We start from the raw sequence: 58,252 nt of genomic DNA, 5'->3' as shown, positions 1-58,252 counted from the left end.
AGGTGTGAAGCGGTGAAGACGTGACAAGTAGCAAGATCGCCAACAACGCCAAGCCTGTACGTGATACATACCAAGTCAATCTTGGCTTGCCTTGCATGTAGATCGCACGTCATCTTGGATGGTGCTGTAGTAGTAGATCGGCTCATGGCCTAGGTGCAGGTCGATGATGAGGAGCATGGTGGTGCTGCCGGAATGCAAGGTGCATGCTGTCACCATAGCCGACCACGTTACGACGAGTCACCGTAGATACTGTAGTTCAAGGACGCCCGCCACAAAAAGCCGAGCTGCCGCGGAGGACGTTGATGAAGAGAATCGCCATCTGATTCGCCGGAAGATCAGCACGCACAACCCCTAAAAGGGGCCCCTACCTGGCGCGCCACTGTCGACGAAATATGGTTGGCAGTCCATCTAGGGGTATGCCCATGATGGTAGATTGTCGGTAGACGGTGCGCGTAATCAGGAACCAGATGGTGACACAAGGCGCAGAGACAGCGATTTAGACAGGTTCGGGCCATCTGATCAACGTAATACCCTACGTCCTGTGTTTTTGGTGTATTGTATTAAGATGTATACAGATTAACCTGTCCTCTAGGGGACCCTTGTCTCTCCTTATATACTCCGAAGAGACAAGGTTACGAGTAAAGTATCTAATTTGGTACTATTACAATATCTAGTACAACTTGTAATCTTGATGTGCACGCCTTGATCTTATGGGCCGGGCCACCTCGAATGGTGTGGCCCATGTACTATCTTGTGGTACCCGGGGGTATATCCCCCACAAGCGCCGCCTCTCTTCTTCAGCCAGAATAGGTGATAGAATAGATTGAAGTGGGGTAGGATGCCAAGGTATGCCTCACAAAAGTAGATGAAGATAGAGATGTGTAGAATGGTGTTGGGGTGCAGGTTGCACAGAGTAACCCCCCAGAGCTCCAATAGATCCCTCAAAAATGGGTGCATAGGAAACCCTAACCCACGCCAGAAATAGTCTTTGAATACTATAGCTTTGTTAGTATGAGGCATGGGAAAGGACTCACCAAGAGCTGGTCACCATTCAGCGGTCGCACGGTCGGGGAGAACGCCGGCTTCCACCAATCGGTTCAGCTCAGCTTCTCCTATTCGCGATGGCACCCACTCCTCGTCGCGTCGGGCCATGGCATCTACCTTCTTGGGGCTCGCCTTCTTTGGTTTTGTAGCTCCTCTCTTTGGTGCCATCTCTTAGGTCTATTTAGGGTTCGGCAGCGGAGGCAGCTGTGTTTGCGGATTTGACGGCACGAGATGTGAGGAGGAAGATGAAGTGGAAAAGGTGGGAATGGGGACTGCGGCGACACTGTTATATAGGGTTCGCCCCACCGTTCTACATTCAAGGGTTTTTTGGGAACTGTTCCCGCGATCTACACCGTTGCGATTTCTCCGATGTGATAAATGGGCCGTTACCTGGGCTTCCGCGCAAACCGCAGCCCATAGCGCTCATTTATCGCCGCCTTCATTTGCTCCTTGCCGAAATATTGCCAACTTCTCCACCATTTATTGAGGCTCAGTAACTGACACTGTCTAGCCGTTGCTCCAGTTTTTCCTCTATGGTTGGATTACTCTGATAACTTCGCCTATAGCTCGGGGACTGGTGGTCTTTTATGTTGGTTTTTGGTTGTTTCTCCGTTTCTGACCCTGGCACCATGTGACTGCATCACCTACTGTCAGGCTCGGGGAGTAAGTGGGCACACTTCACCTTGCGGTGAATGTGCTGTCTCTTTTTGGGCCACGCCCGAGGACTGGCTGCCTGCTTGGCTAGTTTTCTACTTTTCTTCTAATTTCTGACCCTGGCACCACATGACTGCATCATCTGCTATCAGGCTCAGGGACTAATTGGGCACACTTCACTTCATGGTGAGTGTGCAGGATTTTTTCTCGAAGACTACATGCATATGGAGGAAGGTTGACTCCTACAACTTTGTTCGGACTCTAGGTGGGCACACTTGGTTCACTGCAGAGAAATTTCTGATTCTAAACTTGAGCTCCTTACACCCTTATGGCAAGCTATACTCGGGTCACTCTGCTTGGCGGTAGTTCATGCTGCTCGGCGATAGGTCATGCTGCTCGGCAACGGTTCACACTGCTTGGCGACGGTTCACGCTGCTCGACAGTTCAGCATGGTGGTTGGACCATGAGCTTGACTGCTCGGCGTCATTCGCACCTGCTCAGACAAGCTCAAGACGGCGTTGCATAACGGGTACAAGGCACTCGGGGACTAGCTGTGGGGTGTATGGCCCTGGATACCCATGGTAGACCACTTGGGCTATGCCCCTAGGGGTGGCCTAGCCCACAAGAAGAAGCCTTGAGAGGCATGACTCTGCTCGGAGTCTTCCACAAGACATCGAAAGATATCCTGAAGATAATATGAGATCTGTTAAGATATGTATGATCCCAAGATTCCTGTAATCAGTTATTACTTTTCGGTTATCTCTTAGATCTAACCGACTTGTAACCCTGCCTACCGGACTATATAAGGCGGGCAGGGACCCCCTCTAAAATCACGGCATATCATATGATAGCTAATACAAACCGACAGACCACAGAAGTAGGGTATTATGTCATACTGATGGCCTAAACCTGTCTAACTCGTGTGTCTTTGTTGCCTTCTTGTTCTTGATCTCGCGCTCCTCTACCGATCAATCTACCTTCATGGAATACCCCTCGGAGGACTGCCGATGATATTCTATCAACACACATCCTAACAGGTGGGAGCATGGGAACTCCAGCGAGCCGAAGTGAATCGTATCACTTGAGCACACCATGCCGAAGAGGGTGGAAAGGTGGGCCATCCGATGACTAAAAGCGTGAATGCACGGCGTCCTCCCCACGAACGGCGCCAACTATCAGTGTGAAAAGTGACTAAAAGGATCTAACAATGCCTAGAGGGGGGTGAATAGGCGTATCTAAAAATTTACTGCAAATGCTAAGTTCAAATCTGTCAGTCAATGTCGGAAGTCCTGGTGTTTGGGTCGGAACTTCCGACGTTGGTAGAAGTTTCGGCGCAAACATCAGCAGTTCTGACGCCTACATGAACTACAAAAGTAGTGCCAAATTTAACATTGTGGATAAATAATCTTACAACCTCACTTCCTTGTGGTTTAGTGAAGATGTTGAGTCACTCCCTTGATGTCGTAATGCCTCTAAACCGTAGATTGAGTCCAAACCGTAAAATGGAAGTTTCAGAGAGAAAGAGACAAACAAATACAAGTAATCTCTAGCAATTACAACAACAAGCAAGTGGGACACAAGGATTTATCCCGAGGTTCAGTAACCCCACAAAGGAGCTCCTACATCCTCGTTGTTGAGGTGACCACTAAGGTTGGAGTCTCTTCCACCTCCTTGCCTCTCTCAAAGTGACCACAAAGGTCACTTGAGCTTTCCACTAAAAAATCGAAGGTGATACAAACTTCCCAAGGCTCTTCCACAAGATGGAAGCTCTTGGCCAAAGCCTAGCCGGCTAGGGGCAAAGCCCCAAGAGTAATAGACGCAAAATCAACCGGCTTGACGAAGAAATCAAGTGCTCAAGCTTGCCAAAGTGATGCTCTCACTTAATCCACTCTCCTTTCACTCCAAACCCTAAGAGAATCGAAGATTAGAGCAAAGGGGGAAGGAGAGGGGTGCTTTAGTTGCTTGGGAGTTGTTTTGCACGAAGTGGGTTAGCTGTGAATGAGTCCGTAATGGTTAGAAGTGAAGAGAGTGGTATTTATACTCCAAGTGAAAATCAAACCATTTAGATCTACGTCGGAAGTTCCAACACGGATCTCGGGACTTCTGACATTAATAGAAAACACTGTTCACACAGGGTCAGAAGTCCGCACGTGCAAGTTAATGTCAGAACTCCTAGCAAACGTTGAGACTTCTGACGGTCGGAACTTCCGACGTGCGCAGTTAAACAACCAGCCAGCACCGCTGATGCCGGGACTTTCGGCTTGGGTCAGGAGTTCCGATGAGCGTAGGCAGTCGGCCAGCAGAACCACCAATGTTGGGACTCCCGGCTTGGGTCAGGACTTCTGACTATCGAAAGTTCTGACTCATGTCGGGACTTCTGACGTCACACAGTCACCGCGTAGGCTAAGTGACTGGGAGTCAGAACTTTCGGCAAGAGTCATGACTTTCGACAGTCGGGAGTTCTGGCTTATGTCGGGACTTCCAACACCGACAGTCATAGAAAAATAATCTACGTGCTCATGGAGTGCTAGAGTGTCTCTCTTTTGATTTTATTTTAATGCTTGAGCACTCTATCTTCCTCAGACCAACTAAAAAAACAAAATTAATAGTGCGGTGGATCCTAAACTAAAAAAACAAAATTAAAACCTTTGGAGAGCGTTTTGATTCCGTCCGCCTTTTCAACTTCAAGAATTGAGGGATACCATTTCATCTTGATCAACTCTTTGATTCTTTCATGGGACTAATAGCTGAGACATGTCTCATTAAGATCACATTAGTCCCTAATTTGGATGTCATCAATACACCAAAACCCAAATAGGGGGCAAATGCACTTTCAATCTTCCTCTTTTTGGTAATTGATGACAACCAACTTAGGCTTTTATAAGAATGAAAGAATTTAAAGCTTTTGAACCCCAAAATTTATGAAGAGCTCCCCCTTGATGTATGCATGAATTTGAATATCAATTAGAATCATCTATACATGATTTGCATACCTCAAGACAAAAGCTCCCCCTAAATTTTGCAATCCATGGGGTGCAACAAGTGTGTGTGAACAAATAGATATCCATGAAGAAATTGCAATATGACATGTTATTTCACACAACAAATAAAAAGAATACGATGGCCAAGATTTCAATGTAGAAATTTGAAGCAACACATGGCCATCAAAATACATGCACCATCACAAGTAGAGACAAGCACAAGTTAATAAGCTAGATAGATAATCATGACTTGTCCTACAATCATTCATCACAAACATATATAGATATTTGTCCATCACAAAGTGGCCACCACACAACAAAGTGCTTACATGCTAAGGGTTTTAAAAGTCTCCAAACAAAATAACCAACTAACTTATTACAAGATATCAAAGCCTAACACTCCCCCTTTGTCAACAAGTGCCAAAAGGGGTAGGCCACATGAAAAACCAACTACTCATCCTCATAGTCATCATCCTCATCGTGGTCACCGTCATCACCACCGTCGTTGTCTTCATCATCATTGTCCTCGATGTAATCCTCATCTTCTTCCATCGCCTTGCCCTTGCCATGAGGGCGAGAAGTCGCATCATCTTCGTAGGCCGCACAAGCCTCATCATATAGAGCCAATGGATCATGGGGAGGCACAAACGGCGGCGGAGGAGAAGACACAATCCCTGCTTGCTGTTCCAACCGGTAGAGGCATTCTTGCATATCGTGCTCACGTTGAGCACTAGCACAGCACTGACCAAACATGTATGTCATGAGGAACTTGAATTTGCTTGGCTTCTTACCTAAGGAGGAAGAAGAGAGGGGCTTGGCACTAGAAGATCGGGCAGCAGCAGTAGGTGGTGAAGCACCACGCGCGAGAGCGAGAAACCGCAACACCTTTCCTTTTTGCTTTGTCTGCATCCCTTTTCTCCCTCAGTTCTCTAGCAGCAATGATGGAGGTCTTGTTGGATATCTTGAGGAGCTTTTGCTGAGTGTCATAGGGAAATTGAATGTCGGATACTTGCTCAATGACATGCATAATGTACGATGCATAGGGAAGATGCTTTACCGGATCTTTAGTAGCATCATGTATCTTGTTCCAAATGTATCTGCTGATGGAAAATTTCTGAAACTCATCGCCAAATCGTTGAAGCACCATCTGTGAATCATCACAAAGGTAGGTGGAGTCACCTACCTTCAGATACAAGATCTGTCGCAAGATGTTGTTTAGAACATAATAGTAGGCCTTCCGAAACACTGTCTGTCCATCAGTTGTGTGTCCATCAAGATACATATGTTGGTACTCCTCCAAAGCGAGATCCCCATACTCAGTCAACTTAGTAGCAGTGCGGTCGCTGTGACTCAAACCAAGAAGGCGAGAGAAAGTGATGAAGTCCACCTTATAATGCTTGCCTTTAGTGGTCCAATGAATAATGTCAACAACACCGGTAGGGTCTCGCTCATGATGATAAGAAGCATAAAACTGACAGATTAGCTCGTTATTCCAATGCTTCCTAAACTCTAGCAGGTAGGACAGCCCTGTTGATTGTATATCCCGAACCATCTGCTCTAGCTCGGGTTCCTTGTACTTACCAAGAGAGCATGCACCAATGCACTTCATCTAAAGGACCGGTGGCTCCCTCTTCTTCAAAAACATCCGATATAGAATGGAATCATAAAAGTTATAATGGAAGGGGTGCCAGAAATGATACTCAAGTCGTAGACCCTTCTCGTCCTCAGCATAAAGGTTCCTGCCCCTCTAGGACCTGATGTCCTTAACCCAGTGACGATAGTCCACTGGAAGAGGAGGAGTCCATCCACCAGCAGGATTCAGAGCCATGGTAGGCTCCCGCATGATCGGTGACACACCCGTGAATGGAACAAGCTAAGAGACAAACCCTAGACCACGAGTCAGGGTGCGAGTCAGTGGAGCAGCAATGGTGCGTCCGGCATGGTCAAGCGCTTCCTCTTCTTCATCAACCATCGGCACATCCCCAATAGGGGTAGGAGTAGGAGGAGGAGTGGCAGCCGATGACCCTTGATCATCACAACGACGGGCAGCACGGGAACCACCAGCACCACCACGCTGATATGACGCCTTGGTGTGACCAGACGGTCTGGGGACAGCGGCATGGTCCTGGTTCTAGAATGCTTCTCCTGATGACGCGAAGGACTTCCACCGTCCATGACTGCGAAGAACACAAAGTGGAACTTAAGAAATAATACAAGGAGATGCGAACGAACATCGAGAAGTGAAGAAATAGGAATGGAGTGGTCACCCTAGGGTTGGGAGTTTTGACCATAGTCGGGACTTCCGACAGCCGGGAGTTCCAGCCAAGTCTTGGGAGTTCCGACAGTCAGAACCTCTGATGGTCTCTAGGACCTTTGATGCCCAAGGTGACCATCCCATTCATGGGCTTCAAATCACGACATACATTCATACAAGGGAGATAGAGGAGTAGAAAGGAAGAAGGAATATATTCAAAACGCATGGTACATTGGAGTTAGGGTTAGGACGCCACGGTAGTACCTTGAATCAAGAAAGGAAGGAGATGAAGAGGAACTAAATCCATAGGCCACGAAGAAATCGACGAACACGAACACCTCCACCAATGGAATCTCCACCACACAAACTGAATGTCCACCACTATCCGAGGAAATAACAGGGCACGGGCGGTGGAACGGGGGCGAGGAGGTCGGGACTGTCGACAAGGCCTCTGGCGGCGCAATGAGAAGGAATGGGGGCTGGAGCTCCTAGCACGGCAGAGGTGTAGGCAGGGCGCGACGCGGTGGCACGAGGAGAGGCGATGATGGCGTGTGGAAAGATTGAGGGCGACGGGAGGTACCAAATAACCGCAGGCGAAGGGACCGTGCTGAGTAAATCAGATGGTGAAACAGTATGGCATGGTCAAAATGGACGACGTGGCGGTCAAAAATCCAGATCTGCATCAGAACTCCCGGCTTATGTCGGGACTTCCGACAGTCAGGAGTTCCGACGCATGCCGAGACTTTCAGCCGTCGGGACTTCCGGCGTACGTCGAGACTTCTGACATAGGGAAACAGAAAAACACCTCAACCTGCACTCACTCTACCATGTGGGGCAAAAATATGATGGACACAAACATTTTCACAAGTGACTAGATTTCATTCAACCAACACAAAGCAATAGTCACTCATGAAAATTATAAAATAGATTTTGAAAGTGTCGCACAATGTTTTCTTAATTCATTTCTCCTAACTAGATCAAACAAAATGTGTGTGCAAGGGATCAAGCCACGTTACGAGAATCAATGATATTTAGTTCACTCCTAAAAGCACAAAATCTTGACTCATCTAGGGGCTTTGTGAAGATATCGGCTAATTGCTTTTCGGTGCTCATATGATGAATGACTATATCTCCTTTGGCTTTGTGGTCTCTCAAAAAATGATGCTGGATGTCTATGTGCTTTGTTCGAGAGTGGTTTACATGGTTGTTTGCCAACTTAATGGCACTCTCGTTGTCACACAAAAGTGGAATCTTGGTTAACTCACATCCAAAGTTCTTTAGTGTTTGCTTCATCCAAAGTAGTTGGGCACAGCAAGTGCCGACCGCCACATACTCGGCCTCGGCGGTGGACAAAGCAACGAAATTTTGCTTCATAGAGCTCCACGACACCAAGGATCGACCAATAAATTGGCAAGTCCTGGTAGTACTCTTTTAGGTTACTTTACAACCGGCATAATCCGAATCGGAATAGCCAAGTAACTCAAAAGTGGAGCCCTTAGGATACCACAAGCCAAGATTAGGAGTGTGCACTAAATACCAAAAAAATCTCTTAACGACCATCAGATGACATTCTTTTAGATTAGCTTGAAATCTTGCACATATGCACACGCTAAGCATAATATCGGGCCTAGATGCACAAAGGTAAAGAAGTGATCCAATCATGGAGCGATATACCTTTTGATCGATGTCCTTTCCTCCTTGATCAAGATCAAGATGTCCATTAGTTGGCATGGGTGTCTTGATGGGCTTGGCCTTGTCCAAGTTAAACTTGTTCAACATGTCGTTGGTGTACTTGGTTTGACTTATGAACGTGCCATCCTTGAGTTGCTTGATTTGAAATCTAAGGAAAAACTTCAACTCTCCCATCATGGACATCTTGAACCTATTTGTCATAATCCTACTAAATTCCTCACAAAAAACCACATTAGTACTACCAAATATTATGTCATCGACATATATTTGACAAACAAAGATATCATTATTGACTTTGCGAGTAAACAAAGTAGCATCGACCTTTCCTATCTCAAAACCTTATTTGAGTAGGAAATCCTTCAAACAATTATACCAAGCTCTAGAGGCTTGTTTGAGCCCATAGAGCGCCTTGTCGAGCTTGTAGACATGGTTTGGATACTTGGGGTCCTCAAAGCTCGGTGGTTGCTCTACATACACCAACTTGGATAGGGGGGCATTGAGAAATGCACTCTTCTCGTCCATTTGGTATAACTTGAAATCTTGATGAGCGGCATAGGCAAGTAGAATACGAATTGATTCTAGCCTAGCCATCGGTGCATAGGTCTCCCCAAAATCCAAGCCTTCAATTTGAGTGAATCCTTGAGCCACCAACCTTGCCTTGTTCCTTGTTACCACGCCATGCTCATCTTGCTTGTTGTGGAAGACCCACTTGGTTCAATCACATTTTGCTTGGGCCTTTCCACCAAGGATCAGACTTCATTCCGAGTGAAGTTATTCAACTCCTCTTGCATGGCTATCATCCAATCCAGATCATCAAGTGCCTCTTCCACCCTATGAGGTTCCAAAGGAGAAACAAATGAGTAATATTCACAAAAACTTGCTAAACGGGAACGTGTAGTTACCCCTCGTTGAATGCTCCCCAATATGTTATCAATGGGATGATCCCGTTGAATGGATTGATGCACTCTAGAATGTGGCACTTGAGTTGATCTTTGGATAGGGCCATCATCATCACGGTCATGATCGATTGGAAGATCACAATCATGAGCTTGTGGAGGGTTGACTTCACTTCTTTCTTCATTGTTGAGTTGTGGTTGAGCTCACTCATTGTTGACACCATCTTCATGAGAATGAGCCTATGCTTCATTTGATCTACCATCTTGATTATTTCTTATTGCGGAAGCTTCACCATGTTCATTGGATGAAACATGATGAATGGTTGGATCAAGATCATCATGCACAACATGGTCTTCATCTTCGTCTTCAATGGGCTTTACTTCACCAATAGCAAGCTTCTTGATTGCTTCATGTGGAGCTTCTTCATTACCTACATTCTCAACATTGACCTGCTCTTTTTGAGAGCCGTCGGTTTCATCAAAAGTCATGTCTACCGTGATTTCAATCAAATCAGTGGTTTTATTGAAACATGATATCCATGTTCGTTAATACCATAATCAAGCATGAAACCTTCATCAACCTTTGATGCAAACTTAGAGCTTTTGGATTTCTTATTAAGTATGAAACACTTGGATCCAAAAACTCTAAAGTAGTGCACCTTAGGCTTTTTATCGGTTAGAAGTTCGTAGGCGGTCTTTTCTCTTTTCTTGTGAAGATATAAGCGGTTGATAGCATGGCATGCCGTGTTGACCGCTTCTGCCCAATAGTTGGTTGGAGTCTTGTATTCATCCAACATTGCTCTTGCGGCTTCTATGAGCGTTTGGTTCTTCCTTTCCACAACACCATTTTGTTGTGGAGTGTATGGAATCGAAAACTCATGCTTGATTCCTTCTTCATCAAGAAACTCTTCAATGTTGGTGTTCTTGAACTCCATCCCGTTGTCACTTCTAACTCTCTTGATTTTGACATTCAACTCATTTTGGGCTCTTCTTGCAAACTTCTTGAAGATACCTTGGACTTCACTCTTTTCACACAAAAAGAATACCCAAGTGAAACGAGAATAATCATCAACAATTACAAAACCATATTTGTTACCACCAATGCTTATGTAAGCGATGGGTCCAAATATGTCCATGTGAAGCAACTCCAATGGCCTTTCAGTTGTCACAACATTCTTGACGGGATGTTTAGCTCCAACTTGTTTTCCTGCTTGGCATGCGCTACAAATCCTATCTTTCTCAAAAGAAACATTTGTTAGTCCAAGGATGTGTTCACCCTTTTGAAGTTTGGCCAAGTTCCTCATCCCAACATGGGCAAGTCGGCGATGCCATAACCAACCCATGCTAGATTTTGCCATTAAACAAGTCTCGGGATTTACTCTATTTGATGTGAAATCAACTAGATAGAGTTTCCCTTTTAAATGACCCATAAATGCAATAGAGGAATCCTCCCTTCTATAAACTTCCACACCCTTATCCATAAAGAGATAATTGTAACCCATCTCATAAAGTTGTGAAACGGACAACAAATTGCATCTCAATGAATTTACAAGTAAAACATTAGATATGAAATTATCATTTGATATAACAATTTTACCCAAACCGAGGACTTCTCCTTTTCCATTGTCACCAAACACAATATTTCCACTTTGATCATGACTTGGTTGAAATGATGTGAACATGTCCTTCTCTCCGGTCATATGATTGGTGCATCCACTATCGAACACCCAACTTGTTCCACCGGAGGAATATTCCTACAAAGACAAGTTAAGCTTTTGTTTTAGGTACCCAAAAAGATTTGGGTCCTAGGGGGTTAGTCACATAAAATTTGGGCACCCAAACACTCCTCATAATTTCCTTTCTCTTTTGGCACCAACATACTTAACCACAATCTTGCCATCCTTGCCCCAACAACACATATAGTCACTAGCATAGCATCGTGGAAGTGGTGCTTGTGGCTTGGGGCCATCGGATTGCTTCGTCTTGATTGTCTTGTTACTTGTAGGTTGGATCTTTGGAATGTAGACCTTGTTGTTGGCCTTGCATATTAGCTCATCAAGAGCAACGCCCTTGTTGAACTTCACACAAGGCACACCATTGATCATGTTCCTTCCATTGGCCTTTCCATCATACCTATTGTAGCCAATGCCTTCCTTGATTGATGGGTGCCTTGATGACTTGTATATAGTCTTGTTGGATTGCTCTTGACACTTGCACCCATTCTTCAATATCATCTTCAACCTATGAATCTCCTTGTCTTTCTTCTCTAACTCAACAAGATTAGTTGTATATGCATTCACATCAATTTTATAGCATCTTTTACAACCATCACTAGTGGAGACATTAGAGTCTTCGGTTGCCTTAAGAGAAGTTGAAGTGCTAGCCCAAAGAGTACTATAGTTTAGCTCAAGATTTTGATATTTTTCTTCCAAACTTGTGAGGCTTTCTTGAGCTATACTCTTCTCATTCTTGAGGCTAGCTACTTGATCATTAACCGAGGAATGTTCCTTAGTCAATTTCCCAATTGAGTTATTGGCTAAAGACAATTCTACGGTTAACTTCTCAACCTTCATCTTTTTCTTGTCGATAGATGCTTCAAGTGCAAGATTTCTCTCTCTCTTGAGTGATTATATCTCCTTGCATCTCTAAGCATCTATCCCTCTTCTCTAATTTCTTCATTAGAGTTTTTATTTTAGAGAAGGCCTTTTTACCAAATTTCTTTATCATAGTTGCTTCAATTTCTTCAATGTTCTCATCACAACTATCATTCTCATCACTAGAGGAAATAGGTGTAGTATGTACCTTCTCCCCTTTTGCCATGAGACAAGTTGGGGTATAGTAGTCGTTGTTGATGAGGTTGGAGAAGATCCTCGGTGGTGAAGATAGGTAGGAGAAGAGTTTTGGTGGTGAAGTTGAGTCGGGGAAGATCATGGTCGGTGAAGAAGAGTGGTGGATGGCGATGTTTGTGACTCCCTTCTTCTTCTTCTCATCATCACTTGAGTCACTATCACTTGACTCCCATTCTTCCCCAAGATGAGTTTCACCTCTCTTCTTGCCTTTGTTCTTCTTGTCTTCATCCTGATCGTGCTTATGCTTCTTTTTCTCATAGGACAATCGGCTATGAAGTGACCGGTTTGACCACATCCATAGCAAAATCTCTTTTTGAACCTTCTCTTTCCATCACCATAGGTCTTGCGGTTGCTTTTCTTCTTCATCAACTTTCTAAGATTTCTAATCACAAATGCAACCTCCGCATCAGAATCTTCTTCTCCACTTGAGGAATCATCCTTCACTTTCTTCTTCTTTTCTTTACTTAAACCTTGACCTTCATGTTGTTGAGTTGCTTTAAGGGTTGCACTCTTGTTGAATCCCATTGCATTAGGATTTTGATTGTGAGCATTGATTGCATCTTCATCTAGACACTCATGATGCTTGAGTTTTGAAAGAACTTCTTGAGGTGTCATCTCATCATAACCGGGCCTTTCCATGATCACGGACACTAGCATGTTGTTCTTGGCTCTATAGGTTCTCAACATCTTTCTAGCAACCTTGTTGACATCCCATTCGGTGCTTCCAAGAGATCGTATGCGGTTGACCAATGCCACGAGCCTATCAAACATGGATTGTGTTGTTTTATTTTGCAAGAATACAAATCTTTCCAATTCACCATGAAGCAACTCAATGTTGCCTTTTCTCACACTTTTATCTCCTTCAAATGACACTTTCAAAGTATCCCAAATTTGTTTTGCACTTTCCATTCCATTCACTTTTCTAAACTCATCCGGAGCTAGGCTTGACACAAGCAATGCTACGGCTTGTGCATTTTGATGGAGGTTGTGCACTTCTTCTAGAGTTATCTCTCTATCTTCATCGAAAGGAATCATCACACTAACATCCACAACTTCCCAAAGTCTTGTGGCAATGAGATGCATCTTCATCTTGTAAGACCAATCGATGTATCTTGTTCCATCAAAGTGAGGTGGCTTGCCAATGTTGATGGACGGAGTATGTAGTGTTGAACCTTTCATGAGTTGTCCATAGTCAAAGCTCATGTTTGAATATATTCCCTTTCCATGAGCATGCTCACCGGCTCCAATATCACTAGCGGCATCTTTGTTTGTTTCATTCTTGTCAATCGTATCATTCTTGCCACTTATTGCATCATCAACCTTCTTGCTCAATTCTTCCTTCATCTTGCTCATCTCATCTTGCATCTTTTTCATTTCATCTTGAAAGAGCTTGGCTTGAGCACTCATCAACTCTTCAGCTATTTTCTTGGCCATTTCGACGGCAACGGCTTGCATCTTGTCGGACTCCGACATTGTTTCTTCTCACGCGGTGAAGCGCAAAGAGAAGACCTCGCTCTGATACCAATTGAAAGGATCTAACAATGCCTAGAGGGAGGGGTGAATAGGCGTATCTAAAAATTTACTGCAAATGCTAAGTTCAAATTTGTCAGTCAATGTCAGAAGTCCCGGCGTTTGGGTCGGAACTCCCGACGTTGTCAGAAGTTCCAGCGCAAACATTAGCAGTTCCGATGCCTATGTGAACTACAAAAGTAGTGCCAAATTTAAATTTGTGGATAAATAATCTTACAACCTCACTTTCTAGTGGTTTGGTGAAGATGTTGAGTCACTCCCTTGACGCCGTAATGACTCCAAACCGTAGATCGAGTCCAAACCCTAAAATGGAAGTTTGGGAGAGAAAGAGACAAACAAATACAAGTAATCTCTAGCAATCACAACAACAACAACAAGCACATGGGACACAAGGATTTATCACGAGGTTTGGCAACCCCATAAAGGTGCTCCTGCGTCCTCGTTGTTGAGGTGACCACCAAGGTCGGAGTCTCTTCCACCTCCTTGCCTCTCTCAAAGCGACCACAAAGGTCACTTGAGCTTTTCACTAAGAAATCAAAAGGTAATACAAACTTCCCAAGGCTCTTCCACAAGATGGAAGCTCTTGGGCAAAGCCTATCTGGCTAAGGGCAAAGCCCCAAGAGTAATAGACACAAAATCAATTGGTTTGACGAAGAAATCAAGTGCTCAAGCTTGCCAAAGTGATGCTCTCACTTAATCCACTCTCTTTTCACTCAAAACCCTAAGAGAATCAAAGATTAGAGCAAAGGGGGAATGAGAGGGGTGCTTTAGTTGCTTGGGAGCTGTTTTGCATGAAGTGGGTCAGCTGTGAATGAGTCCGTAACGGTTAGAAGTGAAGAAAGTGGTATTTATACTACAAGTGAAAATCTAACCATTCAGATCTACGTTAGAAGTTTCGACGTAGATCTTGGGACTTCCGACGTTAATAGAAACACTGTTCACATAGGGTCAGAAGTCCGTGCGTGCAAGTTAATGTCAGAACTCTCGGCAAACATCAGGACTTTCGACGGTCGGAACTTCCGACGTACGTCGGGACTTCTAACCTGCGCAGTTAAACAACCAAATACTGTTCACATAGGGTTAGAAGTCCGCGCGTGCAAGTTAATGTCGGAACTCTCGGCAAACATCAGGACTTCCGATGGTCGAAACTTTCGACGTACGTCAGGACTTCTAACGTGCGCAGTTAAACAACCAGCCAGCACCGCTGATGCTGGGACTTCTGGCTTGGGTCAGGAGTTCCGATAGTCAGAACTTCCGACATACGTCAGGAGTTTCGACGAGCATAGACAACCGGCCAATAGAACCACCGATGTCAGGACTCTCGGCTTGGGTCGGGACTTCCGACTGTCAGAAGTTCCGACTCACGTCGGGACTTCCGACATCCACAGTCACCACGTAGGCTAAGTGACTAGGAGTCAGAACTTCTGACAAGAGTCACGACTTCCGACAGTCGGGAGTTTTGGCTTATGTTGGGACTTTCGACACCGATAGTCACAGAAAAATAATCTACGTGCTCGTAGAGTGCTAGAGTGTCTCTCTTTTGATTTTATTTTAATGCTTGAGCACTCTATCTTCCTTAGACCAACTAAATTTGCATCCCTCTTTATAGTGCAGTGGATCCTAAACTCAAAAAAACAAAATTAAAACCTTTGGAGAGCGTTTTGAGTTCGTCCGCCTTTTCAACTTCAAGAATTGAGGGATACTATTTCATCTTGATCAACACTTTAATTCTTTCATGGGACTAATAGCTACGACATGTCTCATTAAGATCACATTAGTCCCTAATTTGGATGTCATCAATACACCAAAACTCACATAGGGGGCAAATGCACTTTCAGTGACCAACAAGTAAATATTTTTAGTTTTGCCGTACGTTGTGATCGGATGTGGCCTAGCACTTAATGACATATGATTTATACTAGTTCAGGCAACGTGCCCTACATCCAGTTTTGGTTGGTCGGTGACTTTATTCCTGAGCCCAGGTGCTCAAAGTTTGTTGTGGGGTTATAAACAGGTATGAAATAAGAAGGGGGTGTTAGAGGCCCGGTTAGACTCTAAACCAAGTGGTTAAGAGTGATAGGTGCTCTAACGTGCACTAAGTATTAGAGTGTTTGCTCTATGTAGCTGTTGAGATCTAGAGCTATGGAGCTGTTCGAATGCTCAGGTTCTCTAGAGCCGGATCCAGAGAGAGAATCCAGCATCTGTCCTAGTTGGGAGAGAGCACATCCCCTTTTATAGGTGAAGAGGATGGCCTTACAAGTTAGAGAGGAAGAGAGAGAGAGCATGTACGTGTGCTACCTAGTCTTGTTGCTCATGCCATCAGGTACAAGACGATTGTCGGCGCCCATAATATTGTTCATGCCTAGATGCGTCTGGTAGGTTTTACCATGTTTGCCTGGTATGGTAAATGTCAGCGCCTATAATACTATAAGACAAATGTCGGGCCCACAACACTGTTTGGGTTCTGACATGCCTAGAAGATTGCATAGTACCCATCTGGCATGGCCTGGTGGCATTGTCCTGCAGGTGTGTAGGGTATGGTAGGGTACGGTCCTCGGTATTGCGGTTTGACTTGAGCACCTTACCTTATCTGCTCCGCCTAATCCCTAGGTCCTCACCGAGCGGGCGTCCCTGGTCAGTCGTTCCCAGTCGGGGAAGAATCACGAGCAGAGGTCCGATGTATCCCAGGTCAGAAAAGGAGGTCAGAGTTGGACTGTGTCCCCTTCTTGTCTAGGCCTTCTGGTCGGAGACCGGATCGTTCTCTCGGTCGAGAGTTAGGTAACTGGGCCGGCCCGAGAGGTGCGCGTTATTGCTACGCCGTCTACTGGGCTGAGTTTTTGCTAGGAAGCGGGCCCATTGGGGACCCTAGGTTTATGAACCTGACATTATGATTGCGGTATCTATTTTAGATAACAGTATAACACACGTTCATGCATATGTTATCGTGGTATTATGTGTTCCCGTTGCAATGCATAGGCATTTACCTAGTATATATATTTCCTACTCCCTAGGAGTAGTTACTCCCACCTACATGCACCTGTGTATTCTCTCCTCCCACACACAAGACGGGCGTCAAGTTGATTAGCAGGTCAATTGTGTGGATCCGTTAACCGATGGCCTAAACAATCGGTCCTATATTACTTCTCTCCTCCGCATTTGGATCGGAAAAAAATTCGATGCCTCCTGAGGTGGCGGCGACAGCCTTCACCGTGGTCCTCCTTGGCCCCTCCGTGCCCCTTCTCGTCGGCGCATGGCCATCCTATCGGCAACAACGGTTCTAGAATCCAGAGGCGGCAGCGCCCATCCCACTTGCTCAGCAGGGTCTCTACACGGGCAGTATGCTGAGATATACTTTGATCGGATTGTGACCCTACACAAAGTTCCCCTTACTATCATCTCTGATAGGGGATCTATTTTTGTCTCCCATTTCTGGGAGCAGCTCTAGGAGTGTCTTGGGACTAGTCTCCTCCACAGTTTAGCCTATCACCCCAGACTGATGGCCAAACAGAAAGGGTGAACCAGGTGCTCGAGGACATGTTGAGAGCTTGTGCCATTTCTTTTCCTGAGAAGTGGGATGAATGTCTAAAGTTAGCTGAATTCTGTTACAACAATAGCTACCAAGAAAGCATCTGCACGGCACCATTTGAAGCTCTATATGGAAGAAAGTGTAGGACACCACTCAACTCGGTTGAAGTGGGAGATCGTGGGTACTTTGGGCCTGAATTCATCAAAGAGGCTCAAGATCAAGTGAGCAGTATTCGGAGTCACTTGAAAGTAGCTCAAAGCTGACAGAAAGCTTATGCTGATAAGTGAAGAAGGCCCTTAGAGTTTGCACCTAGAGATTATGTGTATCTCAAGGTGTCTCCTATGAGGGGGGTGCATCGGTTTGGTATCCATGGCAAGCTAGCCCCCCCCCCCCCCCGATATGTGGGTCCTTATCAGGTGTTGGAGCAGTGTGGCCCTATTGCTTATCGTCTCCAACTTCCTGATATCTTATCTACGGTACACAATGTGTTCCATGTATCGCAATTGAAGAAATGTCTACGAGTGCCAGATGAAGCTGTGGAAATTGAAGGGCTTACCCTCTAGCCAGATTTGACTTACGTTGAGCACCCGGTCAAAATCTTGGATGAGAAGGAGAGAGTGACCAGGAACAGAGTGGTAAAGTTCTACAAGGTGCAGTGGCAAAACCATTCAGAGGATGAAGCCACCTAGGAACAAGAGAGTTACCTATTACAACATTGCCCCCACCTCCTCGCCAGCTCTGATAGTTAGTTGCTGCGCCAAAATATATTCCCTATCTCTTTCTCACACTAGGCACATGAAATCTTGGGTTGAAATTTTGTTTTAGGGGGGGGGGGTAGATTTGTAACACCCTCGGTGTTACGTTGTACAGTTTTTGCTAAAACACTATATGAGCATCATCCTTATGTGTAAATATGTGTAACATAAAGTATAAATCAATGTACGACACTTGAAACGTTCATCCGAAACAAGAAACAAATGTTACGCTTCATGTCGCCTAATATCGTTTAGTATTCTAAGCGAATTTTTTATCGAACAAAAATACTATAGAATGTTTATGCAAACTTTGATAAAGTTTGTAGTACAAACTTCATAGGCAACGATGAAATACGTGCGGTCAAGGACGAGGTTCGCTAGCTAATATGTCAAGAAGCTCGAAAATTGGAATTCGACGTGAAACCATTCGAGGTTTATTCATTTCACGTTAAGTCTGAAATTAGGTCGACTAAGCCATGTTTGGCACTTTTTGTAGAGCGATCGGCTTAGGAAGTGGTGAGATGTCATGGCTTAGGTCGATAGCCCTACGTACCCTCTTGCGTATAGAAGAATTGGTTTGGCGTTTGGACCATCGGGTAGGATTTTTCAACAGCTTTAAAAAGCATGCATGTCACATAGTTTCAACCAAAGCCAGCGCTGGTCGCGGTCACTACCTCTGCCTGGCACCGCTGCTGGCCACCAGCGAGCACTACCGAGCCGGTCGTGTCGCCACTAATGTGCTTGTCCAAGCACGCCACGCGTGGGCCACCGCACTGGCCATCCTAGCCACTACCCTCGCCCTACTGGCTGCGCTACGCTGCTGCTCGGGCATGCCGCATACGCTCCCGCACTGACCGCCATCACACCTACGCGTGTACGCCCACGCATTGGCCCTACGCTGCCAGCCTGGGTCTCCTCACACGCGCGCGTTGGGCCTGGCTATGCCTGGCTGCTCTGCTCCTCTTTTAGCGCATTCGCCCGTGGCTACTGCTCGTCGTCGTGTCGTGTCGTGTTGCATGCATTGTGCGCCGTCTGGCGCTGCTGTCCCGCTACTGCTTCTATTGACATCGGTGGTGTGTACGCGTGGGCTCGTCCTGCTTGCCTTGTCCTCACGCTTGCACTCGAGGCCACGCCAAAGGTGCCAGTCATGTTGCCTGGAAGGTCACCGGCCGGCAGAGCCACGCCAAAGCTAAATCGATGCGCTGGCCCCCTTTCTTTGTACCGAGCATGTTTGGTGGTTGAGTGGTAGGATGACGTCGTGCCAAACCGGTCACTGTGGCGGTGGTAAAAGGGAGGGGCACCAATTTGAAATTTTGCCATCGCCGGCCGCCATAAGTCCATAGGCGCCGCTCCTGCAATTGGCCTCACACACTCCACTGTTTTCCAATTAGCGGTGCACACTACGAGCTCGGGTAGTTAGTTGTCGAGTGAAGTCATCCCGGTGTTCGTTCGGACTACAGTGAGGTGAGGCGGGGCGTTCGCCTCGTGGCGGTCCGCCATGGCCACCAGAGCGGGCACATGGCTAGAGCGTCGTGTGGTGCTTCGCTGTTTCAATTAGGCTATGCCTTGAGTAATAGTTGACTTGGTTATCATGCTCATGCAGTAGTTTCGCTGGTGGAGCCATGGGTCACCTGAGACGCCGTCGCTGTCCTCGTCGGGAACCAGAGTCACCATGTGTTCGTGGTCGACCGTCTTGCCAAGCCTCGTGCCTTCGCCCATTCCATCTGTCACACCGCTGGTGAGGTCCTCTTGCTCCTAGGGTAGCCGGTTGACTTAATTAGGGCCGAGGTTTGCCGAAGCGCATAGCCGTCCCCGACGGACGTAGGTAGATGTTGTTTCCGTGGCCAACACGTTTGAAGGTAGTAGCAGACCAATCAGGACTTTTACATTGTTTAACGTAGCCTACAAATGGTCACCGAGTAGTAGTAGAGGTGTTCGAATAGGTGGTTTCGCCGGCGTCGGGCTACCGCGGCCAGAGATCGCCGTGGCACATGGCCACGCCTGTGTGGTGCGCCATTCTAGGCATGCGTTACCTCAATCCATTATGCGTGGCATGAGGAAGCTCGTGAGGATGCTGGTGTGTGCTAGAGTGGTCAGTGCCCACCGGTGTTTGGCTAGTGAGGTCGCGGCTCTGTTAAGTTCGGCCAGGGACGTTGCGACACAAATTTGAAGTTAACCAAGGGGCTAAGTGCTAGAGTCAGTGAGAGAAGGGAATAGTGGAATGGACTGCGTTGCTATTTGATGGGAATCCGAGGGCTCTTTTGCATGATGTGGCGCGCGCGGGGGTCTTTTCCCCCGTGGGCCGCTGGCGCGCGTGGGTTGTGCCAAGCTGGGCCACGCCGGTGCGCTGCGCAAGTGCGCGCGCGGGAGTCGTGGGTTGGGCCGGACCGCTCGCGTGGGCCGCGGAGTTAGAAATCAGTTTTCTGTTTTTTTTGTAAATCCGTGCATATTTATTCAATATTAGTTTGAGCTGAACTTTGATAAATTGTAGTAAATCGTGTAGATGTCCAAAAATAGTGAAACTAATTTTGTTAGGTTCGCAAAATTTACCATCTACTTGTTAGTATAGTTAGATTACAGTTAGCTGTGACGATGATAGTTTCATAAATTCAAACTAAAGAGCTTAGTATTATGTAGATTAATATTATAGGAATATTTATGGAAAATTAGTGATAGCTATAGCTATGAAAATTTTACAGTAGCCTCACTAGATTATTATGTACTTGTTGTAAATTTTGTAGCCCTAGAGTAGGATGATAAATAGAGTAGCCATTATCCTTGCTTTATCATATATAGCGTAAATCAGCATTAGGAGTAAGAATACCTGTAGTTGCTATAATAATAATGAATATCATACTTCAAACTTGTTATCGGTAACAATAGATAGCTTAGTACCATGGTCGGTAGCACCAGCTTAGTAGTTAAACAGATGTACTTTTATTTTAAGAGTTGTTGTTGTTATATTACTAAGCATTGCACCATCATTTCATGCATATAGATCACGAGCTAATAGATTCCTTGCCCATCGACGAACAGGAGTATAATAAAGTGATTGAGGAGTACGAGGAGGAGATCCTCGTGTGGGAAGGAGCCCTAGAGCCTTTTGGTGCTGACCTTACTAACCCGTCGCCTGCCCAAGGCAAGCCCCGGTGCATAACCCTTATTTTTATGATCACTGAATATATATATATATATATATATATATATATATATATATATATATATATATATATATATATATATATATATATGATGTGCATTTAAGTTACAAGCATTTTATGGAAACTACATGCATAAATATATCTATCCATGAGTCCTACTAGTGTAGGTCGAGTAGATGCTATGCTCAAGATATCGGTAGCGTGAGTAACCTGCCGTTACTCGCAAATAGGTGATAAATATGATCACTCATGATAAAATGGTGGAAAAGAAAATGGTGACTGGGCAGGGATATGGTTTGGGTACTAGTGGGTGTAAGGCGTTGTGTCTGCGGCCACAGGGCATAGCTCGGTTACACTTTTTCCCTGTCTATGTCAATTAAGGACCGGTCGTTGCATAAGGCATCGTGGGCAAGTCACAGATTTATTGTCCCGAATGCATACTTGGGTATGGGCGCAGGGAAGACTTGTTGCTCTCTTGTCATGGATCTGGCTCTTTCCGGACCAACGGATGGGAGGCAGAGATGGTGGAGGTCCTTGCGCCGCACTGAGTCCCAGACTCAGGAGTGGGGGCTTGGAGTCCAAGTTTGGACGGGGACCTATGATGTGTTAGTCCTGCTTGTGCCTGGGCTATAAGCGGGGCGTGTGTTTTCGGGGCACCCACCTGGGCACATTGATTCACGAATCGCCGGGCGATCCAGTACGACTTGTTTCGTGTCTAGCACCGTAGTAAGAACTGAAAGATGAAAGGTGATGAAATGGAAGTGATTGCTCAACCCTTCCTTGAAAGTAGAACAAGTGCTTATATAGACTGGATAGATAATAACTTAATGCGGCTGATAATAATAACATAAATAAGGACTCACTATTAGTATTGCTTTCTGCTAAAAGAAAACCAGCAAACCATAAAGCTTATCATATTCCTTAGAGTCGGGAAATTATTCTCACTAGTTGGATAAGTCTTGCGAGTACATTGTGTACTCAGGGTTTACTTACCCCTGTTGCAGGTGATGCATGAGAAGTACCCTTGTGTGGAGGATTCTTCTGATGGGCTCAGACGGATCCTCATTCTTATCGCTAGATGTTTACTGTAAATTCCGTTGTTTATCATTCCACACTCTGATATTTGGTATTGTAATAATGTACTTTTAAGAAACTCTAATGTATGAAATAGACTTGTATTATAACTCGTTCTCATTATTGGATCCTTGAAAAAATATGGATCTTTTGGGTTCTCCCTTGGGGTGTGCCCGACGGATACCGCCCGTTGTAGCTTGCTTTCAGGGTGCTTAGTGTCTGGCGGAAGACGAGCAACTCCGTAAGCGTGTTATTTCGGACGGTTCTGCCACAGATGGTATTAGAGCCAATAATGGTTACGGGTTTCATCATTCTTTTTCAAAACTTAAAAATTTGACCAACAAAAGTTTTGCGAAAAGTAGGATGCGATTAAGTTGGTTTAATAAGTATAAGCCCTAGCAATATGGTCTATCTAGGATAGCGGCACTGGTCTTATCTAATCAATTTTCTATAGGTACACTAACTTACGTTGCGTAAGAAATCGTCTAGCATACGGAAAGTGAGTATGCGATGTGCCGAAAATTTTTACGAATGCCGCTATATTCCGGCTTGAGTGAACATATAGGACGATGCATGCATCATGATAATAGCATTTTGCTTAAACTAAAATCCCCCTACACGTATAATTGGATTAGTAAAGTGATAGGATTAATGAAAAGAATGCTTTTAATTAAATGTGCTGCCATTTCTCCAATTCCTTGTTCTGATCGAGAAGGTTGTTCTAAATGAATGATTCCTATCTCTTACAGATGAATCTAAGGTCTGGACGTGGGAGCACCAGTGCTGGGGCGGCTCACGGTCTTGGCGAGGGCCAAGGCGAGAGTGGCTAGGCCCATGAGCACAACGGAAGAGAGCCATGGGGCTCCACTTCTGGCTCCTCCACCGCCGCCGCCACCGCCGCCTCCGATGACCCACGCAGAGATGATGGCGGAGCTGTTAGCTGCTCACCGAGAGACAGCCCATGCCATGGAGATCATGGCACAAGCTATCGCGGGCTTCGCCCGCGGAGGCCATGGGGGCAATGGTGGGAACGGGGGTGGTGCCCGCCGTCCTGAGGAGCCCTCCTCTTACCAGGACTTCCTCAAGACCCACCCACCCACCTTCACACCGACAGATGAGCCCCTAGATGCGGAGCATTGGCTTCGCATCCTGGGCAAAAGTTTTTGTTGCTCAATGTGGCCGACGAGCAGAAAGTGCGCTTTGCAGCGCAGCAGCTATTGGGGACGGCAAGTGCATGGTGGGATACCTTCCATGCCATGCAGCAGCCAGATCATTCGGCAACCTAGCAGGAGTTCACCACGGCATTCAGAGAGTTCTATATCCCTGCTGGTTTCATCAACTGGAAGCTGACTGAGTTCTTGGAGCTATGTCAGGGGAGTATAACAGTGATGGATTATGTTAATAAGTTCAATCACTTGTCCCAGTATGCTGGCATTCATGTGGACACTGACGATAAGAATGACCGCTTCTTTCGCGGTCTCTCTTCCATCCTTCAGGAGAAGCTGTACACGGCGAACTATCAGACCTTCGGGGTATTGATGAACGCCGTCATTGCCATGGAGGATTTTCAGCGGGAGTCCCAGGCAGAGTGGAAGAGGAAGCGGGTGGCTACAGGGTCTTCTAGCCACCCTCATACTTAGAAGGTATAGGTTGTCCGGTGGGGGCCCTATCAATCATCAGGCGGGCCTTCGTTTTGGCAGCCCCAGCAAACTTCTTAGACTTCTTCCACACAGTACCGTGCTCCCACGCAGCAGGTGCAGCCCCAGCAGCCTTAGGGACAGCAGGTCCCACCTCGCCTGGAATTTGGAAACAAGCCTGGTGCTTGCTTCAAGTGTGACAAAGATAACCACTATGCCCGAGCTTGTCCCCAAAACCAGCCAGCTCAGTCTACTCAACCGTCAGCGAACTCCAGGCTTGTCAGGAGGACCGTAATCAAGAAGAAAGTGCCCAGCAGATCCGGACATGTGCATTTCACAGATGCGGGGTAGATATTGCAGCAGGAACCAGTGATGGCTGATATGTTCACCATCGATTTCCATCCAACTTATGTGTTGTTCGATTCTGGTGCATCGCATTCCTTTATGAGCATGTGATTTGTAGATCGGCACAACTTACCACTTATGGCTATACCGTATGCCTATAGAATCGGTATTGCGGGTTCGTAAATATTCATCAATACCCGAACGAATATAGTAAGCTTGGTATTAGCCACCCACACTTACCGCCTATAGTTCATGGTAATGCCGGGGCAAGGCATTGATGTTATTCTTGGAATGAACTGGTTGCGGGTGTATGGGGTAGTATTGGATATGAAGCGGAGAAGTGTCGAGTTACGGCTTCCGTCTTCTGAGGATAGGATGTCTCTGCTTGTACCTCAGATCCAGTCTTACCTGTTGCTGCCCATGCTGAAGCCCCTCCTGATCTTATCCTCATCCCTGTGGTGTGTAAGTTTGTAGATGTTTTTCCCGGAGATCTACCTGGATTGCCACCGGACAGAGATGTAAAATTCTCCATTGAGCTAGAGCCTGATACTGCCCCTATCTCCAGAAGCCTGTACCGCATGGCTGTGATGGAATTGGCTGAGATGAAGAAGCAGCTAGAAGAGTTGATGAAAAAATGTTTCATTCGTCCTAGTTCTTTACCATAAGGTTACCCATCTATTTTTGTGAAGAAGAATGATACTCTGCGGATGTATATGAATTATCGTTCTCTTAATACGATAACAGTTAAGAACAGCGATGGCACCTTCCTCCCCCGGCGGACGGTGACTAGGTAATATCCTATGCCACTGAATCTTTTCAATGCCATTCGACGACAGTACATGCTCTTGCCTGCTGTGATCCTTGCCGTTCAACAGAGTTGGGAGTAGCACGGATCTCATACATTTTTTATTCAACGGGCATGATGTGCCCGATGCAATGGCGATGTTGAATTTGTTGTGCTTTGTTTCGTTTTTGGATCAGGGTATCCGGCCACTCTCCAATTAGCGTATCCATCTATACGCCATACCTGGAGGCCATCATGAAAACGATCGTGAAGCTGGACTTTCAGTAATCATCTGGGAAACCAGAGGATGGTGGTCAACAGCATGACGAGAGCTGCAACCCTGTGTTCTTTTTTCCAGATGCTGAGATCAAAGTGTCACTTGATAATTTTTCAGATCTAAGTATCTTTGGATACCTTTTTTTAGATTAAAGTATCACTTGATACTTCTTTCAATATTGTAATATCACTGGATACTTTTTTAGATAACAGTAGTATCAATTCATACTTTTTTAGATTAATTAAAGTATCACTTGAAACTAAGAATTACAGTATTGATATATGTTAGCTTCTGACTATGAGTATGTATTAATACTTCCTTACGTTCTGGTATATACACGTACTTTTTCTAAAGATTTTATGTACATATACTGCCTTATTAAGAAGTATGTATTGATACTCTTACATATGTTTTTAGTTTCCATTAAAAAAGTATAAATTCTGTTATGCACACATACTCTTAAGGCTGTATGTACACAATACTCCTATACTAAGAAGTATGCATTGATACTGGATCTCTTACGTATGTAATATTTTCCAATTAAAAAATCCCGTGATTAACGCTTCTAAATCGGTTCGGCATGCAGCATGTCTGTTCATTCTCCTCAGACCCGTTTAGCTTTCCATTGGCTGCTCAACAGTAGAGGGAGTAACTACTCGCAGAGTACAAAAAAAAATGCAATATATATATATATATATATATATATATATATATATATATATATTACTCTATAGCTAGCTACAAAATAATTTATTTTGTAGCCACTTTAATTACGAGATTATTCTGTAGCCAAGCCCGCGCAGGAGGGGAGGCGCCACGCCAGCCAGGCAGCTAGACCTGCAATGCAATTCTCTGGTGCCGTCCAGCCAGCCAAGCCCGTGCATGCATGGCCCCACGTCTCAGTGGGTCTCTTCGAGTAATCTCCGGTGGACACAGTGTTACGTGCATCGAATTCGGTTCAAGGCGGGAGCGGGGAAGGGATGCGCATGCGCGGCACTTGGCCATTTGGGGCAGTGCACTGTGTGCGCGGCGCGACAGGATGCTTGTGTGACTGATTGATCCAACAGGCCAGTGGTGGAGCGGAGGCGGCAGAAGATCCTGGAAACGGGAGCGTGAGATCTTTTGGCCGCTGCGGTCACGCAACCGGTGTGTCTCGCGATGATTTTCCCTCCGCTGCAGCGAGGGTGGATTCGGTGACTGGAAGGTGTTACGTAAAGACGTCGTATAGGGTATTCGTATACTAATAAAAAGTAAATTATATAATTCGTCAGCACTCTGTAAGAAGAACTTATTAAGCCTAATTGGTCCTTCATTAGCACATGTTTACGGTAGCACCACATTGTCAAATCATAACTACTTGGGCTTAAAAGATTTGTCTCGCAAATTAGTCGCAAACTATGTAATTAGTTTCGTAATTAGTCTATATTTAATACTCTATGCATGTGTCAAACATTCGATAAAACAGTGACTAAAGTTTAAGAGAAGAAACCAAATATCCCCTAAACTTGCACCAATTTTTGAATCATGGATGATCATGGCCTGGGCCTGGGACGAGACTTGAGAGACAGGGAGAGAGGAGGCTACTCACTGTTTAGCAGTGAACGTCTTTTCTTTCGTATAGCTGTCCCAGTTTTCCAAATACGACAATCGATAATGCTGTAATGCTGGGTCAGGACGTCCGTCCGTCCCCGCCCGTGTGGACGCGGCCTGTCCAGCGCAGTGGATCATCCAACAATCTCTTCAAATCCTCTCGTCCGTTTTCTAATAAAAAACGTTCATCACTTTTATCCGTTTGTTACTCCTATCTACTCGTCGCTTCTATCCACTTGCCTACCGCCTCCAAAGAGCACGCTCGGCCACCGAACTGCCCGGCCCTGCCTACAAGGCACGGTGCTCGGCTGCCAGCCCTGCATGCTAGGCGCTCGTCCACCGGATTGTCGACCCTGCCTGCCAGGCATGGCGCGCAGCCGCCTCTGAGCCGTGGCTGCCCTCTGCCTCCCTGTCGCGTCGCGTGGCTGATGCCTCCATACCGCCTCGCGCAGCCGTTGCCGTTATCGTCGGCCCGTCGCCTACAAGTGCCGCCGGGCCGCTGCTTCCGGTGAACTCCACACGACGACGAGCCTCCATTCTCCCAAACAGCAAGGAGATGTTGCGATGTGCTGAAAACGCATGTTGCAAGCGTATGTTTCATGTGTTTCATAGATACGTTGCAATTGTTTCATGCGGATGTTGCAAAAGTAGATCGAGATATTGCATATGTTGCAATGGTTGTACACGTATGTTGCAAAGGTCAGTTTCCAATGTTTTATCTGCGTTTTCGGATGTATGTTGCAATTGTGTTTTATCTGGATGTTGCATATGTTTTACACATATGTTGCAAGTGTTTTATCTGGATATTGACTATGTTTTGCAATGGTTTTCAAGTGTTTTCCAGGTTTTTTTACAAGTGTTTTAGAAGCATGTTTTAAGTGTTTCATCTACCTTCAGGCATACGTTACAAGTGTTACATTTAGATGTTTTAAAAGTAAATCGGGTGTTGCATCTCCCTCGTCGCTTTTCTACTGCCTCACCTCGGTGTTTTCTCTTCCTCCGGGCGCCGACTGGGCATCCTCCGTGCCCCTACTCCTCTTCCCGATGCTGGTGACATTCGGGACGGCGCGGAAAACTTATGCCGGAAGCGGATAGGGAGGGCATAGTCGGTCCCCGTGCGGTATGCACGTGCAAAAAATGGAGAGGACACGGGCGGGAAGTGGGATGGGGCTCGGGTGTCTAGACAGGGAGGCGTGGAGGGTGGCGTGGCCTCTTACATGCGTGCGGACACACGTGAATGGAGCAGCCGGTACCGACGTCCGGACGCAGACACGACGGACGGCCGCTAGTAAGCCCTACGGCAATACGTGCTACCTGCAGTGTCCCACGAAGGATACAATATATCCAAAAAAAAAAGAAAGTAGGCCGAGGGAGCGAGTGAGCCCGAAGAATCAAGACAAAACAAAAGAAAAACAATGTTGGCCGAAGTTAAGGCAAGATAAGGATCAATACTCTCCTCCTAATTTATAAAAAAATTGTACAAGTTAATCTAGCTTTAACTTTGATCAAATTTATAATAAACAATATTGATATTTATATCTCCAACTAAGTTTGCTATAAAAATATATATACTTTCATAGATAATTCGATGGTATTTATTTTGTATCAATAAATGTTAATATTTTTTAATATAACTTTGCCTAAACTTTAAATTATTTGTCTTTGTATCTTTTTGTCGACGAGACCGGAAGTACAATACAAGACGCGGACCAAGAGGATTTGTTGGTCATCGGGGCAAAGATGAAATGGACACACGGCGACATCCTAGAGGTTGTGTACGAGATATGAGGAATCGAGAGAGTTTGGTCGTTCAAACTCAAAACCACGGAGCAAAGTTTCTCGGCTTCAGCTTTAAAACCGAGGGTGCCGAGTTAGAGGGCACGTGAAACCATCACGAAACTTGTATCAAGGTGAAATAAAGTCGTAAATATAGCGGATCCATTCGATGGACTAAGAAAAATTTAGATCATTTTGCCCCACGTGGACACACATATAGTATTAGACATATATGTAGCATTAGGTTCTGGGATTATTTAGTCTTTCGCGATGAACCAATATACAATATATATATATGTGGCTATTACATCCTCAATTTCATTCTACAGAGTTGGCCAAGTGTTCAACTACAAGGGAGGTTCGAGCAGAGATAGTTGAGTGCGCTTGCTCTAGTTTTTTATTTGAAGTACGAGGGTGATGGAAGGATGCTAATAAACTTGATATTTTATAGGTGAATCAAATGAAGTATGTTGGTGTGTGGGAGAGTCGGGTGACAAGAGTCTTAGGGTCCGTTTGGTTGGGCTTTTGGCTTTGACTTTTGATCCTAAAAGTCAAAAGCTCAACCAAATGGGCTGTTTTTTCAGGCGGTTTTTTCAGAAGCAGCTGCTTTTCTGTAGTACAGTTTTGAAAGTTGGTTTGACCCTGCTTTTAGCTTTTGGCTTTCTGCTTTTTGAAATTGGTGGAATACAAAGTTCTTCCATAGTTGTTGAAGAGAGATAAAGATAGAAGATATATTTTATACTTGTTTAACTAAACAGCTTTCAGCTTTTCTACAGCTCACAGCCCACAGCAGCTTTCTCACAGCTCACAGCCCACGTCAACTTTTTCCCACAGCCACAGCTCAACCAAACACACCCTTAATGGTTTTCGACAGTTGTCTTGATTGACAGTGGCCTTTATGGCTTGCTAAGGGTTGTGTTTTGTCAACTGATAACCATGAGATAAATCATCCGCTCCAATAGTTTTCACTCTTTTGCCTTGCTCTTTACTTACCAGTTACCACATTAAAGTTCTTGCATTATGATTGATTTGTCTTTGTGTGGTCTTTATCTCTCATAGATTAGCACTTAGCAGCTATGCTCCTGGAAGGGAACGAGAACGTGGAACGGGAGTGGGAATATGTAGAACGATACAGCGCAAATGTTTTCGAAACGGGAACCCAAATGTTTCTAGAACGAGGGACGTAGCGATGTTTCATGCTTCTGGCTGCTCAGGATTAGCATAGGCTCGTTGATAGGATTGACTTAGGTTGGAAAACTCTTTTATGGGTTGTGTAGGCTAGAGCACTCTAGAAATACATAAGGCGCACAATATACTAGTTAGTTCATGTTTTTATATTAAAAATCAAGTTGGGCCTTGGCATATGATTAATTTTTTAGTGACCCAATCCATTCTTCCCTCCTAGGCTCACGTGTCCTTACAACTGTTTTGGCTGAGTTTTTGGCACAATTTTGGTGTGTGCCTTTTTTGTCTTAGAACTTGGTCATATCATGGCTTTCGAACCTCAACAAATCTCTCAGGTTTTATTTTTCTAAAAAAAACCCTCTTGGCAACCTTAGTGAAATACTTGATTTCTTTGAGTTGGATATTTTGGTTGATTCTTGTGCTCAATCTTAGTGTAATGACCTTTGGTGAACATATATATAGTCATATGGTAGATACTCTCTCATTCTAAATTATAAGACATTTTGTTTTATCAGATACATCATTCTTTTTTATTATGTATATAGACAGTTTATATCTAAGTACATAGCAAAAACTATGTATCTAGAAAAGCCAAACGCTTAAAGTTTAGAATAGAGGGTAGAAGAATTCCCTTGAGCATACTGAATCCTTGATTTTAAGGTCCTTTAAAAACTCCTAGTTTGATAGAGGAAATTCAATGTTCTTGGTAAAGCCCAAACTTTTTGGCGATATCCCGTGACCGTGAGAATGCCTTCACCATGTTCTTGGAAAGCTACGGTTAAACATTCACAAAATTTGAAAGTCGTTTGATCGAGTTTCGGATTTTTTCTCTCGTTTCAAAGGCTGATTTTTTGGTACGGGCTGAACTTCAAATCATTTTAGAGGAACTTTAGCACTTCAACTTCTGGACCTTTTAAACAGAAGCAGCAATTTTATTAGAAGGGACGACAAAAAGCTTTACCACTATTTATATTAGAAACGAAAAAAACAAGCACAGTTCTAGTTTTTTTTTATATAGAAACAAACCAAAAGACCACGCAACGAGGGAGTGCCATACCACATTACCCACAAATTTAGAGTTATGATCGGCCAACAATAACTCTATATAACTCTTCGCTCACTGACCCAACTAACCAAGTAACCAACTCGGTGAAAGCCACCATCCAACTCAAAGAACATTAGAAAAATAGCATAGTACCTTAATGAATAACTCTTTAATTAATTAATAGTAGAAAATTATCACACCACACTTGATTGCACGCCAACAGGCAGCACCCAGGCATACTATTTTGCTCGCCTAGGCCTTGAAGTGAAGCGTTGCCTGGCGTGCATGCAAACAAATGCCCCAGGGTTCATCCAAACGAGATTCAAGGCAGCTTCCAGGCCACTGACGTTCAACCAAACAGACCTATATATACAGAAATGCTATACAACACACATGTGTTTTAACGAAAAAAGAAAACATAGATTTTTTGGCCTCCTCCGGCCGCTGCTCGTAGATGCCCAGCAGCTTCTCCAGGTCCTTCTTCCTCTGCTCGAACAGCTTCAGCATCTCCTCCTCCTTCTGCGGGCTCACCTGGCTCTGGCTCGCCAGTGGCTGCTGCGACCCGGCCACACCGTGCTTGCCGCTGGACGCGTCGGCGTTGCTGCCCACGGCGATGTCCCTAGCGTTGAACCCGCTGCCGGTGCCGGTGCCGTTGTTGTCATTCTGCTGCCTGGGCAGGGTGGGCGGCAGGATGGCGAGGCTGTAGACCATCTCGGCGCTGGGCAAGTCGAAGCTCTACGCCTCCGTCTGCAGCCACTGCTCGATGGACGCGCGCTCCAGAGCGCCCATGCCGATCAGGTCCGGGTTGCCCTGCTTCGCGTCCGCGCCGGCCATGGCAGTGGCGGTGGCGGCGGCGACGGATCTGTGATTTGTTATTCCATAGAAAAAAAATTGTGATACGTGATCTGTGGAGGCTGGAGGTAGAAGAAGGGTGGAGGCTGTTGGATCTTAAACCTATGGTGCAAAAAAAATTCATGTGTTGAAACTGCATAAAACACATGGTTGTATAGTAGACAGACTAATATATTGCTCTAGACATCTTAGTCCAGCAACCAGAACCATTTCAGAATCGCAAAAGGCTTCCGTTTAGAAGCAATTAAGCATGATGGAATGAAACCGACAAAAGAGTGAGTTTACAGTTACGACATCATCGAACGATCCAAAAAAAATGTTGCATGCAATAGCAATAGAACATGAGCTGCTGAACGTACTCCTTGACCTTGGGGAGTTGCTTCACTGGGACAGATTGATCAAACGTCCGAGTTGCCCCCGTTGATGAGCCCTGATCAGAATTGTCGTCCTCAATGTAGTAACGGGCACGGAAGGCACCCAGGTGTGCATAGTATGCCGGAGGAACTGTTACAAATACCAAAAGGACAAATTTTATGCAAAAGAAAATACATGAAAATCAAGACAAATTTGACTGATGAACAAACAGTTCGTGTAATCTGTAAAATAGTTTATATAACTGTATTAGTGCTCACCTATAGAGACTGAACGAGTGCACCGGGCATAGCTGTGAGCAAGAAGACATCAATATGATGAAAAGGTCAACCCCAGGTAAAATGGTACAATTTATTCAAATTGAGAGAACATCATCAATGAAGCTTACGTGTAGCAAAGATTATGAGTCAAGGTTTGCAGTGCATCAGCACTGAAACCATTTTCGTCCATAAGAACATGATAATGTGCTGGGTGGCTTGTTCCCCGTCCAAGGCGGAAAAATAAATTACTACAGAATCATTATCAACATAATAATAGAGGAGAATCATAAGTAAAATTAATAAAACGACAATACGTAGTAAGGACTAGACTGGTAAACACAATTCATATGTAGTATACCTGAATACCAGCACGGCTACAGAGGTAAAAATCGAACTCGCTGGGGTGGCAGATGTTGGTATCAACAACAGTTCCTGAGGACAGAGTTTAATTGAAACTTCAAAGTAGGTTCAAAACAAGAATCGATACCTAAAAATAATCATGCATATCAATATGAACTGCTGCCTAGCTATGCGACTTGCATACCAGGCAGGATGTTTCCACTCCTGTCTGTCTGGTCTCGTGCACGATGATTTTCAGGAAACAGGCGGGTATGATGCCGCTTTTGCACAACAACGAATGTCACTCTTGGTTGGTACCCCTCCTGTAAAATTGCACATGCCTGGCAGAATTATCACAAACAACATGCATGTCAAGTAGCCATTAAATGCCAGAAATGGAAATGGCTAAAGCGGGTTAAACAGGAAAAGACCTTCCGAATTGCATCCATTTCATAAAGCAAGACTTGGCTGAACAGCCCCTCACTAACACCATCACTACAAAAATGGAGGATCTGCTATATCAGTATCAAACAAAGATAAGTAAAATTATGAAATTATCTCTACAAACGGATAGAATATAATCCTCGAAGGCTTGTAGCCAGTTGACTTGTGGAATGACACGAGCAAATCTCTGCAATACATAAATGTCAGTACTCCGATAAAAAAAAAGAAAACAAAGTAATAATTTGTCTCAACTAACCTAATCATTCCACCTCTAACAGTGCCCTTCCGTGGATCTCTCACTTCTGTATAAAGACCATTTATAATTTCAACCCTATGACCTTGTGAAGATACCAAGCATTTGTACTTTGTAACTTGTGGCCAGTCCATGGATGCAACGACCTAAATGGATATGAATTAGAAAATATTTAAATCCCGAACACAGCATACATCATTGGCTGCGGAAGTTTGGAAGAATTAGTAGCACAAGTATGGAAATGCCATGCATTTTTCATTTAAAACTCATGTTACTAAGAAGTGTCCACGAAGAATATTTAAAAAGGAGGTAACTTTGAAACTGAATAAATTAAAAACAAGATTCTACAACCACCAACAAATGCATTCAATTAGCGGCGTGTCTGTCCAAATGAAAACTAAAAGCTAAGACTAAGACTAAGAAAAAAGTGAAACTCAGAGAGAACCCATACTGCTGCAATAGATGGAGATGAACTTTCCCCAGGAGATGGGTGGGTAACATCAGCTCCAAAGACTATTGTAGGACAATCTGTCAGAAGAGCTATTCTCCGGTTTAAAGCATCGTCAAGCACTGTGTTCCTCCCACCAACCTAATTGCAAAATGCAATGCTGTCACTATTCTTTCAACCTGATTTTAAAGTGGACAGTAACCTAGCACTTAAAAAAGCTTCGTCCTACCTTTACATTGATTTTCAAGGAAAGATTCTCAAGATACTGATTTCCTCCTTTCCTTACATTCTTAGGTGCACAACACTGAGTGATTAAACCAAGCTCAGTTTCACAAAGTCGTTTTATCCTTCCTACATATCAGGTAAAATTCAAGCAATTAGAACTTTAATTTGGAAAAAAAGGATTAATTAAAAAGGTCAAAGAATCTTCGATCAGCTTGAAGATCCATTTAAACAACTTACCGTAAAAACCACTCATATCAGGCAAAATTATGATGAATAACTCAAGTTGTTGATCTGTTAGACCTTGTTGAGCAAGCACTTGTGCAGAACGCAAATGGATACCCCTGATTTCAGCTTCTAAATTGTCTTGGTGTGCTTTCTTGATTTCTACACACGGTCTGGTACTCATTTGCTACAAAAAAATGTAAAATACTTTTAACTACCATATTTGATGGTGTGAGAAGTGCCATCTAGAGGTAGACTTACCATGCCAATGTTATTGCACATGCCGACAAGATGCTCGCAAAACATCCCAATATCATTTGGATGCATACAAGAGGCGAAAGTTATACATGCCCAATATTTGATAGATCCTCCATTAACCATTCTCTGAAAATGTCACCAAATATTCCAAGATAAGATACATATATATAGATTACAAATCTAATACTAATAGATCCATTGCAGTTATACATAATTAGGGACTAGACAAGTTTTACCAACCAAATAATCAACTAAACCGAGTAACATGAATGATAAGACAAAATTATGTGAAGGAAAGACATGGAGATTAGAAGAACAAGACATGATACCTTGTTAATCATGTTCCATTGTCCGATGGAAGGGTTGCAAACCTTCTCTTTTCCAGAGTCATGGTATTTAAGCTAAAAAATATTGGTTGATTGTTAGTAGATGGCAACGAAAAAAATGATGTTCTTTCATACTCAAAAACAAGAAACACATTTACCCTTGGAGCTGGGAGCACTCGAGCATCAAACAACGTAAGTTGGTTCATCACCTTAAGGCCAAATTCTTTTGCATAAGAGTCGTCAGAGTTGTTCTTATGGAATACCTGAGAATGGACACAACGGATTCACTTTAAAAAAACGTGAATAAAAGGCACACACACACACACACACACCAAAAGGTACAAACTACAAAGTGAAGTCACAAATAGGCTTAGTGACGATATTCACCTCCAAAGTTCTACCCTCCCTCTCTGATGGTCGCTCACAGGCCAACTTCAGGATATTCCTGACTTGATTCTCATTCAGCTTACTTGAGTAGCGTTGTCCCTCAACTATGCTGCAAACCTGCATATAAGTATGAACGTTATAATAACATGTGAATAGATCGGTATATCTAGGAGGTTGATAAATATATTCATGGAAATAGTTGTCCTAAAAGTGTTAGAGTAATCGAATTGGCAAAGAAAAAAGCATAAATTGCAACCTCTATAGGTAAATACATCTGCTTGCTAGCACTGCCAGCTTGAAGGCATGGCCAGTGAGTGTATTTCAAGGAGTAGTTATATTGTCATTTGAAGTACTGCACAACTGATATCCTTGTGCCATCTGTATACACAAAAAGAAATATTTAAGGATATGATGTGATTGCATAAATGGAATGCAACAAGATATAGTAGAATAGATACGTCAAATCATTTAATGGAGCTGAGGTTAGCCCCGTAATCCTGTAGCGCATGGATATATCATGTCTATGCTTGGTTGCGACCCGGACCCCCTTAAGTGCTTTCTTCAGCTGTGATGCAAAAAAAACACGTCGTGATACATGGTGAAATAATCATACAGACAATTAAATTAGGGTATTGTAAGATAAAGGCTATATGGTCCATACTTTTATGCGATCCTGATCAGACAAACGCCTTGAAGTATCATGGAGGTTCAGATACTCCACTGCGAAGTCAATAACAGATTGAACCTTGAAAAATGACGTTGCAGAAACATCTGAGAGAGAAGAAATATAAATTTCATCAAAATCAAAAGTAAAGGTTTTCATCAACAAAAACTTCATATCTTTAATAACACAATTATCAACTTGGAGCTCATCAGATTGAAGAAGATGTGTTATAACTCAAAATACAAAATAAAACAATACTGTTATAGTAGGCAGTAAAAAGGAAAAACTATGCTATAAATTATGGCTGCTACATATACTTATATATGATCATATTGTTGATTACTTGATTTTTTCAGAATTTATATTTTAAAGTGTCGGGTTCATAAATCCGGGGTCCCTCATGGACCGACTTCCCAGCAAGAGCTCGGCCCAGCAGGCAACGTTGTGAACGACGCACAACTTCTGGGTCGACCCAAATACCTAAGAGAACAGAGCAGAAGGGCGATCCAATCTCCGATCAGAAGGCCTCGCTAAAGGAGGAACGACGCTCGCTTCCGAATCCGGCCCGCCTCTCCGACCGGAGCGCCCGCTTCCGACCCGCTTCTCCGACCGGGAATGCACCGAACCCCTGCTTACAGCTCCTCTCCGACTGGCGCAATCAGAGCCGACTGGGACCAACCGATCGGGGACGCCCGCTTGGTAAGGACCAGGAAACAGACGGAGAAAGTAAGGCAGGACATTCAAGTCAACCGCAATACCAAGGACCGTACCCTGTACACCTGCAGGACAGTACCCTGCGACCTTCCTGGCATGACGAACCCAAGCAGTGTTGTAGGTGCCGACATTTTCCCCACATTGTTGTGGGCGCTGTGGGGGATATACCCCCAGGTACCACAAGATGGTACATGGGTCGCACCATCCGAGGTGGCCCGGCCCGTAAGATCAAGGCATGCACATCAAGATTACAAGTTGTACTAGATATTGTAATAGTACCAAATTGGATACTTTACTTGTAACCTTGTCTCTTCGGGGTATATAAGGAGAGACAAGGGTCCCCTAGAGGACAGGTCAAGCCATATACATCTCAATACAATACACCAAAGATACAGGACGTAGGGTATTACGTCGATCAGACGGCCCGAACCTGTCTAAATCACTGTCTCTGCGCCTTGTGTCACCATCTGGTTCCTGATCACACGTATCCTACCGATAATCTACCACCACGGGCACCCCCTCGGTGGACTGCCGACCATATTTCGTCGACAGTGGCGCGCCAGGTAGGGGTCCTCTTTTAGGGGTTGTGCGTGCTGATTCCATGGCGAACTAGATGGCGTACCTCAAGATCTACATCGTTTACGGTCACTCGGCTGATCAAGGCAACATCACGACGCCACTCGCGGCGGGGTGTCATGGCAAGACGAGTCTAGCGGCGGCCCTGTGCTTTCTCCGCAGCCTGGGACAGCCCGATAGATCGGACTTGGCCGTGACACACTTCGAAGCCGTCGCCCAGGACGAGGCGTACACATCCAGCATGCCTTCGTGAAGGGCCACGCGATCCGGATTTTGATATATCTACATCTGCATGCACGCATGCATGTAGAATTCATCTACATCTTGATCTCAATACAAGTGTCGATCTCGTCACCGTCGTCCTACGGCAACCCGGCGTTAGAGGACCCCGTCGTCTACACGTCGCTTGCCGATGCCATCGGCGGTTCCCAAGAATCCGGTCTCGATGCACCTGCCATGCACGTCTAGCCATGAAGAAGGAAAGAGTACTATATTAAAGGCATGAAAGCTAATTAAGGCTGGTACGCGTATATGCATATACGTACACCTTAAGCAGGCAAGCACGATTTCCCTTGCTTGTTGCCGACGTATATCCTCTTGATCCGACGTCGACGCAGCCAAGACCTGCAGCATCGGACTCGGGAGCCTTCGCCCATGCTCTGTTCCCACGTCGCAATGAAGATCGACTCCGACCACCCGCCGTGACAACCGCGACCGCCGCTATGACGATCGACAGGAAAGTTCGAGGATTGGGCAACTCCGTCGTCGCCGACCAGAAAACATCATCGCCTCGGTCGATCAACTGCGCGCTAAGCGCAACTACGACAAGTACTACGAGAAGCTCCTCACCGACCACACCCCACCGACTCGCCGTCGTGCTCGTCGGACCTCGTCAACCACGTCCCGAGCGGCTCCGCCGAGCTCCGACCACCAGACCACGTCGACCACGTCCCGAGCGGCTCCGCCGAGCTCCTACCACCAGACCACGTCCCGAGCGGCTCCGCCGAGCTCCGACCACCAGACCACGTCCCGAGCAGCTCCGCCGAGCTCCGACCACCAGACCACCAGACCACGTCGCAATGATGATCGCCACGAAGAACGGCGCTATGACAACCGCGACCACCGTCACAACAGGCCGAAAAGTACGAGGATCGGACAACTTTATTGCCATCGACCAGATTTCTATCCAAAGATAAGTACACTTCTAATATTTATATTTAATATAATTTTCATTACGACGTTTCTCCACAACGTCCTCGTCATGATTATTCTTCAAATAACGTTTGTCCATGTATACCATCTTGAATATAACATACAGTTATACTTAATGCAAATCCTCGACCAGTCATATTGACGCTCGATGTCTCTAGAGACGGCCCTGTCTCCGGCTCCTCCCTACACGTGCACGAGCGTCTGCCCTCTGCGTTATGGGTGGTCGGCAGCGGCTCCTTAGCGACGCATGTTCCTCCTACACGTGCATGGGCTCCGCGCTCGACGTTATGGACTATGGGCTAGCTAGGGCTGGAGACTTAGCTACATACTAACTGGTCGGACGATTTATATTAAGTATAAACACAAACTTCACATTAACACTGATGTTTACAAAGCACCAACTGCTTTATCACATCATGCTTATTTACAAATGACTGTTGAGCGTCATACACTATTTTTCACCGCTGATTTTTTCTCCATGAATTATTATTTTGTACATCATATACTACCATTCTACATATTTATATTGCAGGAATTTCGAGCTATGCTCGGGGACTTCGTTGCTCGCTCCTCGACCTATGCTCGGGGACTGCCTCGATCACTCTCCGACCACGGCTCGGGGACTTCGTCGCTCGCTCCTCGACCTATGCTCGGGGGCTGCCTCGATCACTCTTCGACCACGGCTCAGGGACTTCGTCGCTCGCTCCTCGACCTGTGCTCGAGGACTGCCTCGATCACTCTCCGACCACAGCTCAGGGACTTCGTCGCTCGCTCCTCGACCTGTGCTCGGGGACTGCCTCGATCACTCTCCGACCACAGCTCAGGGACTTCGTCGCTCGCTCCTCAACCTGTGCTCGGGGACTGCCTCGACCACTCTCCGACCACGGCTCGGGGACTTTGCGTCTCGACTACATGTGACTGGCAACTCGCATACAGTTGGGATATTCTTCGACGTTTAGACCTTGCTACAAGGCTCATACCTCGCCTTCCAGCAAGCTCGGGGACTACATCGGTACGATGCACCTGCCGGTGCATCTCGTATCGCCTGTACGATGATTGGATTCTCAACTTAACTGGGAATTCTTTTTAGACCCTAGCACCACGTGCCTACGTCACCTACTACCAGGCTCGGGAACTAAGTGGGCACACTTCACCTTGCGGTGAATATGTTTGTTTCTCGACTACTATGCCTCTGATGATCAAGGACGCTACGCTTCAAGACGCACTTACATTTCTTTTCAGAAATACAAGTGGGCACACTTCTCAGGACGGAAATCTTTTTCTTTCTTTTTAAGAGCACCATACATTCTTCGGACAACCTACTTCTCCGGCGACAACGGTGGTCGGAGATGTCAAGAACTCAAGCCTCACTGTTCGGAGAAGGTTAAAATGGCGTGTCGCATCAGAATACATGGCGCTCGGGGACTAGCTATGGGGGATATACCCCCAGGTACCACAAGATGGTACATGGGTCGCACCATCCGAGGTGGCCCGGCCCGTAAGATCAAGGCGTGCACATCAAGATTACAAGTTGTACTAGATATTGTAATAGTACCAAATTGGATACTTTACTTGTAACCTTGTCTCTTTGGGGTATATAAGGAGAGACAAGGGTCCCCTAGAGGACAGGTCAAGCCATATACATCTCAATACAATACACCAAAGACATAGGACGTAGGGTATTACATCGATCAGACGGCCCGAACCTGTCTAAATCACTGTCTCTGCGCCTTGTGTCACCATCTGGTTCCTGATCACACGCATCCTACCGATAATCTACCACCACGGGCACCCCCTCGGTGGACTGCCGACCATATTTCGTCGACAGGCGCCATCAACTCCCATACCGAACAAATACGGTAAGGCTCCCCCACATGCCTCTGGGCATCAACAGTGTTGTGGACGCTAGCATTTACCACACCAGGCGAACATGGTAAAACCCCCTACGTGCCTCTGGGCATCAACAGTATGGCAGGCACCGACGTCTGCCATACCAGAAGAAGACGACGTAACCTCCCACGTGCATCTGACATTAAACAGTATTATGGGCGCCTACCATCATCATACCCACCAGCGTGGGCAATAAGACTTAGTAGCATACGCACTCTCTCCCTCTCACTTGTAAAGCCATCCCTTTCATCTATAAAAGGGGATGCGCTCTCTCCCAAAAATGACTCGGTTCATTCAGATCGATCAGTCCACTTACTTCAATTCACCCTCTGTAACTTTAGACACTCTAAAGTTATACCGAGCACACGCTCGAACACTTAGCTCATAGCGGGGCTCCCGTCACTCTCGGCCCTTCAGACTAGAGTCCGACCGGGCCTCTTGTACCCCCCATCTTTCTCCCTTCCGTTTGTAACCCCACAACAAACTTTGAGCACCTGGGCTCAGGAATAAAGTCACCGACCGACTCAAACTAGACGTAGAGCACGTTGCCTGAACCAGTATAAACCCTGTGTCATTGAGTGCTAGGCCATCTCCGATTACAACGTACAGCAAAACTACAAATATTTACATGTTGGTCACTTTCTGCACCGACAGTTGTCACCATCCATGGGGAAGACGCTGTACGTTCAACACTTTTTGGTCATCGGATGGCCCACTTTACCGCCACCTTCGCCATGGCGGGCTCAAGCGATATGACTCACTTCGGCTCACTGGAGTTTCCTGCACTCCCACCTGTTGGGATGTGGGTTCCACCCGTCTTCGAGCCATCCCAGGCCTTCCTCTTCGGAAGCCTAGACTTCGTCGCCGACCGGCTCGGCGTACTACACCTCCGCGAGGAGGCACTTGTTCCAGCGCCCATCGGAGGGGCGCCCTCCATCGGCTCCGGGACGCACGACGACTTCAACAACGAGGCGCCTGCGCTTCATTCCGAGCAAACTCTCAGCTCAAACCCCGCTGTGAGTAATACTATTGTTTACTCGCTATTTACTATATTTCGCTAATTATCCGGAGGGACCTCGTTGTCCCTGCTGCTATCGCGATGCGATCAGCTCCCTTACGGCCTTGCATCCCCCACGGATGCGTATGCCCGGGGGCTCCGAAGGATGCTGGCGCTGCCCCCTCTCACATCCGAATTCGTGGGGATAGCGAGCTATGCTCTCACTTGTTTCCTCGACCTCATGGATGATGATGTAGAGAGTGACAGCTCCAGCATCGGTGATGTGGCACCTAGCCACCGTCTGTCCTGGGAATGCGCTATGGCGGATGCTCTGGGACAGCCGTCGGTGGTAGCGGAGTCCTTGCAGACTCACACCCCTCCAGACCCTTGTGCGGGGACCCTCGCGCTCACACGAGAGCATGGCGAGGAGCTATGACAACGGCAGCAGAACCAGCCGCCACCTGCGTCGGTGCGCTTGGCGCACCACGCTACGTCCTGTGCGCATAAACCGGCGAGCGGCACCCGGGGTCGTGCTCGCCAGGTCCAACGCAACATCACAGATGGGGGGAACGATCCCCCACAGTTCGCTCGGGCTGACTAGAACATTGCCGCTGCGGCAATGCTTCTGCGCGACCTTCCCGAGCCGAACGACCCCTAGGAACAGGCGATCCACCGAAACCTCCGGGCACTGGTGGAGATCGCTGTCGTTCAACAGGCGGAGAGCTCCACGTCACGACACCGACTCGCAGCCTCTCTCCCTACCAGGGGAGTGGGGACGCACTAGATGAATCGCTCCACCTGCTCACCGCTATAGCCACCGAGCGTGGCACAGGAGGCCGCATCTGCGCCGCGGCTTGACCTAGCACCCGCTCCGCACCGACCGCATATACGCGAGCGGCTCGGGCCGAACCAAGACGCTCGCAGCGTCATCAGCAACCGATGTCGGTCCCGGCATGATGATGGCGTCCGTTGAGCGGCCTTGATGGCAGGCGACACAGGCCCCAACCGGATCATCGCGAGGAGTGGTGAAACACACCCTTGGCGCGGCCATTGGCCGAACAACCGAAGTCCTAGCCCAGATGGCTCGGGACCATGGGCCTTTGCCCGACGCATCCAGAGAGCACCGCTCCCACAGCGCTTCAACGGAGGCTGAGGGAAAGGCAAGGCCAAGCGCGAGGATCAGGACGAGGGCCCCTCCACACAGAGGGGCAAAAAGAACAAAAAAGATCGTCACCGACCGGCCAACTCCACGTTGGTCGCCACGACTGATCACACGGACAAGCAGCCCCATCAAGGCCTTCCGTACCACTTCAACGAGCTCATGGAGAGCCCGTGCACCAACCACGCCTACCCCGTCAACCACCTCTACAAGGACTATGAGCTCCTCAAGCGCCTTCTGTGACAGGCCGGCGGGCTGAAGGAAGGAAAAGGCAAGGAAGCAGTGGCCAAGAAAGGGGGTGTAGCGGGCAAGGATCCGGACGACTAAAGGTCCCTATACGGTGACCAAGGTGATCCAACCAGACGCCTACTGACTGAAGGACGATAACAGCAACATTCTCACCAACACTTGGAACAGCGAACAGCTATGTTGTTTCTTCCCCTAAAATTCAGTCTTATCATTTGTTACTTAACGTTTGCTCCCATAAAGCGCCCTGACCCAAACACTTTTAGTTCGGGTCGCTCAGGGGCTCCACGGGGGTGCAATGCCACCCCTCTTTTTTACTATCATATGATAAAATACATTTCCCCCCGAATGAAAGGGTAGTCTATGCCTTTAATTGCCTTACGTAACTTTGCTTTAAATATTCCGATCAATCGCACCCCACCTCTACCTATGGTTATGAGCGACTGAGCCTCACGGACCACGCCCAGGCTCCTAAGGTTGTAGCCTACGGTGCGAATGGGTAGGTGCAAAAAAGAAGAGAATAAAAAACAAAGTCATGCTAAGGTAAAAATAAGGAACGGACGGGACAAGCTTCCCCGAATGAAATAGTTCCATCACAAAAAACAAAGTTACTGTATTCATGAAAACACAAAAACACTTTACACAGGGGGCTCCCCCATGACATTATCTTCTACATTTGCTAAAGTATTTCTACTACTTCCACTACGGCTCCGCGGCGGCATCAACTACCGGCTCGACCGGCGAGGGAAGTGGCTGCTCGTCCTCCGACTGGGCAACATTCGGCTCGGTTGGAGGCGGGGTGATGTCCACTTCCGACCTAGGCTCCACGCCATCCGTAGTGTGGGCGACGTCCTCCTGACGCACGCTTCCGGCCATGTCCGCACGGCGAGCATCCATCACCCACTACGCGGAAACTTGCTCGACCAACAACTTTGCGTGTGGCAGCAAGCTCTCCCCGAGCGACCGGATGTCCTCCATGCTACAGCCGTCGGCATACCCACTACAGATGGTGGTGAAGTCCAAGTCCGGGTGGTACATCGCCACTGAAGTCAACACCCTCGACGACCCATAAAACAGCCCGTCGGTGATGAGGGCCCGAACCTCATTCGAAACCTCCGCCAGCCGGATGGCGGGCGTGCTGGTACTTGGTGCTAACCCGAAGACCTCCGAGATGATGAGCTGGGCAACATTGCGCATCTGGTCAAGTTCCCCCTCAAAAGCACATCGCTCCTCGAGGGACATGGCCAGCGCCTCCGCATTTCGGCCAAACGTCATCTTTCCACCTAGCTCTGGAAGAAGGACGACAAGCTCAGAAGCAAGCTAAAGGAAGAAACCAACTCGTCAAAAAATAGAAAAGGTACGTACCAAGGAGGGTGTTCTCAAGGATGGAGAGTCCCTCCGCCTGCCGAGTCACCTGCTCACGCAGCTGGGCGTTTGCCTCCTCCGTCCCCATCACCCGGCCCTGAAGCGCGAGCACTTCCTGGTCGGCCTCCGATCGGGCCTTCCGCTCTGACTCCAGGGCATTCCACTCCACCTCCAAGGTCTCTAGGGATCTTTGAAGCACTGTCTCGGTGTCCGCTAGGGACTTCCATAGCGCCACCTCGGTCTCCTCCTGGCTGTTGAACAACGCCATGGAGTACGAGGCCCTTATCAATGGTCTACGCATCGCCATCGAGCTTGGTGCTATGCGACTATATGTTCGTGGCGATTCAGAGCTGGTCGTCGACCAGGTCATGAAGGAGTCCTCCTGCAAAAGCCCCCTCATGACAACATACTATCAAGAGGTGCACAAGCTCGAGGACAAATTTTAGGGGATCGAGCTGCATCACATCCCCCAAAAGGACAATGATGCCGCCGATTTTCTTGCAAAATTGGCCGCCAGGCGGGATCCATCCCCAAGCGGGGTCTTCATCAACAATGTCCATGAGCCGTCTGCCCGCATCCTAGAAGGTCCGATCCAGACACACCCTGATGCCCAGCCGGCACCCGAGGGCTCTGACCCCGACACCAAGCTAGCGCCCGGGGGCTCTGACCCCAACGCCAAGCTGACGCTTGGGGGCTCCGACCCTAGTACCTCCATGTCGACGTCGCCCGCTAACATCGTCGTGTTGGCACTCGATCAAACCAACTAGCGAGCGCCGCTACTCGCCTACCTCCTCGAGGAGGTTCTCCCACCCGAAAGGACTGAAGCCCGATGGATCGCTCGACGCGCCAAGACCTTCATCGTGGTCGGTGATGAACTCTACAAACGGAGTCCATCGGGGGTGCTCATGAAGTGCATCCCTACCAACCAGGGGAAGCAGCTCCTCCTCGAGGTCCATACCGAGATCTGCGGACATCATGTGGCCCCAAGGTTGTTGGTCGAAAAGGCCTTTCGCCAAAGTTTTTACTGGCCCACCATTCTACGAGACACAGAGGAGGCCGTCCGCAGATGTAAAGGATGCCAGTTCTATGCTCGGCAAACCCATTTGCTGACACAAGAGCTCTAACCCATCCCCATCACCTAGTCGTTCGTGGTCTAGGGCCTCGACATGGTGGGACCCTCAAAAAGGGCCCGGGCGGCTTCACTCACCTGCTTGTAGCGGTCGACAAGTTCACCAAATAGATAGAGGCCAAGCCCATCACCAACATCCGCTCGGAAGAGGCGGTCAAATTCTTCCTCGACATCATCTACCGGTTCGGCGTTCCTAACTGCATCATCACCGACCACGGGACTAACTTCACCGGGAGGAAGTTCCTGGACTTCAGTGATGGATATGGCATCAGGATCGACTGGGCCTCGGTTGGACATCCACGTACTAACGGTTAGGTCGAGCATGCCAACGACATGGTCCTCCAAGGACTTAAGTCGCGCATCTTCGACCGACTCAACAAGTACGCCGGGCGATGGGTTCTAGAGGTCCCAGCGATCCTCTGGAGCCTAAGAACAACCCCGAACTGATCCACAGGGTTCACACCCTTCTTCCTGGCCTACGGAGTTAAAGCAGTGCTGCCCTCTGACCTCGACCACGGTGCCCCAAGAGTGAAGACTTTCGACCGCGACCGAGCCACGGAGGCTCAGCAAGACGTAGTTGACCTGCTTGAGGAGGCCCGTGAGATGACCGTCTTTCGCTCCGCTCACTACTAGCAAACTCTCCGTAGGTACCACAAAAGGAAGATCAGGGGGAGCATCCTCAAAGTCAGTGATCTTGTGCTCCAGAGGACCCAATAAATGAAGGAAAAACATAAACTCTCTCCACCATGGGAAGGACCCTATACGGTGACCGAAGTGATCCGACCGGGTGCCTACCGACTGAAGGACGACAACGGCAATGTTCCCAGCAACACTTGGAACATTGAACAGCTACGTCGTTTTTCCCCTAAATTCGGTCTTACCGCTTTTTATTCAACACTTGCTCCTGTAAAGCACCCTAGCCCGAACACTTTCAGCACGGGTCGCTCGGGGGCTCCACGAGGGTACAATACCAAATACTGCCTCTTTTTTTACTATCACATGGTAAAAACTTTGTCCCCAAACAAAAGCGCATTCTATTCCTTTGATTACCCTACGTGACTGTGTTCTTACTCCTAACCGAACGCACCCCGCCATGACCTATGTGAAAGGTCCTAATGGCTAGAGGGGGGTGAATAGCCTAAAAAAATTTCTGCAACAACACTTAATCAAACCGGTTAGATAATTATGAGGCGAAGCAAGTGTTGTGCTAGCCTGCTAAAAATGCAAGCCACCTACCATAATTCTAGTTTATATAGTTTCTATCCACACAATAGCAATGTCACTAAGCTAAGTTAGTGTGCTCTCAAAGGCTAACTAAAGAGCCACACTAACCAAACTAACAAGCTCTCACAACTAGCTACACTAAAGAGCTTGACAACTAGTTTGCGGTAATGTAAAGGGAGAGAGCAAGATAGTTATACCGCCATGTTGAGGAGTGAACCAATCAATCACAAGAATTAATATCAATGAAGACCAACCACCTCGGAATCAAAGGATGAACACAATGATTTTTACCGAGGTTCACTTGCTTGCCGACAAGCTACTCCTCGTTGTGGCGATTCACTCACTTGGAGGTTCACGCGCTAATTGGCATCACACGCCAAACCCTCAATAGGGTGCCGCACAACCAACACAAGATGAGGATCACACAAGCCACGAGCAATTTACTAGAGTACCTTTTGGCTTTTTGCCGGGGAAAGGTCAAGAACCCCTCACAATCACCATGATCGGAGCTAGAGACAATCACCACCCTCTGCTCGACGATCCTCGCTGCTCCAAACCGTCTAGGTGGCGACAACCACCAAGAGTAACAAGCGAATCCCATAGCGAAACACGAACACCAAGTGCCTCTAGATGCAAACACTCAAGCAATGCACTTGGATTCTCTCCCAATCTCATAAAGATGATGAATCAATGATGGAGATGAGTGGGAGGGCTTTGGCTAAGCTCACAAGGTTGCTATGTCAATGCAAATGGCCAAGAGAGTGAGCTTGAGCCGGCCATGGGGCTTAAATAGAAGCCCCCATGAAATAGAGCTGTTGTACCCCTTCACTGGGCACAACGTGGGGTGACCGGACGCTCCGGTCATATTGACCGGACGCTGGTCCTCAGCGTCCGGTCACGTGATACACGCCACGTGTCTCCTGCTTCAAATACTATTCATTAGATTTCAACGGTCATCTGTTGATCGGACACAGCGCACAAAATGATCGGATGCTCAGCCTCCAGCATCCGGTCGTTTCTAGTAAGGTTCCAGAAACGATATTTCATGACCGGACGTGCGGTCATGCTTGACCGGACACAGCTAGCGCCCGGTCACTTGTTGACTTCATACTACGCTGTTGGTCAACACGACCGGAAGCTGGACCTCAGCGTCCGGTCAGTCCAAGACCCAGCATTCGATCAATGACCGACACTGGCGTCTACGCTATCACACTTGACCGGACACACCAGTCCCTCTGAGACCAGCATCCAGTCACTCGGTGACCAGCAAGACTAACTCATCTTCACCTCTAACTTCTTCACCCTTGCTCAAATGTGCTAACCACCAAGTGTATCACCTTGTGCATATGTGTTAGCATATTTTCATAAACATTTTTAAGGGTGTTAGCACTCCACTAGATCCTAAATGCATATGCAATGAGTTAGAGCATCTAGTGGCACTTTGATAACCGCATTTCGATACGAGTTTCACCCCTCTTAATAGTACGGCTATCAGACCTAAATGTGATCACACTCTCTAAGTGTCTTGATCACCAAAACAAAATAGCTCCTACAAAATACACCTTTGCCTTGAGCTTTTTGTTTTTCTATTTCTTCTTTCCAAGTCGAAGCACATGATCATCACCATGCCATCATCATCATCATGCTATGATCTTCATTTGCTTCACCACTTGGAGTGTGCTACCTATCTCATGATCACTTGATAAACTAGGTTAGCACTTATGGTTTCATCAATTCACCAAAACCAAACTAGAGCTTTTAATCTCCCCCTTTTTGGTAATTGATAACAACCCTTACACAAAGATATGAATTGAAATTCAATTGAATCCATGTTGCTTGCCCAAGCATATTTACTATGTGTAAAGGGATATGGACAAGTTTCATGAACTCCATATGGTAGCAATTGCCCCCCCTACATATGTGCTAAGAGTTTGAATTATAGCTTGCATATATGATTAGATAGGAAATATAGGAGACAATGTCTACCAAATGATGCTAAGGTATAAAAGATGGACCTTTGAAGCGTGATACCAATCGGAGTGCACTATTATACCATCCTTAGCACCATAGTTAGCTAGATACCATTTGAACACTTGATAGCTAGATACCACTTGTAAAAACTTTGTAAATATTTGGAAATGATACCACTTGGTAATACTTGGAAATGAAATCACTCGATATCCTATGCATACTAGATTTTCATTTCATCTTTCAAGTTTACAACTAGCATTCATCACACAAGCATGGATATTTAAAATTTAAAACTTGTGCCATGCAAGCAAACATATGAAATGCACATTCAAATGCATCATACAAGTTCATGAGCTTGCTCCCCCTACTTGTGTGCTCAAAATTTTGATTGGTCCCCTTTCTTTGTCATATCTCTCCCCCTATGTCAAATACTCCCCCTATCACTTATATCTTTATTTCTTTCCCCTTTGTTGTCTATTCACTATGTCTATTCACTATCTTTGTGCACTATTTCTTCCCCTTTGTCACAAAGGTTCAAAATGTATATAATACCATTTGTAGGGTCGAGATTATCAATGTCAATCAATGGGGTGAGAATCATTTTCCCAATTTTGGTTCAAACTAGAATATTTGCCAAAGATATTTAACTCGGTTTGATCCAAGGACAAGCTTCTTCACACCTCTAAATAAGGGTTATCTTGTAGCATGTTGAGTTAAACACTTAAAGCTCATTTTCCCGATTAAACACTAGGTTTGAAAGCCCACGAACATGTCATATGCTACCACTAGATCAAGTCAAGTATAGAAGCAATAGTGATACCATACAATCATCAAAATCATTTGATTTTCATGAATGAGCCTAATAAAATGGAGAAATGTCTAGATGCACTAGTCATGTCCTTAGCAAGGATGTATGCCATGCCAATCAACTTTTACCTTGGATTGCTCGAAGGAGAGGCATGTCATATAAGTGGGGGGTGCATCAACACATATTTAAGAAATCTAATATGTTCAACTCATTCCTTAGCTTACAAAACCTTTTCTCGTCCAATGGCTTGGTGAATATATCGGCAAGTTGATCTTTGGTGCCTACACTCTCAATGCAAATGTCCCCCATTTGTTGGTGATCTCTTATGAAATGATGACGGACATCAATGTGCTTTATTCTTGCATGTTGAACCGGACTGTTGGTTAGCTTGATTGCACTCTCATTGTCACATAGCAATGGCACTTTCTTGAACTTGATTCCAAAGTCATTCAAGGTGGCCTTCATCCAAAGAATTTGTGCACAACAACTACCGACGGATATGTATTCGGCTTTAGCGGTTGATAATGCAACACTATTTTGCTTCTTTGATGACCATGAAACAAGTGATCTTCCCAACAATTGACATGTGCCCGAGGTGCTCTTTCTTTCAACCTTGCATCCCGCATAATCCGAGTCGGAGTAACCAACTAGCTCAAACTTCGCTCCTTTGGGATACCACAAACCAACATTTGGTGTATGCTTCAAGTACCTCAAGATTCTCTTTGTAGCCTTCAAATGACTTTCTCTTGGTAAGGCTTGAAATCTTGCACACATGCATACACTAAATATGACATCCGGCCTTGATGCGGTCACATAGAGTAGGCTTCCAATCATAGACCGATACAATTTTTGATCTACCATGTTTCCACTTGCATCACTATCCAAGTTGCCATTGGTTCCCATTGGTGTGCTAATGACTTTGCTATCACTCATGCCAAACTTCTTGATCATGTCCTTGATATACTTGCCTTGACTCACAAATGCACCATTCTTCAATTGCTTGATTTGAAGACCAAGGAAGTAACTTAACTCTCCAATCATGGACATCTCAAACTCATTAGCCATCATCTTTCCAAACTCATCACAAAAGTCTTGATTGGTTGATCCAAATATGATGTCATCAACATAGATTTGCAACACAAACAAATCTTTTCCAATCTTCTTAATGAAAAGAGTGGTATCAACCTTGCCCATTGTGAACCCTTTGGAGAGTAGGAAGTCCCTCAATCTCTCATACCATGCTCTAGGTGCTTGCTTCAAGCCATACAATGCCTTTTTCAACTTGTACACATGGTCGGGCTTCTTGTCATCTTCAAAACCAGGAGGTTCCTCAATATATACTTCTTCATTGATATATCCATTGAGAAATGCACTCTTAACATCCATTTGATATAGCTTGATGTTGTGGGCACAAGCATAGGCTAGCAAGATTCTAATTGCTTCCAATCTAGCAACCGGGGCATATGTTTCTCCAAAGTCAAGACCCTCAACTTGTGTATAGCCTTGTGCTACTAATCTTGCTTTGTTCCTTACTACTATCCCATCTTGATCTTGCTTGTTTCTAAAGACTCATTTGGTTCCAATCACATTGTGTCCCTTTGGTCTTTCTACCAATTCCCATACTTGATTTCTTGTGAAGTTATTCAACTCTTCATGCATAGCATTCACCCAATCAACATCCTTCAAAGCTTCATCTATCTTCTTTGGTTCAATGGATGACACAAATGAGAAGTGTTCACAAAATAATGCCAATCTTGACCTTGTTTGTACACCTCTAGAAATATCACCAATTATAGTATCCAATGGATGATCTCTTGCAACATTGGTTGGTTGGAGGATTGGAACTTGATTGCTTGCACTTGCTTGATCATTGGGTAGAGATGATGTACTAGCCACTTGATCTTGTTCATTATCATGAGATCCACTTGTACTAGCTTGATTTGTATCATCTTGCACATTTGAGTTGGAGAGCACTTGCACTTGATCATCTTCATAATCATTCACTTGTCCAGGCCTCAATTCACCAATATCCATGTTCTTCATGGCATTTGAAAGTTAAATGCCTCTAACATCTTCCAAGTTCTCATTCTCTTCTTGTGAACCCTTGGTTTCATCAAACTCAACATCATGAACTTCCTCAAGAGTACCACTATCCAAATTCCAAACTCTATATGCTTTGCTTGTAGTGGAATATCCAACTAGGAATCCTTTATCATATTTCTTATCAAACTTGCCCAATCTAGTGCCTTTCTTCAAGATGTAGCATTTGCAACCAAAGACCCAAAAATATGCAATGTTGGGCTTTCTACCATTCAAGAGCTCATATGGTGTCTTTTCTTTTAATCGGTGACAATAGAGGTGGTTGCTACAATAGCAAGCCATGTTGATAACTTTGGCCCAAAAGCATTGACTCACATTGTACTCACTAAGCATAGACCTTGCTATATCAATGAGTGTTTTATTCTTTCTCTCAACAAGGCCATTTGATTGATGTGTGTACTTGGCCGAGAATTGATGTCTAATTCCAAATTCATCACACAACTCATCAATTCTAGTGTTCTTGAACTCACTACCATTGTCACTTCTAACTCTCTTGATGGTTGTTTCAAACTCATTGTGAATGCCCTTGACAAATGATTTGAATGTTACAAACACATCACTTTTGTCCACTAGAAAGAATACCCAAGTGTATCTAGTGTAATCATCCACTATCACAAAGCCATATTTATTTCCATCAATGCTAGTGTATTGTGTTGGTCCAAACAAATCCATGTGCAATAACTCAAATGCTTTACTAGTGCTCATCATGCTTTTCTTAGGATGGGTATTTCCAACTTGTTTTCTAGCTTGACAAGAGCTACAAAGCTTATCCTTTTCAAACACAACATCTTTCAAGCCTCTAACCAAGTCATGCTTAACCAATCTATTCAATTGTTTTATTCCAACATGACCAAACCTTCTATGCCATAACCAACCCATGCTAGACTTAGCGAACAAGCATGTAGATAATCTAGCTTCACTAGCATTGAAATCAACCAAGTATAGATTCTCATATCTAAAACCTTTGAAGATCAAGTTAGAGCCATCTACACTTATGATTTCTACATCATCTACCCCAAATATGCATTTGAATCCAAGATCACACAATTGAGCCACGGATAGCAAATTGAAATTCAAGCTCTCTACTAGCAACACATTGGATATGCCCATGTCATTGGATATTGCAATCTTACCAATCCCTTTGACATTGCCTTTGCCATTGTCACCAAATATGATACTATCATAACCATCATTGCCATTGGTGTTGATTGAGTTGAACATTCTTGCATCACTGGTCATGTGTTGAGTGCACCCACTATCAAAAACCCAATGCCTTCCTCCGGCTTTATAATTAACCTACAAAAGAAGATCAATTCTTTTTAGGTACCCAAACTTGCTTGGGTCCTTGAAGGTTAGTCACTAAGCTTTTTGGTACCCAAATGACTTTCTTCTTTGAGCCCATCCATGGTTTACCAATGAACTTAGCCTTCACACCATTTGTACCCTTAGTAAGCATATAGCATGAATCAAGCTTAAGGGAGAATACATTAGCATTTTTGCTCTTGTTGGTGCATTCATGCTCTTTATGACCCACTTGCTTGCAACTAATGCAAAATCGACCATTGTTCTTCACAAAACTAGTCTTGTGAGGAGCAAAGGCCGCCTTGCCTTTCTTGGGGGTATAGCCCAATCCCTCTTTGTAGAGAGAAGCTCTTTGGCAACCCAAGCACATAAGCAAGCGGTCCTCACCACCATAGGCCTTAGCCAAAGTGTGAGTGAGCTTGTTAACCTCCTTCTTGAGATTCTCATTCTCAACCACTAGTGAGGCATCACAAGTGAGACCATCACCACTAGATGAGGTGGAAGTGGAAGTACTACAAGAAGGGTTAGTAGAAGGAACAATGATAGACATAGATAGTGATTCATCAATTATATCACAAGTTAAACCTATATTGCAAGTTTCAACATGCTTCTTTTTTATTTTGCTCATCAAGCAAAGAGGAATGAGCCTTTTCAAGCTTTTTGTGACCTTTGCCAAGCTTCTCATTGGCTTCCTCTAGCCTCTCATGAGATGCATTGAGTTGATCAAAGGCTTGCTTAAGGGCTTTTAGTTCCTTACGCAAGCTTTTGCATTCTCTTCTCTTGATGTCAAAGTGTTCTCTAGCATCTTCTAGCATGTCAATTAATTCATCCTTAGTAGGTTCATCATCATCACTATCATTATCATTTTCATTTTCATTTCATTATCATCATCATGTTCTTCATCACTTTCATCATCACAAGTTTGTACCTTAGTGGCCTTTGCCATGAAGCATGATGAAGAGTCGAAGAGAGAAGGCTTCTCATTGATAGCAATGCTTGCAAGAACCTTCTTCTTGGTGGTCTTGTTATCATCACTATCGTCATCATCATCACTTGAGGAAGCATCACTATCCCAAGTAACCACATATGAACCACCCTTCTTCTTCTTGAAGGCCATCTTATCCTTCTTCTCTTTCTTTTCCTTCTTGTCCTTCTTCTTGTTCTTCTTGTTGTCATCATCATTGTCGCTATTGTATGGACATTGAGCAACAAGATGATCTTTGCTTCCACACTTGAAGCACCTTCTTGACTCTTCTTTGTTCTTGGATGAAGACTTCTTTCTTCTAGCACGATAGCCCTTCTTCACCATGAATTTGCCAAATCTCTTAACAAAGAGAGCCATCTTCTCATCATCATCATCATCCCATGAATCATCTTCTTCACTTGATGTTTTTTGCTTGGCTTTGCCCTTGGATGATGTGGCCTTGAATGTCATGCTCTTCTTCTTGTCATCCTTCTTCTCATCTTTCTTCTCCCTCTTTTCTTCCTTCTCATCATCATCTCTATAAGCATCATCGGTCATAATATCTCCCAAGATTTGGTTTGGTGTCATTGTGTCCAACCCGGTCCTTACTAGGAAGGTGACCAACATGCCAAATCTTGTGGGTAAACATCTCAAGAACTTATTAGAGAAGTCCTTGTCCTCTATCTTCTCACCAAGTGCTTTGAGATCATTTACAATCACCTCCATCCAATGGAACATGTCTGGCACACTTTCATCCTCCTTCATCTTGAAGCTTACAAACTTTTCTTTGAGAATATATGCCTTTGCACCCTTCACGGCTTGAGTGTCCTCAAATGATTTCTCCAATTTCTTCCAAGCCTCATGAGCTCTCTCAATGTTCTTGATTTGCTCAAAGGTTCTCTCATCCAAAGCATCATGGATGACACTAAGAGCTATGTCATTATTTTGGAGAAGTATTTCTTCGGTGGCGGTGGGAGCCTCTTCATCTTCTATCTCATCTTTGTTTCTACCACTTTCCAAATCTTCCTATTGATTGACTTGATATATGTTGTCATCTTAGCCTTCCAATAAGGATAATTTGAGCCATCAAATTGGGGTGGATTCTTGGTGTTGTTGATTTGAGCCATTTTTACACCGAAGGTTGTTAAGCCTCAAATCACGGTGACCTCGGCTCCAATACCACTTGAAAGGTCCTAATGGCTAGAGGGGGGGTGAATAGCCAAATAAAAATTTCTACAACAACACTTAATTAAACCGGTTAGATAATTATGAGGCGAAGCAAGTGTTGCGCTAGCCTGCTAAAAATGCAAGCCACCTACCATAATTCTAGTTTATATAGTTTCTATCCACACAATAGCAATGTCACTAAGCTAAGTTAGTGTGCTCTCAAAGGCTAACTAAAGAGCCACACTAACCAAACTAACAAGCTCTCATAACTAGCTACACTAAAGAGCTTGACAACTAGTTTGCGGTAATGTAAAGGGAGAGAGCAAGATAGTTATACCACCATGTTGAGGAGTGAACCAATCAATCATAAGAATCAATATCAATGAAGACCAATCACCTCGGAATCAAAGGATGAACACAATGATTTTTACCGAGGTTCACTTGCTTGCCGACAAGCTACTCCTCGTTGTGGCGATTCACTCACTTGGAGGTTCACGCGTTAATTGGCATCACACGCCAAACCCTCAATAGGGTGCCGCACAACCAACACAAGATGAGGATCACACAAGCCACGAGCAATTTACTAGAGTACCTTTTGGCTCTTCGCCGGGGAAAGGTCAAGAACCCCTCACAATCACCACGATCGGAGCCAGAGACAATCACCACCCTCCGCTCGACGATCCTCGCTGCTCCAAACCGTCTAGGTGGCGACAACCACCAAGAGTAACAAGCGAATCCCACAGCGAAACACGAACACCAAGTGCCTCTAGATGCAAACACTCAAGCAATGCACTTGGATTCTCTCCCAATCTCACAAAGATGATGAATCAATGATGGAGATGAGTGGGAGGGCTTTGGCTAAGATCACAAGGTTGCTATGTCAATGCAAATGGCCAAGAGAGTGAGCTTGAGCCAGCCATGGGGCTTAAATAGAAGCTCCCATAAAATAGAGCCATTGTACCCCTTCACTGGGCACAACGTGGGGTGATCGGACGCTCCGGTCATATTGACCGGACGCTGAGGACCAGCGTTCGGTCACGTGATACACACCATGTGTCCCCTGCTTCAAATACTATTCGTTAGATTTCAACGGTCATCTGTTGACCGGACACAGCGCACAAAATGACTGGACGCTCAGCCTCCAACATCCGGTCATTTCCAGTAAGGTTCCAGAAATGATATTTCATGACCGGACGCGTTCGGTCATGCTTGACCGGACACAGCCAACGTCCGGTCACTTGTTGACTTCATACTACACTGTTGGTCAACATGACCGAACGCTGGACCTCAGCGTCCGGTCAGTCCAAGACCCAGCGTCCGGTCAATGACCGACGCTGGTGTCTACCCTATCACACTTGACTGGATGCGCGCGGTCCCTCTGAGACCAGCGTCCAGTCACTCAGTGACCAGCAAGACTAACTCCTCTTCACTTCTAACTTCTTCACCCTTGCTCAAATATGCCAACCACCAAGTGTATCACCTTATGCACATGTGTTAGCATATTTTCATAAACATTTTTAAGGGAGTTAGCTCTCCACTAGATCCTAAATACATATGCAATGAGTTAGAGCATCTAGTGGCACTTTGATAACCGCATTTCAATACGAGTTTCACCCCTCTTAATAGTACGGCTATCAAACCTAAATGTGATCACACTCTCTAAGTGTCTTGATCACCAAAACAAAATAGCTCCTACAAAATATACCTTTGCCTTGAGCTTTTTATTTTTCTCTTTCTTCTTTCCAAGTCAAAGCACATGATCATCACCATGCCATCATCATCATCATGCTATGATCTTCATTTGCTTCACCACTTGGAGTGTGCTACCTATCTTGTGATCACTTGATAAACTAGGTTAGCACTTAGGGTTTCATCAATTCACCAAAACCAAACTAGAGTTTTCACTATGGTTACGAGCAGCCAAGCCCCTCGGGCCATGCCTAGGTTCTTAAAAGCTGTAGCCTATGGAATGAACGGGCAGGTGCCAATTTGAAAGGATAAGAACAAAGCTATGCTAGGATAAAAAACAAGGAACGGATAGTTATTCTATCACAAAAACAGAACTAATGTATTCATTGATACAAAAACTGTTCACACGGGGGCTCCCCCACAAACTTAACGATTACATTTGCTGACTACTTCTACTCCAAATACTACTATGGGCACTCGGCGGCATCAGCTGATGCCAAAGGAGAGGCCACGACACATGCCGCTAGACATAACCAATGCCACAAGGGCCCCGCCCGGTTTTTGCTCCCTTGACTTCGGCGAGCGCAACGGGTACCTCAAGGGCGTCACACCCATAGATGCTCAGTAGAAGGGCATGGAGCTCCTGACCTTCTCATGCAGTCGAGGTAGCTCCTGGGTAGGGACGCCGCCCACCGAGGTATGGCCATCGTGGCTAGAAGATATCTCATCAAACTTTATAAGCTGGCCAACCTGAGCAGCTGCAAGGGCGAAACCTCCCACCGGCACAGTCCCAAGCATCTTCCTCTCCGACAAGGCTCGCTCGGAGAAGACTTGCCGGAAGGAGTACATGTATGGCTCCATCCCGACAAAAGCCTCGTAGACAGTGACGAAGCCGGTGATATACGGCACCCTCCAGTGCACCACCTCCTTAGGCGGAACCAGCCCCTTCTCGGTGAAGGCGGCCAGCACCATCTCATCTACATTGGGGGACCTCCAACTCCACATCGTGCTCCGGAATCATGAACGTGTCTGTGAGTTCTCTTTTCCTTCTCCCTTCCCCTATTTAAAGAAAAGGCGGAGCAGTTGAGGAAAGGCGAAAGGACTGGGGTGAGAAACCCTCTCCCTTCCCCCATTCAATGCGGATGGGAAACGACGGGATGCGCCCTAACCGATGAGACGCACCTTGCCCGATGGAACGGTGCCTAAACAGATGGGACATGGCCTAGGTATGGCCCACCACTACTGCACGACTGGGCATGAGAAACAAAGCACCACCACGCGTAGGCGGCCCTCCGCCTTCCTAGGCGGGACTTGGAAAAAGCCAAACAACGGGATCTCCGACAGGAGAGACCATCGGGCTTCCTAAGTCGATCGAATGGCTTAGGAAAATGCTGAGAGATAGGTAAGGAGCAAAGGGACGCCCCATGTAGGCCACGCTGACTCCATCACGAACGACGAGCATGGGTCCCGGTCGGACATTTCCAATTGGAGCTCTTCAACCCCATCACTCGAGTCATCAAGGTAACATTACCGACCCCTGCTCTTTCTTTATAATCATTCATACATCCATACACGCATTCATTCTATAGGCTCGCGCCCCTTGGATGATTCTACTCGAATCGCTTGGGGGCTCG

The 58,252-nt window shown here is 45.9% G+C and overlaps 1 pseudogene; it reads right to left on the bottom strand.

Annotated features, from left to right (window-relative positions):
* Positions 1–31,790: 31,790 nt before the first annotated feature.
* On the bottom strand, positions 31,791–36,950 carry LOC136452032 (protein argonaute 12-like; annotated as a pseudogene).
* Between the last annotated feature and the right edge of the window lie 21,302 nt (positions 36,951–58,252).

This window comes from Miscanthus floridulus, chromosome 1 (genome assembly GCF_019320115.1).
Source record: "Miscanthus floridulus cultivar M001 chromosome 1, ASM1932011v1, whole genome shotgun sequence".
Taxonomy (NCBI): domain Eukaryota; kingdom Viridiplantae; phylum Streptophyta; class Magnoliopsida; order Poales; family Poaceae; genus Miscanthus; species Miscanthus floridulus.
Note: the sequence above shows the minus strand (reverse complement) of the source record. Positions and strands in the feature narration are given on the sequence as shown.